The sequence below is a fragment of the Lynx rufus genome, unplaced genomic scaffold (assembly GCF_022079265.1).
Source record: "Lynx rufus isolate CCGP_SWC_20201006 ecotype Redwood Valley unplaced genomic scaffold, mLynRuf1.p SCAF_16, whole genome shotgun sequence".
Lineage (NCBI taxonomy): Eukaryota > Metazoa > Chordata > Mammalia > Carnivora > Felidae > Lynx > Lynx rufus.
This window is the reverse complement of record NW_025814830.1, coordinates 31,900,175-31,972,263: the sequence shown is the minus strand read 5'-3', so window position 1 is coordinate 31,972,263 and position 72,089 is coordinate 31,900,175.

Below are 72,089 nucleotides of genomic sequence, written 5' to 3'. Positions count from 1 at the left end.
ATTTCCCTTCATATCAAATCACATCAGATCATCCATTCATGATTGTCAAATGAATGAGAAAATAGTGTGCAACACAGGACTTCCCTAAGCTATCCCATCTAAAAACTTTACCTTCCCATCACCTCCTTCAAGGAAAATGAAGAATTATGCCATCGACAGGTATGGTCATATATCATCAATTTCTCCATTTTTTTAGATAAGAAAGCTGAAGAGCCAATGATTATGCAATTTGCCTGGTGTCACACAACTAGTGAGTGGCAAAGACAAGATTCAAACACCAGTTCTATCTAAATTCCATAATCCATGTTCTAACCATTATGCTTTTTTCTATTTATTATCTGAACCACTCATGAAAGACATTAATATTGCGTAAAAGTATATACCCAACATAGATGGACCCTAACCTTAGGAACATACTTTATCAATCTACAGGCAAGGCACACACAGTTAAAAATTAACCCATTATACCCTACTCATTGGTGGGTATCCAACAAAACACTGGAGAAAAATTAGTCTAATCCCTTTGTTTTACCCAAATAGAAATAAGTTTCCTGTAAGAGCAAGTGATTTCCTCAAGTCTTTCCAGCAAGTGGTGCTAGAAATAAAATTAGAGCCTAGTGTCTGTCAACAAGTCTAGCCCTCATTCTGCCACACTACTCTGCCTCTTAATTAATTGCTGCTTCTATTATTATTTTGTCAATATCAGAATGGACTTGATTTAATCATTCAGCTAAGCTTTTATAGTACTTTCTATGCCAGGGTATATTGCTTGGGATTGCTTCTAGGGGTGTCAGAAATAAGACACATTCCCATTTCTTATTTAACAAATGCCCCGTAAACGGAAAAGAGGTCAGCCTTTGTGAGTTAGACAAAGCACATGCACACTCACTCCTTGGTATTTAAAGAAATTTCCCACTTATCCTTCCGTCTCTTGCTTCCTGCCCATAGCCTTCCTTTTTTATTCTCTCTGGCCAGAGTGATTAGGTTATGAAGCCACACTAATCCTGTTAGTGCCAGGATGACTTTTCTCACACTTGTGTGTCCCACAGCTCTTAGAAAGTCAGAAGGAATTACTGGGCATTGAATTCACCTTGCCAGAAAGATGACAAACCAGGGGAGGGAGGAAATGGAAGCATGGATGCCCAGCTGACCTGTTCTTTAACCTTTCCCTCTGGAAGCCATTCTTCCCTCTGTGTGTGTCGGTGCAGGCCAGAGGCATATGCCCTTGAGATACAAAGAGAGCAAAGTTGACGTCAGCTGTTTCTTCCTGAGCAAACATTCCACTAATTCCACAGCCAGACAGCTTGCAAAATTGCCTTTGTAGGACTGCTGAGGTCTCCTTTCCCGTCAAGTTCACTTTGTATTTATTCAGCACAGATGCACCTACCACAGAGTGCACCAGGAGACACGGTGTCGGAGTCGTGGTGAGCCCACTTCATGGATGATTAGCATTCTCTGACCCAGCCACCATTTTCAATCACTTGCAACTATAGATTTCTGGCTGCAGCAATTACTTCTATCATTCAAAACATTCTCCTCCTCAACAATACCAGAGTAAATTTGTTAAAGCAGTCTGCTTCAAACGGTGCCTTGCTTGGAGCAGGTCTCTTTGACATGGTTTATGTGAAAATACACATATCCTGGTGTGCCTGGGTGGCTCAGTCGGTTGAGCATCCGACTTCAGCTCAGGTCATGATCTCACGGTCCATGGGTTTGAGCCTTGCGTTGGGCTCTGTGTTGAAAGCTTAGAGCCTGGAGCCTGCTTCAGATTCTGTGTCTTCCTTTCTCTCTGCCCCTCCCCTGCTCATGCCCTATCTCTGTGTCTCAAAAATGAATAAACATTAAAAAAATTTTTTAAATAAAATACACATATCCTAAACACACTCCCAAGAAATCTGAATTCTGTGCATGCCAGCATATTCCCCAATTGAGATTCTCAATCTAAAGCAGAATTCTCAAAATTAATTTGATTTTTACTGAGCATCTACTGTGTCCCAGGCATTGTGTTAGATCAGTGTTCCTCAAAGTATGATCTGACAATGTCAGCAACACCTGACACTTGCCAGAAATATACATTCTTGGGCACCTTGGGTTCTTAGTGAACCAAGGACACCCAGACCTCCTGAATTAGACCCTCCAGTAGTAGAGGTACAGGATTTGGTTTTTCTAATGTGCTCTGCAGGGGACTCATATCAGTGTTTGAGAAGCACTATGGTAAACTACATATATAGCTCAATTCTGGCAGAAAAGCTATCTGGCCCCTGAGATGTAAATATAACTGTGAAAATGTGGATTCCATGGCCTGGATGTGTTAATTTGCTAGAGTTGCCATGATAATCAGACTGGGTGGTTTAAACAACAGAAATTTATTGTCTCACAGTTCTGGAAGCTGGAAGTCCAAGATCAAAATGCCAGCAAGGTTGACTCCTTCTGACAATTATAAGGGAAAGATCTGTTCCAGGCCTTTCTCCTTGGTTTATAGATGACTGTCTTCTCCCTGTGTCTCTCCAAATCATCTTCCCTCTATGTATAGCACTATCCAAATTTCCCCTTTCCATAAGGACACCAATCATATCAGCTTAGGGCCTACTCACCGTAATGACTCCATTTTTATTTGATTATCTCTGTAAAGACCCTATTTCCAAGTTAGGTCACATTCTGAAATACTACAAGTTATAGGACTTCAACATATGAATTTGGAGGGGTGGCTAATTCAACCCAGAGTACTGAGGCATTCCCTAAGTTAAATAGTGAGCACTGGGCTAACATTGTGGCTTTTGCTATCACACACAGCCTGTATCACCCTCGGTATGATACTAATTCCTCTCTTTGATTCCCGTGTGAACTCCAATAATGCCAAGTTTTCAGTGAGTTTTGGCAGATTTTACTGTATCCTCAAGGTGACTGTCATGGGGAGAGAGAAGTGTTGCTTACGGCTTAGCATCTACCCCCTACTTTCCTCTCCCTGCTTCCTCTTCCATTCTTGCCCCAACTTCTTAAGCACAGCAGCTATGCTAACTACCAGTGACTCAACAATGGAAGAGAAACCTCCACGATCCATCTCATGTACACTGAGAGCTGTGCTTTAATGTTATCACCCCTGATTCAAGATAACATGGTTGAAATTAGTGTAACACTTGCTTCTGATTTGCTTTAAAATTCTTGGTACAGACACTGTTAATTATGCCACTCATATCAAAAATCACATTTTTCCTGATGCAAATGGTTTGTGGCCTTCTGACTTTTCAATGCTCAAATGTTGTGAATAATCGTGAGTTTCTTTATGAGTAGCTGAATTGTAAATCACATATTCCCTCACAGATCTATTAATCTTTATTGTTAGGGGCTTACTATCATCCTTCTTCTAAGGACATTGACCTTTTATTACTAGTTCATTAGATGCACTGTCAATGTTAATATCAACTTTTGGGGAGGCAGGGATTGTGATATGAAAAATCTCATAGAGCACATTAAATTCTTATTCATTTATTAATCAAGCACCATCTCGTATCAAGCTCAATTCCTCAAACTTAAAATGCCCCAAAAGACTCATGTCATCCCCTCAAACCCCACTCTCGTCCTTGCCTTTCACAATAAATGGTATCATCATCCTCCAGGCATTAACACCAACTTCTCACCTTTTCTTCACTGCCCATATCTAATCCATCAGCAAATGTGTCCAATACTACCTCAAAAATAGAGCCTAAATCGGGTCACTTCTCTCAGCCTCCACTTCTACCATAGTTCTGGCCACCACATTTATTGACTAAATATCTGAAACAGTCTCCTGGCCATTCCATTTCAACTCTCAATCACAATCTTTCCATTAAATCATAACTGCCAAACTTTTAAAACGTAACACATGTCACTTCTCTAGTTAAAATCCTCCAAAGCTTTCTTAGTGTGTTTCAAATAAAATCCAAACTCTGCACCTTGATTTACAAAACCATGTCAATATTTCCCATTCTGACTTCCTCTTGGGCAGTGCTCATTAGGCCAGATACAGTGGCCTAATTCCTCAAAAAGGAATGCCACCTTTATTCATCACAATAGTGCTTTGGTACAGTGGTTGGTAGAGAGAACACTAGGGATGCGCATTTAATAAAATTAAAGAATTCTCCCAAGTGCACACTGTCAGTAAAGTCTACCACTAAGACTCATACCCAGTTTTTGGTACATATTACGTACCAAACACTGAGCTACATCCTTTAGACATATTAACTCATTTGACAGTTATATCAGTTCTGCACGGTATTATTACCACCCTCATTTGATAGATAAGGAAACTGAGACCCAAAGAAGTTTTAGTAATTAGCTATGGTCATATAGTCAGTAAATGGCAGAGCCAGGATTTGAACCCAAGCAGGCAGCTCCTTGTTCATGTTATCATTCTGTATACTACCACTGTCTTACTACCATTAGATTCTCTACACTCCAGCCTCCATATCTTTAAAGTGAAGTTAAGGGGAACCTGGGTAACTCAGCTGGTTAGGCGTTCGACTCTTGGTTTCAGCTCAGGTCATGATCTCCCGGTTTGTGAGTTCAAGCCCCACATTGGGCTCTGAGCTGACAGTGTGGAGACTGCTTGAGATTTTCTCTGTCTCTGCCCCTCCCCTTTTCTTTCTCTCTCTCTCTCTCTCAAAATAAATAAACATTTAAAAAAAACAAAGCGCAGTTAAGCTACTTACCTTGCAAAGTTGTTTAAGGATTAGGAACAATGTACACATGAAACTCAAAAAAAAAAATTAAAAACAAGTTCCATTTAATCACTACAGTGAGAGGAAGTCTGGCCCAGGGCTCATGGGTAGAAGATAAAATAAGAAATATAAACTTCCATACTTGAAAGGAGATTAAGACAGGGTAAAGGAAACAGAAATAACATCATCAAGAAGACAAATACAGATTCATCAAAAATGCATTTGTATCAACGGCCCAGGGGATAAGTGTGGTCAAACCGAAGACACAGATGACGGAAAGTCCAATTCCTTAAATATACTAAGCCCAAAGCAATTTGGTAGAAGTGAGGTCATAATTCCCCAATGTTCATTTCCACCTCTTCTGTGTCCTGTCCCACTGCATTCAATACCCAGCGTTCTCGATACAAACCTAGCGGCCAGAAGAGTGGTGTGATCCCTGGAGGAAACCACTTGGCATCTGACTCTGACATGGTGCAAAGTCCTTGTCCTGCTGTCTTTCACAGTTTTATTTGGAGATTATTCACAGTATGGCTCCTGTGGTTCCTGGTCTAGCCAGGGGACACAAAAGTGGCAATTTGAAAGAAAATTAATTTTTCTATCTAAATTGGCAACGACCATGACCAGGCAGGGTATCCTCCCCCCACCCCCCATCCCCAGCTGCACTCTGTGAACTACAGAGAGAAAAAGACAAAATTGTCTTAACAATCTCTCTCTGTATGTCCCTCAAAACTCCTGCAGCAGGTGTTAGTAGCAAACATGGATCAAGTATCCATATTGATGTTTTTTATAGTTGCCGAAGGGTGTCCTCTCTTGGTCTCCCCTGCACGCTCTATACAAACCACCAGCCTTCTGCTTCTCCAGCTCTCCAGGCTCCATTCTAGCTCAGGGGCTAGAACATGTGTTTCTTCTACCTGGAACAGTACCTGTCCTGCTTCTTATGAGTTGAGTTGGTTCCTGCCCCCCACTGCTTCCCAGGCAAATTTATATACTGAAGTCCCAACCCCAGTGCCTCAGAATGCCACGTTTTTTGGAAAGAGGGCCATTACAGAAGTAATCAAATTAAAATGAAGCCATTAGGTTGTCCCTAATCCAATATGACTAATGTCCTTATTTTAAAAAGGAAATTTGAGGGCACCTGGGTGACTCAGTTGGTTAAGTGTCTGAGTTGGTTCAGCTCAGGTCATGATCTCACTGTGAGTTCAAGCCCCACACTGAGCTCTGTGCTGACAGGGCAGAGCCTGGAGCCTGTTTCGAGTTCTGTCTCCCTCTCTCGCTCTCTCTCTCTCTCTCTCTCTGTCCCTCCCCTGCACACACTCTGTCTCTCTCTCGCTCTCAAAAATAGATAAACATTAAAAAAAAATTTTAAGGAAATTTGGGCACAGAGACAGACACACACAGAGAGACAATATGAAGAGACCCAGAAGGAAGATGGTCTCTACAAACCAAGGAATGCCTACAGCCACCAGAGGCTAGAAAGTCTGGAACAGATCCTTCCATGGTGCCTTCAGAGGGAGCAAGCCCCAGCTGACACCTTGATTTTAGACTTCCAGCCCTCAGAACTATGGGAGAATAACTTCCAGTTGTTCTAAGCCACCTAGTTGATGGTACTTTGTTACAGCAGCCCCAGCCAACAAATTTACTGATCTTTGTATGGCTATCTTCTTATAATCCTTCAGCCCAAGTTTGGCATTCTCTTGGTACCTGAGGTAACCTCTGAATATTCTTATGCCTACTCCTGTTTCCTTCAAAGTACTAAGCAGAGTTGTACCTATTCAACCTTCCTCACTTGCTCTCTCCCTCTCTACGTGTGTGTGTGTGTGTGTGTGTGTGTGTGTGTAATATAAATCTCATCAGATAAGGAACTATAATTTTCCTGTTAAAATTTATATTCCAACCATCTGGCATAGTTTCTGGCACTTAATAATTGCTAAAGAAATAAACATATTTAATAAATGGAGAACCTAAAACAAAAACTGAATGAATTTAAAAATAGAAGACAAATCATACCTTCTGAGAATGAAATAGAATAGTAGTTTGATGAGTTTGTCCCACCAGAAAGCAATTTAAAAATATGCCCCCTATAAATAAATAAATAAATAAATAAATAAATAAATAAATACTTTTTTTTTAATTTTTTTTCAACGTTTTTTATTTATTTTGGGACAGAGAGAGACAGAGCATGAACGGGGGAGGGGCAGAGAGAGAGGGAGACACAGAATCGGAAACAGGCTCCGAGCCATCAGCCCAGAGCCTGACGCGGGGCTCAAACTCACGGACCGCGAGATTGTGACCTGGCTGAAGCCGGACGCTTAACCGACTGCGCCACCCAGGCGTCCCAATAAATACTTTTTTTAAAAAGGCACCTGAGTGGCTCAGTCAGTTCAACGTCCAATTCTTGATTTCAGCTCAAGTCATGATCTCATGGTTCATAAATTCAAGCTCTGCATCAAGGCTCTAAGCTGACAGCATGGAACCTGCTTGGGATTCCCTCTTTCCCCTCTCTCAACCCCTCCCCTGTTCATGCCTATACTCTTTCTCTCTCTCAAAATAAAGAAATAAACATTAAAAATAAATATAAATATAAATATAGCCCCAGCAGAAAGCTGCACTAAACTCTTGATAAGAGCCTTCCCTTTCTCTTGCCATTAAACATCTCAGAACTTTTTGACTCCTGTTACATTTTACCAGACTAGTGGGTTTGTAGGGGGCCACTCAATATTCATTTGGAGCCTCTGGGAAGTCTTGCTAAGGCAGGCCCTATAGGCTTCTTCCTTACTAGGTGGGAAAGAATTGATCAAACAAGAGAGTGCTTCATGACATGTCCAGGAGGTGAAGGGAATAGGAGAAAAGCTTGGCTCTGTTATTTGCCAGCCCCTGCTGGTAACTTCATGCCTGGAAAATCAGCATTAGGGAAGAAAAACTTATAAAAGCTCCCTCTCATTGCCCATAGCTCAAAGGTCAGAATTGAATAAATGCTAATACTGCACAGAAAATTGCCTCTTTTTGAAAAGTTCTCTCTCCCTAGATCTATATCCAACATGCATATGTAGTAGTGCCTTATTTTTCCTTCTTAACTCCTGAGGGTTATAGATGTCTCACTTTCATGCCAACAATGGTGAGAATCTTGATCTTGGACTCCATTTCTGGATACCAGTTTAAAAGGCACATGACCAAAACAGGACACAATCAGAGGAAGGCCATAAGTAAGATTACAGAAACAAAGGTAGAAGGAGGATGTGAAACCATGGACTACCACCATGACTGAAGGACCTAGTGATACTTATCCTAGAAAATAAAACACATTATGATCTGTGGGGTTTGGGAGGAAAGAACTAGGTTCCTGTGAGTGTAACAATTAGATTGAATAGAACTTTGGCTCAACCTATAAAACTTTCTAAATTCTAAAAATATCTTATATTGAAACACACTCTTATTTTTTTAATTTATTTTTTTACATTTACTTATTTTTGAGACAGAGAGAGAGAGTGTGTGTGTGTGTGTGCAAGTGCACAAGCAGGGGAGGGGCAGAGAGAGAGGGAGACACAGAATCCGAAGCAGGCTCCAGGCTCTGAGCTGTCAGCATAGAGCCCGACACAGGGCTCAAACCCACAAACCATGAGATCACAACCTGAACTGAAGTTGGACATGTCTGAACCACCTAGGCGCCTCTGAGATGGACTCACTTAAAAGCAGCTGAGCTGCCTGTGTAGGAAGAGGCCACTTCCTGTCCTGTCTGTAGAGGAGTCTTATAGAGGAGTTGCACTGAGTAGTCTAAAGCTCCTTCAGCTCTAATAGTGGTGATTTCATAAAACTAGTTCCAAAGTCTAGCCTGTCTCACTTAAGCAGTGGACCTTGCTATTTGTAGCAACCCAAAAGAGTCTACCTGAATGAGGAGAGAAAGTCAAGGTTAGGGCACCTCGTTCTTTTCACATTAAGATTCACTCGCCACAAAGGCTTGCCATTTAGCATAAAGAAGTAGCTGCTCTGTCAAGTTGTTCTTGGTCTCTGGTATAATCACCAATCTCTAGGCAGCCTCTGAGGCTCCAAGCAATTCAGGCATTCCTTCTCCAGCGTCTCCTCATCTGTAGGGGAAAGCCCAAGCTTGTTACATGAAATCTTCATGATCTGGCATCTGCCTCCCTCTTCAGGCTCATCTCCTTTTCTCTCTTTTCTCTCTTCCTTCTCTACATACTCCTACTACCACTCTGCCCAGATATCATTTCCTCCCTAAAGCTTCTGGAGCATTCCTGAAGAAGTCCCTCCTCTGAAATTCTTGCACAATATGCAGGTTTGCATAATAAACATTTCTATAATTCTACTTATCACACCATACTCTGAATATCCTATTCCACTGTGTCCTTCTTGGGAGAAGAGCTTGAACTGTTCACATCTAAATGTCCACTATCTAACATATCACCATTCATAGAGTAGATAATAAAGATTTTAAGTGAATTATACATACCCATAGTATCATGAAATTGATTTTACAGCTGAAGACAAGAGTCTTTCTATAAATTCTAGCAGATACAGATACAGAGTCGTTTTTTTTTATACTGTTTGTAACAGGAAATGAATACACTGTGCCTGGCATAAATATTCTGTTCTTCTCAAATTATATATTAATACATTTAACTGGAACAATATTGTTCAACAATACCAATATTTTTGTTCACGTAGTTTGTCTTTTACCCTTCCCATTCCCTTCTCCTTAATTTTTACTCTTTCTTCCATCCTTTACTTTCAACCCATTGCCCATCTCCAATAACTGAGCTAAGCTGTCCTTCACCTCCTCTTGAAGTCCTCCTTTCTCTTATAAGACATTTTAAAAGTACGTATTAGATACCAGAAATAGTAAGTTTTGTGCTGGAGACCCAGAATTTAAGGAAACATGCTTTCCATTTAATGATTTTATTGTCTGGTTGAGAGAACAGACAAGTGGAACAACACAAAAATAAACCATGGTTAGTGTGAAAATAGGGATTGTAAGAATAGAGAGCTGTAGGAGCTCAGCAATGGGGTGCCTTCCTTAACAGGGACAGCCTGGAATACTTCCCAGAGGAGGTGATGTTCAATTGTTTTAATATCCAGCTATAAATGGACTTACCCAAGCCCTAAAACTGGAATCAATATATTCTATAAATGAAAGGCTAAGGAAAAGTCCACTTTTATGTCTTAAATGAAAAAATTCCTAAAACATTGGTTACGGAAGTCCTAAGTAGTCCTATCCTATACTAGTTGTCTTTTCCTTCAAGTCATCTATCTTGACGATGGGTAACCATTGCTGAAGGGCCATATTGATCTTCTGGGAATCCAATCAGCTGTTAGGAATGGATAGAGAGAGAGTGAGAGTAAATATGACCATGGTCTGATTTCCATAACTTAAATGTTCAATAATGGAAAAATGGCCTAAGATCCATAAGATGAAACATTCAAATTCAATAAAAATAATGGCATAAATCTATATTTGCTGAGTTGGAAATAGGCCCATGACATATTTTTGAGTGGAAAAGGAGGACACAGTACGTACTATTTGGGTGAAATGTTCATAATCATTGATGTGCATAAAGAGCCACAGAAAGGTATCCACGGAAGGATAATTAATCAAAACGCATCATTTTTGCATGCCCTGGATGGGGAATTTGTGTTGTGTTTATCTTTCTTCTTTGTGCAACTGTGGATTTATTTGATTTTTTAAAATTAGTATGTCATTGGTAGAGCAGCAATAGCATTTAAGAGCAGGGTTCCCAAATCGGAGTTAATTCAAGCTCTTTTGTTTACTAACTTAAAGACCATAGGCAAGTAGCTATTCCTGTTTGTGCTTCAACTTATCTGTGAAATGGAAAGAATAGTACCTAACTCAAATAAGTAGTTCTCAGGACTGAGAAATAAACACAAAATTCTTAGTCCTTTTGGTCATGTTGCACTATAAAATGGAATGGTCCCTGGAACATGAATTTTTAATAATTTTAATAATTGTTGCAAAGATTATTTAACAAAAGCAATAAAAATATAGTTTGAATTATAAGGCTTCTTTCTTTACCTGCTTCAATCTTGAGTCAAGTTGCATCTCAAAGAGCAACCTAAAACTACAAATAACCCCTCCTGCCTCCAATGCCAGCACAGACTCTCTCTCCCACTTTTTTTCTCCATAATGTCTTTCTTTACTTTATTCTTCTCTTTGGCACTCATTACTCTCTAACATATGTTATTCATTCATTCATTCATTCATTCATTCATTCAATTTACCATTGATCTCTGTCGAACAGAATCTCAGGCCCATGAAGAGAAGGATCCTCGTCTAGTTTGCTAATTAATGTACCTTAGCACCTACAGCAGTGTTGGCACATGGTAGACACTCAATGAATATCTATTGAATGAATGAATGTTAATAAAAAGTTTGCAATGACATGGTAAATGGTATACACTGGCATACAACTTGTCCTTTCAGTAGAAAGTGACTTGACCAAAAATGCAAAGTTAGTGACATCTGATGAGGCTGTTGTACATACACTGCCACTGAATGAACTAGAAATGGAGCCTCATTCAAGCAGGCTGGTGGGGGGGGGGGGGCAAAGCATGAACCAGCTAAGGAATAACACACAACTGGTCTTTCTCTTATTCAGTGAAGGCAATGACAAATAATTATGCCAAACCAAACTGGCTTCTTCTGGAGCTTCTTCTAGAGACTACAACAAGGATGAGCCAGGTGATGAAGGAAAGAGAGAAAATTTATAGAAGGAAGGAGAGAAATCATAAAACAAAGTCAAGAGGGAGACAGAAAAACTCACTAGAGCTACCTCAACCTCTAACAGCTCTCAGTTCCAAATCCAGGTCAGAGCTGCCATTCAAGAATGCACAACCATGGAGCACCTGGGTGGCTCAGTTAAACGTCTGACTCTTGGTTTCGGCTCAGGTCATGATCTCATGGGGTTCGTGAGTTCAAACCCCATGTTGGGCTCCATGCAGACAGTGTGGAGCCTGCTTTAGATTCTCTCTCACTCTCTCTCTGCACCTCCCCCACTTGGATGCTTTCACTCTCTCTCAAAAATAAATAAATAAACTTAAAAAAAATTATTTTAAAAAAATGCACAGTCTGTTTTGGTTTTTGTTGGTTGATTTGTTTCCCTTAAGTGAACTAAAATAGTTGCATCTTTACAATCCAAAGATCTAAGTTAACAACTGAAAACTGGTGAACTAGAATAAGTAGTATACAAATTATGCACTGAGTTAAATCACTATTATTATTTTTTTATTACTTTCAATATGCTCATCAAAATAAAACTAGAAGGAAATTATTCATCATGTCATGTCACAAATGTTTTCTTCTAATAGTGGGATTAAGTTACAATTATTTTTGTTGTGTAATATATTTTAATATTTATCTTCTATATTTGCTATGATCAGTATGCTAAGTTTGCTAAGAGCAGATATCTTAGGCCCTTAAATACCATCATGTAGTAGTTACTATATTCAATACTTATATCATTGTCCATTTATTCATCAAGAAAACTCAAATGAAGTGCCTACTATTTGCTACCTGTCTCTTTGGAATAGTAAGTAGGGTGATGTAGGTTAGTAGGCTTCAAAAGTTATTTTGAATCATTGGCCAGAATATCCCTGCAAATTAATTTTGTATTTTAAAACTATTGTGAATTCTAATAACACTTTCTTATGCAGAAATTAATTGCTTTTGAGAAGGACAAGTTCTAGAAAAGCCTTTTTTCAGCTACACTTTCAGGGTGATGCTAAGATTTTGATGTTTTTACCTGTGGAAGAAGATGAAGGTCAAAGTGTTAATTCCACTATCATTAATATTATGATTCTAATTATTATCATTATACATTTTTATAGCACCTTTCATCTTAGAGACTAGCTGTAACTAACTGCTTTGTCTATGAGCTGATTAACTCTTCACTGAGTGTGATGAAAATTTCTAGATGAAAAATAAAATAGATTGTCATAATGGGGTTTAGATATCTCCCCATGAAGTGGAATGAAACTAACGTGGTTGGTTTCACGTTCTTTTGAATTTGATATAATTTGAGCTGAACAGAGACTAACTGAAAAGTCCTGAAATTATCTCCCCCAGAATGTGAAGAGTGACAGTATCTGATCCAGTGGTTCCAGCGAGTGCATTCAATTTTGAAAGGCCAGTTAGATAAGGGAATATTGGCACAACTCTCCAGATATCCACTCCCCAATTAACAATGTCATTTTCTGTTTTTCGAAATGGAGTCTGGGAAATTTGTCTTGGCAATGCTGGTCTCTGCTTAGAGCTTATACTTTTCATAGATGATGACTGCTCCAATTCCACATCTCTGGAAAGATGTGGGCATAGGTGATGGAAGGTGATGGAGAAAATGAGAATAATAACATATAAGCACTATAACCATAGTATTCCTTCATGCCTTCCTGTGCCCATGTTTCTATTTTACAGAAACCCCTATTATAGTAAAAAGACAGACCCCTGTCTAGACACACTAATAGAAGTCAACTACATGGATTTTCCTAGTGCTTTTCTTTGACTTTGCATGGCATAATGAATGGACATCTGAGGAAACAAAGAAAGAAATAAAGGATCAAAAATAAACTGAACTTTTCTGTTGAGGAATTTTAGACTTGGAACAGACTTCGGCAATCCTGTTGCTTACTTCACTGTGGTAGATCACAGATATGTTCAGACTCTTGGCAAATTTTAAGCTCATGTATGTTTATCTGTGTGTAGTGTAGGAGATACATACGCTAAACACTTATATGTGTAAAGAATTTAGGATGGCACATCTATTCTACTCTTTTTCCCAAAAAACTTCTCTACAAACTCCTTTACAAAGGATAGGGATGAGCTCCTAACATAGAAGATATTCAAGAATTACCTCAAGAAAAAAAAATCAAGGGATACCTGGGTGGCTCAGTCAGTTAAGTGGCTAACTTCAGCTCAGGTCATGATCTCACAGCTTGTGGGTTTGAGTGTCATGTTGGGATCTGTGCTGAAAGCTCAGAGCCTGGAGCCTGCTTCGGATTCTATGTCTCCCTCTCTCTGCCCTCCCCCCCTCAAAAATAAATAAAAACATTAAAAAAATTTTTTTAAGAAAAAAAATCAAGACAAGGGAATACTGTTCATCTACAATGGTTATTCCAACCTGAAGATGATACCTTAATCTTAAATTCCAATTATCTGCCCTCTTGTTACACCAATCAATAGTTCAAACATATGCCTAGCCATTTGAATTCTAGCCAGCAATCTACTTTCGACTCCCTCTTTTCTTGACATTTATTGGAGGAACAATTACATTTTATGCCTAGACTGATCTATGAGTACATGGCCAGTGGCCCTTTTTATGACATGGTTTTTCTATTCTATAGTAAGACTCTATCAAAGAAACTGTTGGAGTGCCCATTGTCAGAAACTTTGACATCAGTTTGCATGTACCCATCAAACACCAGCCACTGAGCCTACTTTTGGCTCTTCCAAGATGGTCAAATACTGAACCATCAATAACTGGCAACAATGACAAGAAGATAGAACTATCTGATTAGAACTCAATGGAACCAGTCACAGAATAGAGTTTATCTTTGCTGACCACATGCAGTGTTTCTTTTGTAAAATATGTCTTTAGAGTGAAAAGTAATCGTGTCCACCTGTTTAATTGATGGGGAGTACATGTATCCAAATTTTATCTGGACAAACTGAAAAAAAGACATTGTCTGTATGTTTACGTGGCAATGGGGATGGGGGTAAATATGTCCAATATCAAACAGACTGAATTTTTAGCAGACAGACAGAAGTTGAGGAGGCATTTAAAGACCTGCACAAAAATATTCAGAACAGTTTTATTTATAATAACTAAGAAGTGGAAGCAACCCAAATGTTCATCAAGAGGAGTATGTCATATTCACTCAAACATGAATACACATTGTATGAATTACTTATTGATTTATATGCCAATTCTTACATTGTATGAATGGTATATTTATACAACTTGATATATATTATGGTTTATTAATACAGGATAAGACACTATTCTACATAAAAAGTAGCAAGCTATCAAAATAACAGCAACACAGATTTCAAAATTTTTATTTTGAGAAAAAAAGTCAGAACCAAAGAAGTACATTCTGTATTTACATTGAGCTCTAAAAACAGGCAAAATTAAGGCAAAAAAAAAATTTGGATAGTGATCCTACTTGGTGCACAAACAGTGGTGCCCCCTCATTCTACACATCATGAAAACTGAGCTGCTGAAGCAGATTGGCAAGGTTATGAGATAATTAGCAACAAAACTGAGATCTAAATTCTCAGACATAGGCTGTCTCCTCTTGGTCCATATTTATTCAGTCAACACAGTTTATAGAGCCTACCCCTTGTTCCAGGTGCTATGCTAGGCATGAAAATCAAATGATAAAAATAAACTTGGCCCATGCCCTACCTGGCAATAAAGAATAGAGGGTAAGAATGCATTTATTGCAAACCAAATATTTTGGATTCACAGTGCATAGAATAAAACTTCTTAATAGGATATAAGTTGTTTATCTCACACCTTTAAGCCCTCACCCTTACCCTACCTAGGAAGAGGAATTTGCTAGATAGCAACTTCAGCCCTTGGGTCCTAATTTTGTTTGGGATATAGAAACTAAATGCACCATGTGAAAGGATCCCGCCATTTTCTTCCACATTTCCATATATCTTCTCCATTCCACAAAGTGGTGTCCCCTGCTTTACTATCATTCTAGAGCTATGGTTGTTTCAGATATACTTGCTTCCTTCACAATATTGTGAACTTCTTGAAGGCAGAAAGTTATTTCATTCATATCAATATCCCTGAGCATATACCCCCATGTGCCAATTGCCTGAACACTACACTCTGCCTAGAAGTCTGGACCCTTTCTGTCACCCACCACTATATTCTTACTCCAGGAACTCTGGATCTAATATATAGGTTCTATAGCCCTGTGTATCATATGCTTTGAAGGGACAATGGCTCCACAAAAGGCTTAGATCTAATATAGGACATGTATGTATTGATCTGGAATTAGAACAGAGTCCCCAAACTTCAGATGTTCTCCCATGACCTCAGAATCATTCATTCTAATTCATCATCAGCCCTACTTGATCCATGCTAAAAGTCCAGTCAAACCTCAGAGGTTTGAAAGAGAGAGGTAATGTGGAAAGGATAAAACTTTATCTGATTCAGCACATTGCCCTTGGCCTCCTGGAATCAGAAACCTGAACAAGGAAGTGAGTATCCCTCAGGGCTGAAGTCTCGAGTTCTCATGTGAAATTGCAAAATAGAGCAGAGTAAAAATGGAAGATAATTTTTAGGAGACAGAACACGGAAGATAATTCTCATATAAGATGCCAAGTATTGAGAACACTATGACAAAATACCCAATGGAACAACTCAAACTGACTGCTGTCAGAAAGACAAAGAAAGGCCTGATACCTGATTTTTTTTTAACAATGTTGAATGTGTAAACAACAGTTCAGATAGAAAGAACAGAAATGTATATATCTACCTAGCACCACCAACTTAATTTGATGGGAAAGAATATCTGACAAGTTGCTTGTGTTCTAAGCACTGACTGACTGGTTAGAGACCCTGCTCCCATTCACACCCCCTCCTCTATCATTATTTAACCAGAGAGTTAGATGTGTCATAGACAGCCTCCACTGGAGCCTCAGGCATGATAAAAATAAATAAGGTGTTAATATTTTGTCGTTATTATTTATTTTTTGTTTGTAATTTCTTCAAAAGCATAACATATCATTGACAGTCTGTATGGATTTCAGCCTAACAGCTGAAACAAACTTTTAAACCCAAATGTCTTATTGCTCTTTTGCCATGAGCATGTGTTCAGCTTAAGAATATTTATTCAGGACCCAAGAAATAGCTCTAGGCTTTTCTTTTTTTCACGTTCACTCACGAGTTACAAAGAGCCTTCATTATGAAAATTTAATTGAGCCACGTGGTTCCGTGTCAATGTGCACTGTGAAATATTTTGCTTCTGCCAGTTGGAAAGATATTATTCTTTGTTAGGTTTATAAAATCCTACAACCTTAATTCTTCTCTACCATTCTGAAATAGATCTGGTTTCTGGCAAATTGAGTCAGTAAGTAGAATTTATTTTTTTTCCTTATAATTGTTTTATTTTCCTAAAAAATATGTGCAACATGAAAAATGAAGCAGGACTGGAATAAATGGCTGTCAACTCAACAAACCTTAAGTAAATTTTATGCCTGGTGCTGCCATTGGTATTCAATATCACTAGATATTTTACCTTGAATAATCACTGATGGACATTGATTTTGTCTTTGCTCTTCACAGCACAGCAAAATTAATGTGAAAGTCAGACTCAAATGAGTCCCAATGGTGTCCTCCGATCTCTGCTGAGAAGCACATTTCAAATACAGAAGAAATGGCAACCAGCTGAGACCCAGTGTATCTTGTATTGTAACAATTAATGGATATGAATAGCCCTCACAGGAGAGCTTGGGTTACCTTTATATCAACTTTGGAGGTGAGAGTCTGAAACAGTTCACTGAGGTTAATATGTAGTGGTTTTATGATTTGATTAATCCTCACCAATTAAAATGATGATGTTTCTCTTTTTTCACATTATATTTTCTTAATTACTCTTTTGGGTATGTGGATATAACAGTGAAATGTCAACAAGGGGGCAATAATTTCATAGGAGTTCAGAGTCAAGGAAAAAAAATTTTTCCTGAATGTAGTTTTTTTTTAAAGAGAAGACAAAGATAAGAGTGTAATGTAGTGTTCAGTGGTAAAGTAGCAGTGAATACTGGGCATAGAGCATAAGTCTTTACCCTTGATTCAAGAAGGTGTGTTGGTGATCTGTCATGTTGAGAGTGCCTAAAACTCCACCCTCCCATTTATCTGGTTCAGACTAATTCAGATCACATGATAATAAACTGAAGAAAGCATGAGCAACACTTTAGGTGAGCTTTGGACTATTAAAGATGGTGAATCCTCATAGATAGAGGATGTTTGTTCTTTGTTTTTACATATCTCAGCACTTAACTCAGTTCACAGGGCAGAGAAAGTAGGTACTTAGAAAATTTTGAAGTGTAACAAATAAAAGATTGCCTGACATTGTCTTTGTGTAGCAGATACAGTCGGTGTCCTATTCCTAAACACCTGGCTCTCACGTCTAGGCTCCATACTCATCAATGGCATTTTATGGCAAACACGTGCAACTCTCTGCCTAAAAATTTCTCCCATTATTCAACCATTCTCAGCCCACAGAGGGCAAGCCATAAGTGCTAGGTATTTAACACAACTAGAAACAGCTGTCAGTGAATGACAGCAGAAGTTGGAGAAATGACACAGTATCTTCAGACCTTGGGTGGGACAACTTAGGAATACTCAGCAATGTCACCCAGAGTTCCTTAGTGGGATTGACTCCAGGGGCTCAAAGTGGTAATCATGGGACTCACGCACCCTATATTTTCTTCCTTTCCTACTCTCTCACTTTTGCCCTCCCCTTCTAGCACATCCCGGAATCACTTTCCAGGTGCTCCATCTTGTCATAGGTTTGCTTATAGGGAAATCAAATTAAGACACATTGTTTGGCAACATTCCTCAGGATGCTAAAAAAAAAAAAAAAAAAAAAAAGATAGCACATGATGTCCTACGCCAAAATTTGTTTTTAAAGGTAACGAAGGAGCGCCTGGGTGGCTCAGTCAGTTAAGTGTCCAACTCTGGGTTTCAGCTCAGATCATGATCTCTGGTTCAGGAGTTCAAGCCCCACATCGTGCTCTGTGCTGATGGTGTGGAGCCTACTTGGGATTCTCTTTCTCCCTCTCTCTGCCCCTCCCCCACTTGCACTGTCTCTCTCAAAATAAATAAATATAAATAAATAAGTAAATTATAAAAGACAGTGCAAATAGACAGCTCCATGTTCAGTCCTAGTTCCCACAGCTTAGTATCCTTTCATTACACTGACATGTTTCAAGCATGTATATTAACTGTACACCTCCTGTAGATGCCTGTATTAACCTTCAACACCTATTCTGATACTAAAGCAGTGATCACAAAAGCAAAAATGTTCTACACAGTTAATCAAATTGCTTCATGGACAAGGAAAAAACTCCAAATCCAATCATTTATCTTCAGTCTTTTCTAGTCCAATCTTATCCCTTCAGGTCTCTGTGCAACATAGACTTAAAGACAAGATTTGGCTATTATTTGGTATAATTTAATCAAAATAGATGGCAAATCAACTAATGCAAGGCACAAAGTTACACGGGGACTAGATTTCAGCTGTGCTGATGATACAAATGCCAAATTACCATTTTAATCTCTCCTGAATCTTCACCTCCCTTAATGGAACCAGTTGTATTATCATTGGATTTTCGTTTTACCATTTTCACATTCAACGAGTTTGATCAATTGGATTGATTTTCTCATTCTCAGCCTCTCTCATCATTTTTAAAATATATTATGTCAAATATTAAGACTAGATTACCTCTGTGTTCAAAGTGACTGTTCCCATTAATAACCAAGTACAAGAGAGAGTAAAGAATCCTTGAAGCTATATACTGCTAATTAAATATATTACCAATTATGTGACCTTGAACAAAGTTCTTGATCCCTCAAGGCCATTTTTATCTATATAATAAGAATAACAATGCCTAATTTTCAGGCACTTTATGAAAATTAACAATAATATATTTGATGTTGCTAGCACAATTCAAGCATTCTAGACTATCATTTTTGTTTTGGTATTGCTCAATCTTTCCAGGTTTATTTCTTGTCCAATTGTATTAGTTGCATCTGAAATTGATTATGCTTCTTTGGAAAGTTTTCCATTTCATGTTTCTCTCAATTCACATAGGACCTGTTTTAGCCAAGGCTTTCATAGGCTTAACAATTTCAATCAGGTCAACAAATAAAACTTTGCATGGGAAGCTCACATGGTAGAATTGGAAGTGCCTGTTGAGATAGTTTCCATGGAAAGGAAACACAATTTTAAGATAAGCCTAACAATGTAATTAAGTGTAATGTGTCACTAAGCTAGGGAGAAAAGTAAATTTGAAATTATTATTTGGGAGTTTATGTTTTAGAATTTAGCCTACTGAATTTCTAGCTATAACAAATAGCTATTTGAATATTGCAAAGATTAAATGAGATATGTAATGAAACCACCTAGCACAGTAGTTGGCACAAAAGGCATTCAAATAAGTATGACATCTTCTTAACAAAAGAAAACCATGAAATTGCATTACCTTTCTTGCTATATCATGGACCAAGATAATTTAGATTGGCATATATTGCGTTATCTTAATGTTATACATCCAAGATATTAAATATGTAACATATCCTTCTGCATTTAAGACCCAGAGACATCATTCATAATGAAGCAGAATTTTAAATGACTTCTTCACCTTTTTGCCCATAAACTGTATTTTCTTTCTGTCTTGAAACTTAACAGCTGGGAAATACTCTCAAACACTCATTCTCAGTGATTTAAATTTAAGATTTTTGGTTTTAGGAAGAATAAAATATGCCAGTCTTAGGGGTTGTTTCTTCTTCTGAACTCAGATTGTCAGGATATGATGCATCCTATGGCATGGAGCCCAATTTGTAAAAATGATCCAGGTTCCAAAAAACAGTCTATGTCTAGAAAGCATTCCTAAACTTTCCCTTTGGGATCAGTATGCCTTAGAGGCATGCAATCCAACTAAGATAAGAGATTGATTTTCATTTCATTTTAATTTTCAAGCTTTCTACCAAACAACTGATTGAAAAGTCAGTGCAATATGCAAAGAACACTTCCTTTCCTTTCCTTTCCTTTCCTTTCCTTTCCTTTCCTTTCCTTTCCTTTCCTTCCTTCCTATGTTTATTATTTATTTTTGAGAGAGACAGAGTGTGAGCGGGTGAGGGGCAGAGAGAGAAAGGGAGATACAGAATCCGAAGCAGTCTCCAGGCCCTGAGTTGTCAGCACAGAGCCCAATATGGGGCTCAAACCCAAAAACCGTGAGATCATGACCTGAGCTGAAGTTGGATGCTTAACCAAATGAGCCACCCGGGCACCCCCTTTCTTTCCTTCTTAAAGTTAAACATATGCATCTTTCTTTTGATCCTTTATCACATGCTCTCTCATTGTTTGTGTAAAACAACAGATAATTGGGCACATTGTGATAGCATCACCAAAATCTCTTTAATTTCTGTAAGTATACATCACTTACAAAGTGAGTCAATTCAATCAGATAAATTCTACCACAATTTTGTAAAGGGAGGTCCTAGAATTTAGCTGCTTAATAAGCTATGACAGAGTTTCACTATGTTGAGTGGGATAATTCAGTGGGAAAAGCAGAGCTTATATAAGATTTTCCTGAATATCTCTGTATTTGCATGGCTTCTTTAAAAATTGACCCACATTGTTATTTTTCAAAACATAGTTTTCTCTTATTCAGGCATCTCCCTCTACAGTCTTAGCATAACTGGACAGTTACAAATATTACAATAGTGATCCTTTCCTACTATGCACTGTTGAAAACAATAGAGAACCTTTACATGGAGAACTTTATTTTCAGTGAAGCATGCCCATTAAATAAATGAATGTGAAGGTCTGAGCCCTCCCCACCTTCAAATTAGCAGCTATGTTAACTAAATTTGGATGGTAAGCCTTTGAATAATTCATAAGAAAATAAATATGACATAAATTTGTACTGTTTGCTTTCCTCTTAATTATAACTGAAGAAGAGAGTTGGCCCCGTGGGTTGCTAATTGGGGTGGAAATGGGAGTGGGGAGCTCATTTTCTGGAAGCACAATTCCTGGGCTTGGTCAGCTTGAACTTCAATGCTGGAAATGAATCCAGCAATCATGATCCTAAAATGCTCCATCCTGGAATGAGGATGGAAATCAGGACTCCTTTCCTATTTCAATAATAACCTATTGTCTGGCACATACCAACAGGTACCAAAGCCAAGTTCTTTGCAAGAACATGAATATTAGGTCTCACTGCTTGAATAATAATTAAATTTGGACAGTTAACTACACTAGATATGACAGTCTGTTAGGGAATGTTCCACCTGAGAACTGAAGTATTTGGATATATTACAGTCACAATGGGTTTGAAGGCCCTTTCGAAATGAAAATGCAGATAGAATCTCGTAATTATCTTTGCAGAGACACGTGTTCATGGACATGCCTAAAGGTCCAAAGTGTCCACAAATAAACTAGATTTTGTGATCCCGTGTTATTGTATAGATGGTGAAACTTTTAAGAGAAAAATGGTTAGCAAACATGTACCTATCCATCATATTGTTGGTAAATTCCCTACAAGGTATCACCACTGTAGGGATGAGGAAACGGAATCTCAAAATGCATCAGTAATTTAATAAAAGTCACAGGATATGGAATACTGTATTTTCCAAAGATGTCATAACAATGCCTCCACATGTTCTTCTACAATGCAAACTTGAGGTGGAATCTATGTCCCCTCCTCCTTCTTCCGGGAAATCTCATAACAGCTACAACCAACAGAGTATGACAAGTGATGTTATTTGGCTTCCAAGACTAAGTTCCATGCAGCTTCTGCCCAGGATGCTAACCCTGGGGGAAGCTAGGAACCATGTAAGAGTTCCAACTTCCCTAAGGCTGCCACATTGGAGAGGTCACACGTAGGTGCTATTTAGAAAGCCCTAAGTGAGCTTCCAGCCAGCAGCCCATATCAACTGCCAGTCACGTGAGTGTACCATCTAGGACAACCAGCCCAGCTGAGCCATCAGATTACTGCAGCCCCCACCAACATCCAACTGCAACTGCATGAGACCCCAGGTGAGAATTTCTACGCCAGAGCCTACATAAATTTCTGACCCACCAAATCATGAGAAAAAAAAAAAAAAGTCTTAAGCCACTAAGGCTTGGGGCAATAATAACTGAGACATGCATCATCAAGCTAGGCTTTGGAGCTGAATGTATCTGATCCAGGGGTATTATTTTTCCCAATTATATATTCTCAGGGGTATGTAATTCCTATTATTTTTCATAGTAAGGATGTGGGGTTTCAGTGGAGAAAACATAGAGCTTTTAAATCATCGTTAATGAATTGAGTGGTAGATCCACTACCTTTATAGGTAGATCCAATAAAGACTGAGGTACAACAAAGGTAAAAGAAAATATGAGGTAGGATGTAAAACATAGCATGCATTAATCCATTAAGCTAAACAAAAAGCATTAAAGTAGCCTTTAAGGCACTGGAATCTAACCCAGTTTCTTGTGGTTTAGTGATTAGTTAGGAGACAAAGATGTACCAGAATAAAGGTCTCTACCTTATCCCCACTCCTCAAAAATATCCTCTATTTCTCAGAAATCAAATACAGCAAGTAATTGAAAAATAGACAGCTATTAAGATTTTAGCTTCAATACAACTCACAGAAGGGGGGGGAACAGTTAATGGATGCAGAATTTCAGTGGAGGCAAGCATCTTTCATAAAGGTGAAGCAGAGCAATTGAATTTGATCTTGTCAATCATCATCAAACAAGATATATTGAGTATCTGTGCGGTATAAAGAACTCAGAGACAGAGGAAAAGAAAAAGGAAGAGAACATAATTTCTATCCCCAGAGAGCTTCGGCAAGCTCTCTAGGGATAAGACAAGCATATGTGAGGTGATGGCACAATTTACTTACTTTTTGCTTAAACACATGTACTTCCACAAAGGACCTAAGGGCATGATGACAACAAGAAGAAAAGAATTCTGATTTAAGGGAAGTAATCTAACATTTGAAGGTCCGAAGCAAAACTGGAAGATAATTCACATTTTTCTCATTTGGAAATAAAAGGACAGGATTAGAGAAGTTAGGTGGTTTGCTCAAAGTCACTCAACAGAGTCAAGTTTATTTTTGGAGACTGTCAATTTAGAAGCACGCTTTCTATTCACTGTGCAGTGAAGCTGAGGATGGCCAAAGGGGTGGAATAGAAACTGAACACTCAGGACAACTTGCAAAACACACAATTACGAAGAATAACAGGGGTGCCTAGGTGGGTAAGCATCCAACTCGATCTCAGCTCAGGTCTTGATCTCAGGGTCATGAGTTCAAGCCCCGTGTTGGGTTCCGCGCTTGACATGAAGCCTACTTAAAATCATCATCATCATCATCATCATCATCATCATCATCAAACAAAAAGTTAATACATGTTATCCATCTCTGCACTCCCTGTATCACTTGATTTTCTACATTCTTTACCTTTTTTCCTGCCTTTGAGTTGGACTGAAGCCAGAATCCCTACCACTGGCCCTCCTAATTCCTGACAGTATCTTTATACATGCTATCTTTTTGGTCTCTAACTTGCCTCCAAGATACATATGTGTAACCAAATCAAGTGCATTCCTTAAAACTTCTTGCACGCATTTGTCTTAATTCCTTGCTGAAAGCGAAGCCTGAGCAATCTGCTTCACATTCACATTTCTCTGTGCTTTACCACTGCTTTCCCCTTTTAAAAGGAGAGGGCAGGCCCAAAATGGAGTCAGTTGTGCTAAACAGTAAGTCAGCAAACCGAGACTCCATATCTACCCTAACTGCATTTAACCCCCTAGGAATGTAACCTTTTTAACCAGTCAACATGGAATTATCTGGTCAGCCCTAATGGAGATAACCCTCCCAACAGACCTCTTCCATTACCCTTAGAAGGGGACCTTGCCTGAAAGAATGCATTCCTTGCTAATAATTTCCTTTTTCCATCCCCTTTGCACCTTTAAAAACCTTTTCCTTTCTGCAGCTTGCAGGAGCTCCTTTCTATTTGCTAGATGGGATGCTGCCTGATTCGTGAATCGTTTAATAAAGCCAATTTGATCTTCAAATTTACTCAGGTGAATTATGTTTTTTAATACCCCCCATTAGACTTGCTCATCTGGTTGTTAAGAAACCTAGACAATCATACAAAAAGAGTTCAAAAAAAAAAAAAAAACCTGCCCCTGGACCTGAACTTGTCAGGGATGTTTTCCTTGATTAAGCAGGGCTTGAACATGACATTTAAAATGGTGGAGTGATAAATATGCAATAGATATGGAGAGGCTGGTGCAAGGTAAATGTGTGGAGGGGAGGGGGGGAGAAGAAAACAAGTCACATGATGTATTATAATAAAATATATTTCTAATGATTTTTTTAACAAGGGAATGGCTTGCATCAACAGGAAAGGCAGGAAGACTATAATTTGGGAAATGGGTTGAAATACAGCTATCACAAAACATGATTGCTTTGTATTTCAGTAAAATGTTTTTATCTAAAATTTTACCTGAAATAAAAATATAAAGTAAACTTTTAGCAAGCACCTATTCTGCCCCAGGCATTTTGCTGTGTATCTGCATGTAATTCACATTGATAATTAATAAGGTTTGCATTGAAGTAAAAGCTGAAGACCGTGGGCTAAATCCTCTCTTTGTAGCTTGGAGGCTTTTTTCCATCACAAGGCAGATGATGTAACCCAGTAGAGGTGAAGTCTTGGAAAGACAATTGCATATTCAAAAACTTTTCTCAGATGCAAATTGACGTCTGGGGCAGTTACTTTAATGGCCCCATTCATTCTCGCAGTACTTAGTACTTTCTGGAGAGGTTTCCTATCCTTTTAAAAATAACATTATCGGAATTTTATTTTAACTGACTTTTAGAGGCAATGAAGAAAGAGCCTAGATGTTTATGGCTTTTAACTTTTTTTTTTTAAGCCAAGTACTCTCTAGTTGTGTTGATTTTAAGGCCTTTTTTCTTCTTTCAATTCTCTATTCTACTTGACCCTTTGGTATCAAATTCATGATGGTCAACATTAGTTAAGTAAAAAGCTGTTGTATTCTCCCCCTTATTTGCCTTTAGAGCAAATCTCACTACCTGAAAGTCATTTGCATAGAATAACAGCATAAAAGCAGGACTCTGGAACCAAACTGCCTGAGTTAAATTCTCAAACGTCACCCCCTGGATCACAACAGGATCTTGGACACAATACTTGGTCTTTCTGTACTTCAGTTTCCCTCTTTGTAAAAATGGGGCTAATGCTATAATCGCCCTCATAATGAGGTAATATTTTCTTATCAGATAAATTTAACATGTAATATTATACACATGTAAGGTGTATATCCTGTTACCTTGATACATTTATATAGTATAATATGATTGCCATTGTAATGAGAGTAATGACATTACATACGTAAAGTAAAATATTTCTATGTTCAATAAACTGTACACTACATCTCCATGGCTATTTTAGTATTTGTTGCAAGTTTGTGCCCTTAAATACCATCAATCTTATCCCCTGCCCCTCCCAGTGCCTGTTTTACTCCCTGATTTACTCTGCTTTTTTTCTAGTATTTGATTTTTTTTTTAAGATTCCACATATAAGTGATATCGAAATGGAGTGATATTTATAAACAGCTTTGGAAAATTTCTGGCACATAATAAGCCCTTTACACATGTTAGCTACGGTAAGTATTGGGACGGAAGATCCAAGAGGGCAGGAATTTTTGTCTGTATTATTCACTATTGCATCTTCAGCAACTACAGAGTGCCTACCACATAACAGATCTTCAGTACATAATGGCTGAATAAGCATATAATTTCATTTGCTTGTTTTATTTTCATAATAACAAGGGAGACTGCTAGAATTCTGTTATTCCAGATAAATGTAGATAAAAAGTTAACTAAAGAGGAAACATTAAATTCTGCTGCTGACCAAAACAAAAATTAGAGTCAAACTTAATGAATTTTATCATAGAAGAGCTTCTAATATCTCAACAGAGTGAACATACAGTCCAGAGAATTTCAAGATGGGTTGCAATAATACATGTTGAATTGTAGCAAATATTTATTAAGCATTTACTATAAACCGGGCATTTCACATGCATAATCATATTGAATGCAAGCATAGCCTTATGATTACAAAAAGGTGATTTTTTTTGAAGTTTATTTTGAGAGAGAGAGGGAGACAGAGAGAGCACACACACACAGCAGGGGAGGGGCAGAGAGAGAAGGAGAGAGATAGACTCCCAAGCAGGCTCCACACTCTCGCTGAGCCGGTCACAGGGCATGACCTCACAAACCATGAGATCATGACCTGAGCCAAAATCAAGAGTCAGTTGCTTAACCGACTGGGTCACCCAGGCACCCCAAAAGGTGATTATTATCTTGATTTTACAGATGAGGCCCTTGAAGCTCAGAGAAGCTAAATAATGTGCCAAAGGCACTAACTAGTAGCTAACAAGTGGTACAGCCAGATATAGAACCCAAGGATTTCAGACTCCAGAGAACAACTGTTTAAACACTACACTGTGTGCTAATGTATTCATTTAATAAATAATGCATTGGGAGTCTAAAATATGTCAGGCTCTATGCTGAGTACTCTGCAAATGAAAATATGCTGGAGGAATAATCCCAATGAAAAAAACGGCAGAGTTGCACCAGGAAAGTTAAAGAAGGTGAGCATCTTAGTTAGTGACTAATATAAAGGGATGTCTATGCTAAACAGCACGAAGAATATTGAGACAGTTCTGCAAAAGCTGAACTATATATAAAGCCAGTGACTGGAAGGAAGGGGAGAAAGTCAGTCATAGGTCCACCAAAAAGGTGGTCCTGAGTTAACCTCGTGGTTTGCCTTTGGCTTTTTCTTTTTCTCTCTGACTTGGTATACATGAAAGGATGACACAAATCCACAGTAATACTGCCCTCTATACTGAGCACACTGTCTCTTCATGACTCCTTACCCTGCAGATACTGGGATCTCTTACTATGTTACCTTGTAATGGTTTGTTTAAATGTTCCTATCTCTTACTAAATATCACCTGTTCCTCCTGGACAAGGACCTTGTCATTCTTGATTTTAGTATCACCTTCTCAGCTTCCTTAGCACAGCTTAGGTGGGAAATGAAGAAAACACACTGAATGAAATAAAACTCACTTATTATAAGTCCAGTGAACTCTAGAAAGTGGGAGCAATCAACCCAAGAAAGTGTGTGATATGGGTTGGGGTTGAGACAGTGTCCTGGCAAAGGAAAGCAATTATGAAAATCCCTCAGCCGATGAAAAAGCTTATGTGGGCATTGGAAAACCAGATAGATGGGTCAAGGCAAATTACACCTATGGAAGTCAAGGTAAGAACACATTTTTGACTTTTGAGGACATTTTCCATGAAGTGATTTGGCATAGTTTATATAAGCATTCACATATTGCACTCCTTTTAGAGTTTAGGCCAGGCAACATAATCTTGATCTCATCAGATGACAGAGGTCCACTGACTCCCTTTTCACACTGTTTTCCAGGAAGTTCAAACTACAATTATTAGGCTTAGCCTCCAGGTCAATAAATATGTTTATCCTGAATTTCTATTGTATTAAATTTCTATTATCTTTTTTTACCATTGTCCATTAGTTATTTATCTCTTTACTCCTTATTACTCTAGTGGGGGGAATGTATTCTTTTATGTTTGCTTAATTTTACCATCTTCTTCTATTAATTAAAAATATAATAAATATTGCTCTTGGATAGGTATGTGTTCTATGAAAGAAATAAGAAAATTCATTAATATAGCCAAGATTAAATAAAAATCAATGCTGTTAGTTCTTGATCTATGTTGAAAAGCTTGACTTCATCCCTATTAAAGCACAAAACGACATGCTACAACATAAATGAATCTTAAAAACATTATGCTAGGTTAAAGAAACCAAACACAAAAGGCCATATATTATATAATTCCATTTGTATGAATAATCTAAAATAAGCAAACTTGTAGAGACCAAAAGCAAACTGATGGCTTACAGGGACTGGGAGAGGGAGAGAGAATGGGGAATGGGTGCTTAATGGCTGTGGGGTGTCTTTTGGGGGTCATGAAAATTTCCTGGAATTAGGTGGTGATGACAGTTGTACAACATTGTAAATATATGAAAAGCCAATGAATTGTATGCTTTAAAATGGTGAATTTTATTTTATGTGAATTTTACCTCAATTTTTTTTAAAAAACATAAAAAATGAGATCTTTTGTCCACAAAAGTACTTTTTACCTTCAATTCCAAAGCTTCAGTATATTCATCTGAAATCAAACACATTCTGAAAGTTGCCAACATGTACTCTTACAGAGATCGAGACACTGACTGAATGGTTTGTTTCTAATATAAGAAGTTAACCTCTAAGAAAATAGTAACAATAAAAGGAGAAATCCTGAACTACTTTTCCCCAAATCACCTCCAGCAGAACTGCCCTCTCACATGGTAGGTCTTCATTTTCCTAATAATATCTTTTTTTCAAGTTCATAATAAAATCTTAAAAATACTTTAGGAAAACTAATTTTAGATGGCAAACAATATTATTTGGGTAATTATTAACCCTCCCCAAAATAAACAATATTTATTTATAGTCAATAAACCAAGGGAAGAAATTTGTTACTTAAAATATTTTTGGTTTTTGGGGGGTGCCGACGTGGCTCAGTCTGTTAAGTGTCCAACTTCGGCTCAGGTCATGATCTCACAGTTCATGAGTTTGGCCCCGCATCAGGATCTGTCCTGGCAACGCTGAGCCTGCTTTGGATTCTCTGTCACCCCCTCCCTGCCTCTTCTCTTCTCTACTCACACTCTCTCCCTCTCTCAAAAATAAATAAACATTTAAAAATATATATTTTGGTCTTTATTGTCCTTCTTTACTCACTTTTAATAGTTCAATCTTCCCACCACTGCTAAATAAATCAAGCTCTTGACAATTTTTTCAACCCCCACCAACATCTTTCCATCCATAGTGTTCCAACTCTTTATAGTACTTAGTAATGTCCTCTTCCTACTCCTTCCCCATTTCACATGAGACAATGAAGTTAGCAAACGAAGAAAAAGTAGGGCTTGCAAAAAAAGAGAGATGAGACAAAGACAGGAAATGTGAAGAATATCATGAAGCTACGAGGTTAGAGCTTGTTGGCTAATGAGGACTAGTTGTACAGTCTTGCTAGCCATTATTGATACATGGGCTACCATTCCATAGTGGCGTCAAAATGCATGTTACAGTGATAGGCTTGGGGTCAGACACCCCTGTGTTTAAATCCAACTCTTTATGAGTATGGTCAACTTTTTATGTACTGTTAGCCTTAGTTAACTCGTATGTAAAATGGGATTAATAATATCTATTTCATGAAATTATCATGATGAGTAAATAAGATTATGTTAGCAAATCACCTGGCACAGTGTAGAGTTCCTACTAAACTTTCAGCCTTACCAACAGGAAAGTGAACATCACATAGCTACTATCAAAGACACATTAATTATTTGGCTTTTATATTAATATCTACTTTGTCAAACATTCCAACAAGCATGATGATGACTTTTTTTTTTTGACCATTTATAAATTTTATCTCCCATCCTAATCATTTATTTTTTAGTTACTTAAAGGACTTTTACATTTATTTCCTTTTCATCTTGCATAGTATCATTCCCTTGCTTTTTGTGACCTTCCAATATCCTACTGTTTGCCTATAAGTAGTCTGATTTCAGCTTCTCTTGGTTCCGCCCTGCAATGCCAAATCATAGTAATGAGACAAACGTTAGTCAATTGAATAACTGAAGAGGACAGTCCTTCCACTTCCATTTGCTTTTTAGAAAAGACTAATAAGTTGATTCACAGTCCACAGCTCAGGGATGAATCTGGAGAGTCTGTTCCCAGCAGGCAGGGCATATGCCTTCTGTGTAACAGCTGTCTCTTTGTGCTATAACTTCAAGCACGGTATTGTGCTAAAACAGCAAGTAAATGTAATAAAAATGGGACAATTTAGCCTCCTCTCCTATGCACTGGGACATGTGAATAGGAAAAATAAAGAAAAAAATCTGACTTTATATCAGCGAAATAGAGGAACTGCCCAAAAACAGCTGGGGTAGAGGAAAGGTCTGGGAAATGATCTTTCCACATCTCCTTTGCTAAAGAGAAACCCCAGTTATTGTCTGGCTTGCCTTCTGATGTCTTGCCAGTAACATCAGATTCTCTGAAACAAGGCAAAGGGATGCTGACAGCTGTGCCCAGCATGAAAACCACCAAACCGAAGCAGATCTTGTAGCCTGTCACGTGGCAGCAAGCCAAAGGAAGATATCAATGACGCACTTAATGAAGTCCAAAAACAATTTGCACATATCAGAGCATTTAAGAGAAATAGAGGGAAGAGTGTTTGGAAGCACCATGCACTGTATACAGTATATTTCTTTTCTGAAAACATAAGAATCACTGGATTTCCATGAATATGTTAGGTAAATGGATGCAGTAAAAGAGCATGTAACTATGCATGGTATCAGATGAAATTCAAGGAAAAAAATAATACCTTTTAAGTAATCATAGTGCCATACTATTTCACAAGTATCATTCAAATGATCTTCATGCTAACCTTTTGAATTAGAGAGAACTTTTTAGTTGATAGAAACCAATTTCAAACTAGCTTACACAATGCAGAGAATTTATTAGCTAGTCTGGCTTCATGAATATCAGATACCTTAGAGGACATTCCTGTCAAACTTACATTATTTTTGTCCTTGGACAGAGTTCCTCCTCTTAGAAGATGGAGTTGACTAAAAGAGAAGCAAAATTTTGAGCTTTCTTTGCACTCCATTCCCTCCATTTGGTTTTTGTGAGCAAGCAAACACCATTTCTTCCATGTATCCTCAAGACTTCCTATCTCCACACTGCTAAACAAGTATCAAAGATCTTGTTGAAAGGGAAGGACAGAAGAACAATGGAAGAGAAGAAAACAGAAATGATGGAAATGCTGTAGAAGAAAGAGGAAACTGTCAATGGAATATGAAAAAAAAAATTAACATTCCAGCGTGTTCCATTTTCTCCCTAAACATAATACATTAGGATTTTATTAATCTATGAGGATATACAATATCTGTGCTGTCTAATATGGTAGCCACCAGCCATGAGGTTACTTCCATTTAAATTAAGTAAAATTAAAAATCCATCTCCTCAACTCCATGAACCATAATTCAAGTGCTCAAAAGCAACATGTGGCCACTAGCTACCATATTGGACACCACGAATATATAACATTTCCATTATTGCAGAAGGTTCTATTGGAGAGCATTGATCTGTAAAAAAGAGAAACCAACCTGAGCTTTTTTAAGCCTTAATTTGGTGGACAAAATAATGAGAAACAACAATCCATACCGAAAGAAACATAGAATCAGAACTGAAAAAACAAAAGACAAACTTTCTGATGGGGGTGGGATAGATCAGCCTTTAGTGCATAAATCTTTCTATATCAGAAAGAAGAGATAAGGTTTCAGCTTGGAATTGAGAAAATGAGATCTGTAGTATGGGGCACAGTGACAAGATATAGAGTCAAATTTAACCTCCAAGTTGGGGATCAGAGATATGCCACTCAAAGTGAGGGACTTTCACCTGTCTAAAAATGTAGTTTTTTTTTTCTTTCAATAGAACTGGAATAAAATATACTACAAATTGGCTAATTGATCATGTTGCTCTATCAACTCCACTTCATAGGGCAAATCCTAGAGCTTGCATATTTTATTAGGAATTAAATACAAGGGGTGCCTGGGTGGCTCATTCAGTTAAGCTTCTGACTCTTGTTTTCAGCTCAGGTCATGATCTCACAATTAGTGGCTTCAAATCCCACCCAGGGCTTGACAGTGGCAGCATGAAGCCTGCTTGGGATTCTCTGTCTTCCTCTCTCTCAGCCCCTCCTCCTGTTCTCGTTCTCTCTTTCCTCTTTCTCAAAACAAATAAATAAACTTTAAAAAAATCAAAATAAATTTTAAAAAGGACTTAAATCCAAAATAATGCACTCTCTTAATTTTCTTAGGTGAGCAATTATACTCAAATAGTGATATGTGAGTAAAGAGATCACAGATACAAATAGCCATGATCTTAAAATGGAAATGGTAAAATATTTTTTAAACCCTAGATTTAGCATGAAGTGTAACACCAGATGTCACTAAGTGTACACAACCTGAAATTTTTGTAAATCTAAACCTTTGTGATCTGAGGCAAAGTTTGTTCTCTCTCTAACCTTTCAGATAGATTAGTACATTGACCCTGGTATCAGAAAGTCCTATGATTCTTGATATACAAACTGAAAACGAGGATGAAAGTCAATATTTTCTCTTTCTGCAACTGTAGAGTGACCTATAAATGAAAGTGGAGGATTTTCAACTTAAAAAAGATAAAAACATGTTTCCAATGTCCTTGACAGGTATTTTTAAAATGTCAATGTTTAAAATAAATATATCTATTATTTCTATAATCATATACTCTTATTATAGAAAATAGAAAAAAGGAGAATAAAGATACTAAGACATATTTGCACAACTTAACTACAAGCCCTATTGACATTTTGAATGATTTGTTTGTTTTTGCTATTTGTAGCTTAAATAAATGTGTTTTTATCCTACATTTACATTAGGATTATTTTTTAAAGCTGTCAATATACAAAATTTGTTTTACATAATTTTATGTAATATAATTTACTTTACTATTTTCTTTATTTGATTTAGCTTTTGGATCACCATAAATACAATGGCAACAAATATTTTAGGAGATAAAATGCTACACAACATTCTAACACTGATCCCTGAGGTTGAAGACCTTATTCTATATTTCCTATCTGTGAGATATTGGAAAGCTATTAAAACTCTCCATGCCTCAGTTTCCTCATTTGTAATATTGAATTCATACAGCTGTTTTAAGAATTAAAAGAGATGATAGCAGCCGGCATAAAAAAATAACCCATTCTCTTCATAAGCAATAGTATCTTCATAAGATAGATTCCCAGAACTGAAATTACTGAATCAAAGCTAGGAAAGATTTTAAGTTTCTCAAGAAATTTTGCCAAATTTGCTTTTTAAAGATTTATGTCAATGGTTAAGCCACCAGTCATTTCTGAGCATGCCCCTTCATTACCCAGTCACCAGTACTGTTTCCAATCTAATTTTAAGCAAGTAATCCTGTCAACAACAGCCATTTTCAGCCAAAATATAAAATAGACTAAGATTCTACAGAAAAGGAGTCAGAGTTAGCATCTTACTCTAAAACACCTGGAAGGAAATAATCTAAAATTCTGTTTTAAAATATTTACCACACTTTTCTCTGGAGACTTTTATTTACATTCTCAGTGGGGAAAACAATGTCCTGCCAGCAAATGGAATATCACTGTTTATAAGTTAAAGCAACAGTATTCAAGGGATTTAGAAGGGATGAATAGAAATGATAAACATCCAAATGGTAATAAGAGTTTCATCATTTTCCTGTGTTGCAGCTAAATAAAGCTTTACAGTAGATCCCAGTTGAGGGAATCTACTGGCAGGTTTTGACTATCCAGAATTTCTATCACATTTCCCAAGGTTAAATGCGTTGCCTTGAGGCAGCTGCTCAAAATGATAAAGGGGACACTGTAGGACAGTGGTGCTCTTTGTAATGTTAATAACCCTTGATTCTGATATCTGATGCAACTCTGGGGAAATGTGCCAGTTCCAGACGTTAAAATCTAACTCAGTTAATGCACATTACTGAAAAAAAAAATTTTTTTTTAATTTGGCAGGAGCCAGAAGATAATTTGAGCATTCCACATATTTAGATACTTTCTTTATTTCTATCACTGAATTGAATTTGCACAAGATAACATGTTGTGATATAAAATTAATGTGGTTTTTTTCCTATAAAAGCAGATGGTATTTTATTTCAGAATTCACATATATTTATATGCTTATTGGATTCATTTTTATGATATAAACTAACCAGGGTAGGGCTCTCTTATCATATTTTTTGCTTGTTTATTTATTTAAGATTTATGCCCCATCTGGCTTCAAAGGGGCATGAGAAGTCAGCAGATGAAAGCATAGGAAAAATGAGACATAAACCTATCATAAATTTAATCAAAAAGAGCAGAAGGAATGAGCACATTCAGAACTAGAATTAATACAGGTACTGTTTTGAGTATAAAAGTTTAGGTCTTCTATATTTTCTAATTACTAATTCAAAAAAAAGAAAAAAAACACAAATGGGTTTTGAATCATATAAATCTCCACCCACCACCTTTTTTTTTTCATGGGAAGCGTCCTATAAATCTAAAGAAGAAACGAATGTGATAAAGGTTTGGGGCATCATAGGAACCAAGAACAAAGAAGGAAAAGAAAAAGAGATACACAGGGATGGTTCTAGAAGGAAAGGGCCCTTCATGGGTATGACATGCACTGTGGTTCATTCAAGGATGGCAATAATGAAGTCACTATCACGGGATAAGGTTTTGCAAATACTAAGTGTTTAGTAAATGTTGAAAGCAAATGAAAATGGGTACTTTCACATTTTTTTTTAAATTAATACAACCACTGATTTGGACTTCCTTTTGAAGATATCAGGTTAACCAAGCAATAATATACTTTACAGTTTTATGGAAGGCATTTTCACATTATTCAGTTTGCTATCCCCTTAAATCTCAGTAAATGCTGAGGATAAAGGGAACGATATAATTTATATTCTGATGGTCTAACTTTTAGGATAGAATTCGGAAAAATCTGAAGAAATTGATAAGGAAATAACAATACTGACTTTCCCAAATATCAACTTGCTTATAAACAATAGAGGCTTTTCTTTTCCCTTAAGATGACAGTGCCACATACCAGGACTCATTCATTCACTAATTAATTCATGGAAAGCATTTCTGAAATCTGTGTACATATATGCCTAGTCATTGTTGTCTAGCTATCACTTCCCCACTTGTGTGTATGTAATGTTTAATTTTTATTTGCAAGCTACAGCCATTATGGCTATGTCACTTGTGTTTTCAGTAGCCAAAAAAAAATTACATCAAAAGATTTCAAGGATAAATAGCTATTGAAGCAGAAAAAAAGATGTGAGGGCTACAATACCTGTGAACCACCAAGGACAATATTGCAGGCCATATTTTTAAAATAAGTCATAGCTGGTAGATGACATAAGTTAATCTGGTTGCATTACCCCTCTTCCAGAGATCACTGGAGAGAGAAAGTGATTGGCTGAAAGACATAAAACAAGAGAAAAGGAACACTGGAATTACAACCACTTAGGCATTATATCTGCCCACAATCTTGATTTTTGGGTTTTGCCTTCCCCCAATTCTAGGATTCTCTGGGGTCTAAAATAAGGGACCCTACTGCTAGACACAAGGATCTGCAGCTAGACCAATCTCCCCTTCTGGAGCATGACTCAGAGACAGAAGCAGTTGTCTCTGAGGCACCTCACCATGATACTTAAAAGAGATGTCCCATAAATTTCTACTCCTAATGTTCCAAGAATTCTCCAGGCTGTTGACCTTCCTGAGATGCAAATTTTAGCACTGTAGCACCCTAACTCTTTTCTACAGATTTCCTTTGGGCTTCAGATAGCCAGAGTTGCTTTTACATCTTTCAAACAAAAAAACATTATATACTGTAAGGCCTAGATTTGCTAACTCCTGATTATCTTTTTCCCAAAATGTCAGAGGATATTAAATATGAGATAGGTCAAGTTAGTCCACTACTGTATTTTGATTGAATCTAAGGTCTTCTTTCTTAGTTTCTTTAGTAGAGTTTGGGAAAGGAGCTTATGCATAAGTAGCTTATTTGAGAGGTGATTAGGGGAAGTAGGAGCTGAGACTAGAGAAAATAAAATAAAGGAAGAAGGGAAACCAAGAAAAAAAGGTACATTATCAAGGTGGCCATGATGATCCCACTGGACCCTTTAAAGAATGTATAGAATTGTTTCCTGGAAAAATGAAAGGAAAAGATAACCAATGATTCCTGTTCCCCTTTTGTTGAGGGTTGTCTATGGGCACTTACTACTTTTTCTACAATTCCATGTCTTCCCAACAGACTTTTTAAGGTATCCTCCACTATGGAAAGGCATTAGGAGAAAATAATAGCCACGGCATGAACTAAATAATAAAAGAAATTGATTAAATGAAGTGGTTGGAGGGTAGAGAAATATAGAAAAATATTCCAGTCCTATACATTATCTAATTTAATACTGAGGTGTTTATTATTTCTATTTATTGATGAAATAAGTCACATTCTGATGATCTAGATGATTGTCTCATAACCACAAGGTCAACAGGCAATGAAGCAATCACTTTATTAAGTTGGGAAAGTCAGTCTCAGTTTCCTCACTGACTCTTGAAAAATATTTTAAAATCTTAAATACACATTCTCCACCTTTGCCTCCAATCCTATTGAAAGGTATGTGTGTTATTTTTCCCTCCAGTATCTTTAGGCAGGTGTTCTTGTTTTTTTCAACATGGCTTTTCTCACTGTATTAGCTGGGAAAGAAAGGGGAAATATAATAATAATAATAATAATAATAATAATAATAATAAATGAAAAATATTAAGCTTTTATTAGATCTAGGCAATGTTCTAATTTAAGCTGTCTGCATGCATTTGCTAATCTAATTTTCACTATAACTCTATACCATATCTCTATCACAATATTTATTTTATATATTAGAAAACTATGGCATAGAGGAGTTAAGTGATCTGCCCAACATTACCCAGGAAGTCCCATTCTGAAGTGCTGCCTTAACCACTGTCCGACACTGCCTCGTATCATGCATGTGTCTACGCCATTCAAAGCAATCCAATTATGAGAAGCTCAGTCAGAGACTGGGGGAAAGCTGGAGTGTCTTTTGTCTGAGTTCAGTTCCAAAGTTATTTACTTTTTGACTTCTGCATGATTGTTAATATTATAAATTCATACTGGAAATAGAAACTTTCGACACTATTTTTGATCTCTTGTTATGTGCTAAGTGCTTTACATAGTCACTTCTTTCATCTTCTCAGTAGTCTTAGGAGGTAGGATTTAGTTAGGGGATGATGTCTGAGGCTCAGAGACATTCAGTAACTTACTAAAAGTCACTCAGTTGCAATGATAGACATAATTAAATTAGCATTCTGGCTGAGACTTCAAAGCCCATGCTCTGTATCCTAAATATGTAAGGGTATTCATGGAAGGATGGCTCTATTCAAACATCAAATGTAGAGTTGGACTCTGTAAGGTACAATGGCTCACACTTTTTTTTTTTTTTTTTTGGTCTTTCCAATCACATCTAGGAGCACTGAAAGGACTTTTTTTTTTTTTTTAACAATAACAGCTTTTGAACAAAAGCTACCTAGATATCAAATCATTATGTTGTACACCTAAAACTAATACAATGTTATATGTCAGTTATATATCAATTTTTTTAACTTCTTTAAAATTATTTTTTAGAGAGAGAGAGCATGAATGGACAAGAGGGGCAGAGAGAGAGAGAATCTTAAGCAGGCTGTATGCTCAGGGTGGAGCCTGATGCGGGGTTTGATCTCATAACCCTGAGATCATGACCTAAACCAAAATCAAGAGTTGGATGCTCAACCAACTGAGCCACCCAGGTACCCCAATATATCAATTAAAAAAATTACCTGTATAAATAGCTGCATTGGTTTTTAAATAATTTTATTTACTTTTTAATTAATGTAAATAGTACTACCCCTCTCACAAGATTTCAGTTTGTTTCCTTGCCAATCTACATATCAAAAAGACTTTCCTAGTGTATTCACTGAAGCCTGAGGAAGGCAATATCTAGGGATTACAGGAGAGTTTCCAGGAAAGACAGACAGAAATTCACTTGACACTGATAAGAGTAGGAGTCAAGTGGAGTAGTGCAAAGGTGTGGGAGAGGATGACACAAGCAAAAGTATAGGAAGGAGTGTGTGGAACATCATATGAAAACTGGCCATACAGTATACATTATAGGTTCACTGTGAAAATTAAATGAGATAAGCCACACAGCACCTAGCTCAGCATATGTTCTATAAATTCTCTTTTTTTTTTTAATTTTTTTTAACGTTTATTTATTTTTGAGACAGAGAGAGACAGAGCATGAACAGGGGAGGGTCAGAGAGAAGGGGACACAGAATCCGAAACAGGCTCCAGGCTCTGAGCTGTCAGCACAGAGCCCGATGCGGGGCTTGAACTCATGGACTGCGAGATCATGACCTGAGCCAAAGTCGGACATCCAACCGACTGAGCCACCCAGGCACCCCAATGTTCTATAAATTCTAAAGTGTTTTAATCTCTATCATCATCATCATCACTAATATTGTCATAATCATTATGATCACCTTCACCTTTATTGTAATTAGTTCCCTACCTACTTCCTCAATATCAGTCTCCATTGCCCCCAGTTTTCCATAGCCTTATGAGGAAACATCATTTCTACTGTGAATAGAAATTGGTGGAAATATCATGGACTTTGTAGACCTTGGTAAAATTACATAGATTCTAATGAGAAAAACATTGTTTCTTACAAGAATATCAAAAGAGAGGGGCGCCTGGGTGGCGCAGTCGGTTAAGCGTCCGACTTCAGCCAGGTCAGGATCTCGCGGTCCGGGAGTTCGAGCCCCGCGTCAGGCTCTGGGCTGATGGCTCAGAGCCTGGAGCCTGTTTCCGATTCTGTGTCTCCCTCTCTCTCTGCCCCTCCCCCGCTCATGCTCTGTCTCTCTCTGTCCCAAAAATAAACGTTGAAAAAAAAAAATTAAAAAAAAAAAAAGAATATCAAAAGAGAAAATTTACATAGTACTTGTATCTGCTGACACATAGTAAATGTTCAATAAATGATTGCTTACAGCACTGTAAGTGATATGGAATATACATCAAGTGGAAAGTCTATATCAAGCTGAAAACATAGCAAATTTGAAATTAAGATAATTTGAGGAGACTTTAATAAAGAGGTTATTTTAAAATGGGACAAAGAGGATATAGAACCCATAAAAGACATTACAATTCCCTGGAGCTCTTTACTTCAACCTCTAGTAGTGACTAGGGTAAGAAGAGGGAATATTTTGATCAAAATGGACAGGACTGTGTGCAGACAGATACTGTATGACAGCTTAGAACTTCAGTTGAAAGAAGGAACAAGCCTACAGTGAGTCACAGTAAGGATCCAGGGGATTAAAAATCCCAAACTCACTCTCCACCCTCCTTCTCTCCATGGATATAGTCTATACACGTGAACCTCTATGGCACAAAACAGAGAGGCAAAGGGTAGAAAGTCGAACTGAAAGTGAACAGAAAATGTTTCACTGAGGGTCTATTTAAATAAGTTAGCTTCTGTACATCTGCATAAAAAATATAAACATACATATGTTCACTAGTGAGTTAGACATAAAGTTTTCTTCTGTCATACCAAATGTTGTGATAACAAGTTTCCTTTAGCTTAACAGTCAAATAAGAGTTCATATATTCGTTTTTCTTGTCATTAATTCCTTAATGGCAAGGATTTATTCCTTTTTGTATTCAGTTTTCACTGCCATGTAATGTGTACTTCCATCAGTGTATTTACTCCATGAAATGCTTATTGTATTGTATTGAGTTAAACGTCTGTTGGAGGCCACTTTTTTCTTAAATAAGGAATCACACATTGGACTTAGACTTTACATCTGGAAAATAACCTTATTGAAAAAGTTAAAGGTTTTAGTCAAGGTCACAGAGTTGATGATCCATAACTGGATAAGAGCCAGGGTCCCAATTTTCAATCCTTCTCTTTTCCAGTATGCCATTTTTCTCTACATACAAATTCTCCTTCCCATGAGCTTGACAACTCTATCCATTCCGCACTCTGGACAGGGCAGGAATAGAACATTTTTATGTGCTTTTCTTTCCACAGTTGTGTTCTCTGATCCTAGAACGGTCCTGGGTACCCTGGAGGTGCTCCAAAATGGTTTGTCGAAAAAGTAAGAGTTGATTAATGAGTAGAAAGAGAGGAAGGAAGAAGTCTGCTCAAAGCAAACAGCCTATTATTTCTTCCTATTTATGAGTCTCTCCCCCTAGGTACTTTGTTTGAGTACCCTGCACATACACGCAAATGAAGTACACTGCATCAGCAGCTGCGTGCTTAAGGAACATGAATTGTTAAGGGATATTCCCCATCAGCTGATTTCATGGAAACAGAAAACCAAAGGACAACCCAAGTAGAATTTTATGTAAAGAGACCATTTTTCTATGTTCTCTTTCACAGCATTAAAATACTATTCCTTACTTAAATACCAAAAAAGTATTTCATGCACAGAGCTCACTCTGGACTAATCTCTCAATCTATAGGGGGAATAACTGAAACCCGGCTTTTCTCTCAATGAAAAATTATTAACGGAAGAGCTTTAGAAATCATTTCCTTCTGAAATATAAATCTGTCTTATTGAATAAAGCATTCCGACAGGCAGACTAGAAAGTACTAATACAAGGTAACAATGTGTCTATACTATTGAACTTTATTTGACTATGAGAAAAACAGTACAACATTCTATTATGGCACGTCAGGAAGGCCTGGCTCTACCCAGGCCTTTGTATTTCTTTTACAGATAACCTCATAAATCATTTAAAATCATTGACCATATCTTACACCTCCCTTTCAGCCATAGTTCAGATGGAAGCTGTGTTGTGCTCTAAATGGCTTTGCTTCTCAGATGTAAAACAGAATTTATGTTTACTATTCTTCTTCAGACACCCACACTTTCCTTCTGCAAGATAAACCTTATAACTGCTTTAAATCATCCATTTTCTTCCTGTGATTACTGAAAGAATGGCAGATTTACAGGCCTAAAACCATCTGTGCCAAGAAAAGAAGATGATTTTTTTTCCTTAATAGAAAAGATGGTATTGTTTTATTGTCACTTTCACAATCTTGCTTATCTGCACACAAGAATCCTCCATGTTTGACCCGTAAGTATTCACTCTGCTCACTGATAGTCTTGCTCTCCTACTCTCCCCTATGAAACCAATGAAACATAGCCAGCCTTACGCTGACGCAGGGTTTCTCAGTCTCAACACCGCTGACATTTGGGTAATGAACAATTTGATAATTCTTTGTTGGAAGGGGGAATATCCTCCGCGTTTTAGGATGTCTAGCAACACCTCGGCTTACACCCACTAGATGCCGGTAGCACACTCATTCCCTACTCGGGAAAACAAAAAAGCCACATGTCATACTGCAAAATGTCTCCTGGGAGACAAAATCACTCCCGGTTTGAGAACCACTATAAAACCATTCCATGCTGGGCGGGGGGGATTAAAGGTAAGATGCACCTACTAATTCTCTAGCAGAATTCATTACATCCCTTCATACATCTGTTCATTCATTTGCCACTTCTTTCTTTCACTCACTCTTTCTTTCCTGACCATTTGGAGGTTACACAGATCTTACCCCCTAGTAAATAACATTCTCACGGAGAGTTGGCTTTACAGTTATCTGAAGGATATAAGTATGCACAAAGTTCTGGAAAGGATTTGGTCAGAAAGTCCAGGACAGAGTAAAAACTGAATAAAAGTAAATCCTGACTTATGAACTCATGGACTCTGAAGAGAGTAATCATAGCACTCTCTCACACAGAGATTTTACTTTGTGTAATGGAGTTGGAAGAAAACATAATACAACAATGAGTTTTAGGGTGCTAATGCTTCATAAGATACCTAATGCTTCAATGCTTCAAGTGCCTAATCTCCTAAAAACACACACACACACACATTTTAGTAAACATTTAGGAGACAGGCTTCAGAATATTTCTTAAGAAACTTGGAGTGAATTATGCAACGAATATAAGATAAAACTTGGATTTCAGATTTTTTCATTTACTTGATACTTATCTGTAATTTGAAGGTTTTTAACAATATGCATTTCTTTTATAATTAAGAAAAAAATCAACAAGCTTTATAAATTAAAGTTTATTAAGAATTCTGGCTCCTGTACGTTTGAAGTTAAGCCCAGTGCAGTGAACACCTTACAGTAACTTTCAGCCTCAGAGGGGATTATTTATGGGCAACCACTGAGTACCCCTAGAGAGCAAGGAAATAAAGTTGACATGACAGCAGTTTCCAAATTGCTTCTGAATGTACAAAACAGCAGCAGGCTTTTGAAGACCAGGCCTGCGGGGTCTGACCAGGGAACAATGGTCTATGTAACAAAGTCATCTCTCTCCAATCCTCCTCACTTCTCCCCCAAGTGATTTCTTCTGTGGCAGCTAAAGCCTCTAACACCCCATGCCCAGGCCTCTGGAAGGTCACATTTGCATTGGCTAGAAGGATGGTCCAGGTGGTGCTGCCCATGGATACTGTCTGCTATAGCTCGTTCGCTTAATTACAGATTCTTCCCTTGCCAGCCTTTCCTTCCTGATCACCTCCTGCTGTGTGCTGTTTGGACATTTAGCTGGAGATTGGAGGAAAGGAAATATAAAGCTGGGAATCAAACTATGAATCCATGAGAAAGACAATCTGCAAGTTGCATGCAGATACAAATGGGGGAAAAAGTCACTTGATGAGAAACTCTTCCCTTGAGGACATGAATAAAATCTTTGTTGAGGTTGTTAACAAACACTGATTTGAATGCCATGTAGACCTGGTTCTAATCCTAACTCTGTCAGTTATTAGCTATGCAAAATTTGTTAAGCTCTCTGAATCTAGTTTTCCTCTCCTGAAAAGCAGACTTAATAATACTTGTCACAGCCTGAAAATTAAATAACTACTATAAACTGTATTTAAGGTACATTTATGAGTCATTCATAAATTAATTTAGTTCAATGCACAGCATGTGCCAGAAATTACTATATATTGAATAAGATATGGTTAACAAAAGTAAACACAGTCAGCTACTCCCCTCAGGGAGCAAGCAGTCTAATTAGAAATCCATACATCTAGGAAATAGACACAAAAGTAAGTATATGAGTCAAATGGTGATACATGCCACAAAGCAGATGTTTGTGGGGGCTGTATGAGGTATGGAAGGCTGTGCTGAGAATCATAAATCTGGAAGATAGAAAATGTACCAGGTAAAGGAAAGAAAAGTATTCAATACAGACAGAACAATATAGAAAAATGTCTTATGATATTATGAAACATAAGAGGCTCAAAGAACAATCCCCTTTATTTTTGTTTTTTATGTTCCTTTATTTTGAAAGAGAGAGAGAGAGAGTGAGAGTGAGAGAGAGATTGAGTATGAGTGGGGCAGAGAAAGGAGAGAGAGAATCCCAAGCAGCCTCCATGCTGTCAGGACAGAGCCCAACACAGGGCTCAATCTCATAAACCATGAGATCATGACCTGAGCCAAAATCAATAGTTGGGCGCTTAACCAACTGAGCCACCCAGGCACCTCAACAATCCCCTTTGTATACTCAGTACTATGGCACAGTGCCTAGCACATAGAGGTCAATAAACATATGTTGAATGAATAAATGAGATTTCAAAGAAGTATTTTGTGAGTGTTGATTCAGTTACTTGCTAGAAGTACAATCTTTGCCAGATCATTTACTTGTCTAAGACTTAGTTTCCTTATTTGTTGGCTATGATGATTCATAATACTGCCATCTCTAAATTATTTTTAGGATCACATGAAAGAGTGAACATGAAATGACCTGCTTGGTAAGGTACTAGACAAACTTTACTTAAGTTTCCCATAAATAAGAATTTTCCTCTATGAATATCACTAGATGGCAAGCACCTTGAACCAGGAGCCAAATTTTGTTTATCCCTGCATTCATCAATCAGGGTACCTGAACTGAAGCAGATGCTCGCTAAATACCTGTTAATAAAATATCCACTGGTAATAATTATGCTTTTATTGATCACTGTGTATGCAAGTATGTGTGCACATACATCACTTTGATTTAGGATCCTGCATTATTTCTGTCCAGTGCATCAAAACCAAGATGTCAACAGCATATCAAACCAAATATGATTCCATGCTCTGTCCCTTGCTGTGATTTTTGTACTATCCACCAAGTCTATGCCTACTAACCAGCCTGAAAAGGCCCTGAAATATTTCTAAGCAGAGCTGGTGCCTCTACTAATTAAGCCTGTTCCTTTTCTCTCTCATTCAATTTGCTTCTGACAAATAAGAATGAGGCACAAAAAGGAGGAATGGGAGTTTTATAATGTATTCGATTATCAATATGGCCACCCCAATGTTTGAAAAGCACTAGAGCACAGTAAGTGTTGGGACCTTGAGCACTGCTGCACATTCTTGTTGGGTATGTCAAGAATGCGATCTTGAGCTTTCTTTACCTAGACCATTTCTCAGGGCTATGTTAGCAAAAGTAACCTGGAGGGATGAGGTAATCCCTTCCCATTACCCACCCCACAAACAAAAAGTAGATTTGCTTTCACTTAAGTATGAAAGTGGTAAATCCCATAATCTGTAGTCTCTGTCCTGTAATGCATCCCTTGGAAATGGCAAGAGGGGAACCAACACAAATAAACATAAAGCTCTGGTTACTGCTTTTACTGTTAGTAATAACATCCTTTGTCTCTGAGCCAGGAGTCTCAGGTCTTCAGCCAGTATCCATGATACTGTAGCAGACTAACCTGTTAGCTTAGAAGTGATGTAAAATCACAAACTTTTCACTGTTCTGGACATTGAGTAATAATTTTGGGTTGCGATCCAATATATCTGGGTCTATCTTTCTATTTAACTTTTTTGTGCTCTAGTTTTATCTTCTGAACCTGAGATCAGAACCCCAACCACAAGTACTGAGCCAGAGTTCTATTTTTTCACTTGCAATCAAATAGGTCTAACTACAGCATTGTGCAAACAACAAAACAATACAAAATAAAATAGCCATAAACTCATTGGAAACATTTGGGGGAATTTACAGAGTCTAAGAAACAGCTAAATAATCAGGTCACAGGAAAATCAGAAATAGTTCTGGGTATCTCAGACATGGGAACTCATGGACCATCTCTAGGGTAATTCTTAATGACACAACTCCAATTACCTTCCAACTTTATGTTCAAAATTAAAATGCCTAGAAGAGAAATATTGATTATTTGAGTTTGGGTCATGTATTTTCCCTGTGGCCAAGGCAGTGAGAAAGGGAGAGAGGAGGGACAAGCATTTTACTAAATATATGCCCAAAGAAAAAGCAAAATCATAGATACTCCTCAACTATCACTCCTGACATACGTCAATGCTCAGCACATGTTAAGTGCTTTTATCTTGTTTTTTAATGTTGCTGTTGTCACCACCATTGTTAACAATAATGAAAATCTTGTTACAAAGCTGTCAGTTACTAAAAACATAAGCTCATTAAAAAATATCTTCTACTGTTAGAAAATTCAAATCTATCATGGAGAATTTCATAGATGCAAATTTAAGAAATATCAAAATTTTTTCAATGTTAAGTTTATAGTGGTCTAGCAACCAGTGGGTATGAAAGCCTAAACTAACAATTTGTCTTCAATTTGATAAGAAAATGAAGATATAACCCTTGGTTAGGAATATAGATTATAGCTGCCTTGAATCTTAGCCTACACACTTCCTAATTATTTGATTCTGGGAAATTAAATTAATCTCTCCACATTTCAGTTTTCTCACATTTAATTCATAGAGTTAATCCACTTAAAGCATTAACACAATCCCTGACACTTAGTAAATGCTCAATAAATATGAACTATGGCTATTATTCAGTCCATGTCTTCACTCTTTCACTTGTCTGCTCACTCCATATAAATAATAGGTAGATCTGAAAACTCAAAGCACAGCCCCTACTGGACATGTTTATAAACAAAAATAAATAATTGTGAGAACTTGGTATACTGATGATTAAAGACTTAATCTGGCAACATATTTACTGAGGAAAAAAAGACCCAATAAGATTTTCAATTTGCCTGTGTTGAAAAAAAAAGTTCACTAAAAGAGTTAATTATTTGGCAATAAAAATCTCCTCTTTTATTGTGATTTCAGCAAGGAATTTAACTATGCTTCTTGACCTTGTATGTATCTATATTTTAATCATTCAACTGTCTTAATTTAGTCATTTGTCTCCTTTGTCTTAGAAACTGCCTTATTTTTTGCACTGAAACAAGCTTTCAAAAATTACCATAAATATTTGTTTCATACAACCACTGTTGAGGAAAACAGAAAAAGCCCCTTCACTTCCGTTTAATTCTAAAAAGTACAGAAAACATGATGTTTTACTCCTTGCATGGTTGTGCTATAGTTATGCAAATGAGACCCCTGAACAAGTATTTACAGAGTTTGAATTCACTGAACACTGTGGCAGAGTAGGACCCAGGAATTATAAAATGTGTTGATTTATTGATCTGTAGCATCTTTTCCCCAATTTAATTTATGCTTTTTCAGAAATGATTAAGTACCTAACCAGGGATATACCAAAATGTTAGTTACATAACAGCTGTTGATCCCAATTGCTATTCATGACTTCTGAAGAAAAGGGGAAAATCATTTTTGCATCTCTCACAATTGGGTTCATGCTTTGGAAATACTGACTCTTTGGACCTTGATCCAGACAAACCTGGGCCCAAAGTCTATTTCTGCCACTTACTGCCTACCAAACGTCACACTTCACTTAACTTTGCTGAGCTCTAATTCATAGGGATCCTGGTGTTTTGTCTTATTGGGTCTGCAAGGAAAATCATAGAATAATTTTTCCGAGTTCGTGTTTGCGGTCCCAATTGTATCAGAGTGGTCCTCTCTCTCAGAGATGACTTCATTCTTAACAATCCCATTGGCCTCTATCTTCCTCAACCTGGATACCCATGACCAAAGAACTAGTTTTCCATAATAAATTCCTGTCATGCTTTTCCTTCTGCCTCTTTAATCATTCATTTGTCCCATCTTCATCTCTTCTTCTTCTTCCTACCAGCCCATGTATGGAGATGCCCATAAAACAATTGAACCTCCAAGTAAATTCCATCTTCATTCCTAGAAACAACTTTAAAATATTCCTATCCCACTAACCAGTACCAGCTGGAATGGAAGGCATCCTAATCCTTGAAACAATTCTGTAAGTTACTTCTAATATTTATCTCTTAACACATTGCTTGTATTCTTAGCCTTCAAAAAATAAAAAACTTTAAAAAACAGACTTGTCTGACTCTAATGATCTTACTTTTTCAGGTATACACACTGCTTCTTTATTTATACCTCTCAGCTCTAGACTTGGCCACCTGAGTTCTTGGCTTATGTATTCAGCTAAATAGGTCTGAGTGTTTTTAACTGGAGGGTGATCAATTTCCTATAGACATACTCCCCTATGCCCATCCCAGTTTCTGTCCCTTAGAATTATTACTATCCTTACAATTTCCTCACCTGCTGGGATATTATAATACCTATTCCAAAGGGTTGGTTGTAAGGACAAAATAAGTAAATAGGTATAGAAGGGAAGTACCTAGAACATGGTCCATTCTCGTTAAGTTAGTTCTTCTCATTAATATAATTTACATTGTACTACTATTTCTAGAACTACAATAACAACAATTACTACTACTACGACTACCACTACTTCCATAAAGCTCTAAAATGTTAGGATCTAGCAAATGAGTAGATAAACAGAGAGAAAGAATTCAATGAATTAAGTGCTTGGAGAAGCATGCTCTGTAATCATAGCAGAGAGTGCCTAAAAGTGCAATGTCTGCACTTTTAATATTTACTCACAGAAGACACACACACACACACACACACACACACACACACACACACACACACTGACTATATGTGTGTCCCATACTTTGACAAAGGAAAGTATATTAGTAGGATTTCTCTGTATCATCTCCCATGGGATGAAATTTTTACTGAATGCCACTTTTCAGGTAAGAATTTCTATCTTCAGTTACCAGATTGTCTCCTAAAGTAATTGAAACCTGTAAGCCTTAGATAGAAAAAGCTTCTTGGTACCATTAATTATAATAGAGCAATTTCAGTTGAAGTGACAATACTGTTTTGAAATGGGAGGGTTAGCTTAGCCTATATAAAATATATAAATACATATTTATTTAAATATACATATTTTTAAAGGATTCAGTCTAAATGGCGCAGCTCTTAAAACTAATTACATTTAATATAGTAAGGCAGCCTAGTCATTTCTTCCTGGCCCTCCCAACAAGAGTCAAAATCATATTCAGTGAGCTTCAGAATGGAAAGCCTAATTATCCTGTCTCTCTGGAGAATCCTAAAATAACAGAGCCTGAACGTGGTCCATGCTGCTGCTGATTGGACAGTTCTTCACTGGCCACTATCCAAAGGGATGAGAAAGTAACCACTAAGTCCCTTCATCTTTCACCTTATTGGGATCTAAAGAAGAAAAGTAAAATTTACTTCTACTTACTTCTACTTTTGCCTCTGAGATAATCAGAAAATTAATTCCTATTCAGAGTAATTTAGAGGAAGAAGTACATTGACAGACAAGGAGCCACATGCCTCTTACTAACCTCACTGTCATTAATGTATCCTGATGAAGACACCGTGTCCAGCAATCACGTGAAAGTCAGGGGAGATAGTCCTTTTATACAGAGGCACAATGATGGAATAGAGTGGTATTCCAGAGAAAGACAAAGGAAGGAACCCTTGAAATAGAATTGCTTGTGTTTAAATTCTGGCTGTAGGGGCGCCTGGGTGGCACAGTCGGTTAAGCGTCCGACTTCAGCCAGGTCACGATCTCGCGGTCCGTGAGTTTGAGCCCCGTGTCAGGCTCTGGGCTGATGGCTCTGGGCTGATGGCTCGGAGCCTGGAGCCTGTTTCCGATTCTGTGTCTCCCTCTCTCTCTGCCCCTCCCCCATTCATGCTCTGTCTCTCTCTGTCCCAAAATAAATAAAAAACGTTGAAAAAAAAATTAAAAAAAAAATAAATTCTGGCTGTACCATATTTACGAGCTGTGTAACCTTGGGCAAATGGTTTTAACCCTTTGAATTCCAGATGGCTCATTCGTATAATGGAAACAATACTTACATTAAATAACTGATGATAGTGTTAAAAATGATGTAGGTAAATGGTGTGGAATATAATAAATATCCAATCAATTACAGTTTTCTTCTTTGTGTTGCCTACCAACTCTATTTCCTCCAACAATACACGTAAAGGTGAACATGAATGATACGAAAATCAGTCAAGAAAGGTTAGATTATTTTCTCTTTTTTTTTTTTTTTTTTAAATTTTTTTTTCAACATTTATTTATTTTTGGGACAGAGAGAGACAGAGCATGAACGGGGGAGGGGCAGAGAGAGAGGGAGACACAGAATTGGAAACAGGCTCCAGGCTCTGAGCCATCAGCCCAGAGCCTGACGCGGGGCTCGAACTCACGGACCGCGAGATCGTGACCTGGCTGAAGTCGGACGCTTAACCGACTGCGCCACCCAGGCGCCCCTTCTCTTTTTTTTTTAATGTTTATTATTTATTTTTGAGACAGAGAAAGACAGACAGCAAGCATGGGAGGATTAGAGAGAGAGAGAGAGAAAATCCGAAGCAGGCTCCAGGCTTTGAGCTGTCAGCATAAAGACTGACACAGGGCCCAAACCCACGAACCATGAGATCATGAACTGAGCCAAAGTTGGACAGTCAACCAACTGAACCACCCATGCATCCTGAGAAAGGTTAGATTATTTTCTGATTAAAAATGGGGAAGAGTCTAATCTCAGAAGTTGAGGAAATACTCTTGAATTTTGTACTGAAAAATAATCTGAGGTCAAGTTAAGACTTATGTGGGTAGAACATTCTGACTGATTAAAAATATCTACACAATCAAAGGAGGAGAGACTAACTACTTGCATATTATGCAGTTACAATCTCTGAACTAACATGTTTTAGAGATATCTGCAGCATAATACATCAGATTTTAATCACAAATTTCTAAATATTCAACTACAAAGAAACTTAAAATCATGATGACTTTTGCCTTTTTTTATATTTTATTGTGAGTAAAAGAGGAATAAGACATAGTCCTTGGCTTCCATTTAACAGGTTAATAACAATAGAAAAGATATTCTAGCAAAGAAAACACATATTAAGCAAAAGTATGGATTTGTAAAAGAGTACGTGCATTAAAAAATATACGCTCCATTTCAGAGAATACAGTTTAAAGGGATAGATGTGTGGTGATTTTAATTTTTCTTTAATGTTTATTTTTGAGAGAGAGAGACAGACAGAGTATGAGCAGGGGAAGGGGAGAGAGGGAGGGAGACACAGAATCTGAAACAGGCTCCAGGCTCTGAGTTGTCAGCACAAAGCCCAACTCAGGGCTCAAACTCACAAACCACAAGATCATTACCTGAGCTGAAGTCGGACACTTAACCAACTAAGCCACTCAGGTGCTCCAGATGTGTGGTGATTTTAAAACAACTTGTTACACAGAAGAGAAAGCAACTTGTTACATAGAGAGAACCCCCATAACACTATCAGAAGATTTTTTAGCAAAAACCTTGCAGGCTAGAAGGGAGTGGGATGATATATTCAAAGTGCTAAAGGAAAAAGATTGCCAACCAAGAATACTGTACCCAGCAAAGATGTCCTTCAGAACTGAAAGCAAAATAGAGCTTTCCAGACAAACAAAAGCTGAAGGTATCAAACACCAGGAGAATGACCTTACAAGAAATGTTAGAAGGGGTTATTCAAGCTGAAATGAAAAAAACACTAATTAACAACATGAAAACACGTGAAAGTATAAAACTCACTGGTAAAGGTAAATATAGTTAAATTCAGAATACTACAATGTTGTAACGTGATAGTAAGTAAATCACAAACAACTCTAGTATAAATGTTAAAAGACAAAGTATTAAAAATAACCATAATGATTTGTTAATGAATACACAACATAAAGAGATATATATAAATTGTAACATCAAAAACATAAACTGTGGGGAGCAGTGCAAAAATGTTGACCTTTTGTATTCAGTTGAAGTCATCAGCTTAAAATAGACTGTTATAACTATAAAATGTTTTAGATAAGCCTCATGGTAAACAAAGAGAAAATCTGTAGTATACACAAAATGATAAAGAAAAATGAATTAAAGCACACCTATAGAAAATCATCAAATCACAAAATAAGAGAGCAAGAGAAGAAGAAAGAAACAAAGGAATTACAAAATGCCAGAAAACAATTGACAAAATGACAATTGTAAGTCCATATCTATCAAAAATTACCTTAAATGTAAACAGACTAAACTCTCCAATCAAACTACAGAGTGGCTGAATAGATTTTTTTATAGACCCGACTATATGCTACGTACAAGAGACTTACTTCAGATTTAAGGACACAAATAGAAAGTGAAGAGAGAAAAAGATACCATATGCAAATGTAAACCATAAAAAAAGCAAGAATAGCTATATTTATATCAGACAAAATGACTTTAAGCCAAAATGTGTCACAAGAGACAAAGGACAAAGAAGGTCATCATACAATGATAAAGGGTCATTCATCAAGAAGTTATAACAATTATAAATATTTATGCACCCAAATAGGAGCACCTAAATATATAAAGCAAAGATTAACAGATATGAAAGGAGAAATAGCAAGACAGTTAAAATGGGGGACTTCAATACCCCACTTTCAACAATGGATAGATTATCCAGACAGAAAATCAATAAGGGCTTAAATGACATATTAGATCAGATGGACCTAAAAGACACATACAGAACATTCTATTCAACAGCAGCAGAATACACATTTTTTTCCTCAAGTACATGGAACATTTTCCAAGATGGAGCATATATCTGGGGCACAAAACAAGTCTCAATAAATTTAAGAACACTGAAATCATATCAAGAATCTTTTTCCCACTTTTCCCACTAATGACATGAAATTAGAAATTAATTACAAGAAGAAACCTCAAAAATTCAAAAATGCATGCTAATTAAACAATACATTCCTGAAGAATCAATGGATCAAAGAAGAGATCAAAAGGGAAATCAAAAAGGATCTTGAGACAAATAAAAATGGAAACACAACATATCAAAATTTGTGAGGTGCAGCAAAAGCAGTTCTAAGAATGAAATTTACAGCAGTAGATGCCCACATTAAGAAAACAGAAAGAGCTCAAATAACCTAACTGTATATCTAAAGAAATTAGAAAGGGGTGCCTGGGTAGCTCAGTCAGTTGAGCATCTGACTCTTGAGCTCGGCTCAGGTAATGATCTCATGGGTTGTGGGATCAAGCCCCACATCAGGCTCCATGATGACACCATGGGACCTGCTTGGAATTATCTCTTTCCCTCTTTTCCTACCCCTCCCCCACATATGTGCTCTCTCTCTCTCTCTCTCTCTCTCAAAATTAATAAACTTAAAAAAAATAAAGAAACTAGAAAAAGAACAAACTAAGCCCAAAGTTAGTACAGTAAAACTTTGAATTGCAAGTAACTTGTTCTGCAAGTGTTCCACAAGATGATCAAACATTTCTAAAAAATTTTAACTTGATCAATGAGTGATAACATACAATATGAAAATTACATGATGCCAAACATCACATAATCACAACTGAGCCAATAGTTCTTCTCTCTCACTGCAAGATTGTAGGTGATCATCTCCCATGCTCAGATGCCTGGTCTCAGGCCATGGTGTTTGGCAGAAATTAGTGATTTTTCAGAACATTGGAAGGTGCCCACAACTGGCACTTGTGTATATTTTGTCACTTCAAAGCACCTATGTACAGACCTTTGCTTTTCCATACAAGAGTAGGCTTATGAATGCTTGGTTTCATTCTAGGTCAGGCTACCTGCCAATATAGACCCTTTTCTCTGCTGCCTTATTGCCAGTTACATTAAATACAGTATATGACAAGAGTTTATTAACACTGTACTATAGTCAACATGCATGTGAGCATAGAAAATGGTCCCCATGTAGATAAAGATTCCACTGAGCCAATAGATAGCAGTGATTGTGTGAGGATAGTGAAAGTCATCCTACACAATAAGTCTCTTCTCTTTTGTCTCCCTCACACCAGCCACGAAGGTTTTCAAAGGTAAATACAGGTTAATTTGTTTATTTTTTCTTTATGTTTTGCATTTTCTTTATTATTTTGTATTATGTTACAGTATTGTAATAATTTTATATGAATATTTTTGGGTTGTATAACGAACCATCTGAGTTTTCATTATTTCTTATAGGAAATTCCCTTTGATATATAAGTGCTTTGGATTATAAGCATGTTTCTGGAATGAATTATGCTCGCAAACCAAGGTTTTACTGTATAAGGAAGAAGTAAATGAAATAAAGACTAAAAGGCAATAGAAAATATCAATGAAACTAAAATCTTGTTCTGAAAAGATAAAATTCATAAACCTTTAGCTAGACTCACCAAGAAAAAAAGAGAGGACTCAAATAAATAAAAACGAGAAATGAAAGAGGAGCTATTACAATTAATACCACAGAAATACAAAGGATCATAAGAGACTACTATAAACAATTATAGAATAATAAGTTGGACAACCTAGAAAAATGGATAAATTTCTAGAGCCATACAACCTTCTAAGACTGAATCATGAGGAAATAGAAAATCTGAATAAAACAATCACTAGTAGAAAGATTGAGTGAGTAATCAAAAAGCTCCCAACAAACAAGAGTCTAGGACCAGATGGCTTCACTGGTGAATTCTACCAAACATTCAAAGAAGAATTAATACCAGTCCTTCTCAAACTCTTCCAAAGAATAAAAAAAGGAAGGAACACTTCTAAACTTATTTTTTGAGGTCAGTATTACCCTCATACCAAAGCCAAACAAGGACATTACAAGAAAAGAAAATTACAGGCCAATAGATGCAGATATCCTTAACAACATACTTGCCAGCCAAATTCAACAGTACATTAAAAGCATCATACACCATGATCAAGTGGAATTATTTCTGAAACAAAAGGATGGTTTAATACCTGCAAATCAACAAATAGGTTACAGAGCATTAACAAATTGAAGGATAAAAATCATATGATGATCTCAACAGATGCAGTAAAAGCAGTAAAAGCATTTGACAAAATTCAACATCCTTCCATGATAACATTCTCAATGAACTAGGTGTAGGTGAAATGTACCTCAATGTAATAAAGCCCATATATGAGAGGCCCACAGCTGACATCATTCTCAATGATGTAAAGCTGAAAGCTCTTCTTCTAAGATCAAAATAAGACAAAGATGTCCACTCTCACCATTTTTATTTAACATAAAACTAGAAGACCTGACCAGAGCAATTAGGCAAGAAAAAGAAATAAAAGCCATCCAAATCAGAAAGGAAGGAGTAAAACTGTCACTATTTGCAGATTACATGATATGTATATATAAAACCCTAAAGACTTCACCAGAAAACTCTTAGAACTAATCAACAAATTCAGTAAGGTTGCAGGATACAAAATCAATATACAAAAATCTGTTGCATTTCTGAACACTAACAACAAGAAGCCCACTCCACTAGGTCACCATGCTATAAACCAACCAAACCATATTTAGGCACTCTGGCTGACTGTCTTAGCTTCTGAGTCATCCCAACATAGATATGAGATGAGCCTTTAGATCACTCTAGCCCCCAGGCCTCTAGTCACCTCTGCCATTAAGTCTTCCCAACTGAATCCCCAGATGATGTGAATCAGAGAAAAGCCATTGTTACTGGTCCTTATCTGAATTCCTGACCCATAGAATGTATATAAAAGGTAATCTAAGTCTCTAAGTTGCAGGGCAACTTGTTACTGGAACGAGTCATAGCAAGTGAGGTTTGGAGAAGTAGAGAGGGGTCAGGTCATGCCATGTTGAGTGTTGGGCTCAATTCCATAGAAAACCAGTTTTTAGAGTGGGGAGGGATGCATCACAGATTCCTTTTCAAGACAACTCATTCTGGCTGCTGTGAGAAGACTAAATTTAAGTCAAGCAATACTATAGACAGGAAGAAGGGAGAACAGTAAGAGAAAAAGATGGTGAGGACATTTGCTAGGACTGTAATTATACAAAGAGACAAGAGAGGAAGTTTTAACAAGAACAACCCCCACCACCAAAAAAAAAAAAAAATTAAGAGGTAAAAACAGCAGAACTTAATGGAAAATAAAATATAGAAATTAGAGAACAGGAAGGAGAAGGAAATGATAACCTCACGTTTCTGGATTGAATGGCTGGGGAGATGACAGAGATCTTAGTAGATTGAGAATAATAAAGAAGTTAACAGTGACTGAGGAAAGGATAATACCCTTCAAGTTTTTAATGTATTGAATTGAAATTTCCTTTGGACTCTATGTGCATATACCCAGCAAAGTGCTCATAAGCCCAAAGCTTGGGAAAGAAGTTAGGATGGATGGTAGTATAAATGAGAATCAAGTCTCTTCAGTTAACCAGTGAGAATAGATTCGATCATTTAAAGAATTGGTGCAAAATAAGTAAAATGGAGTGTCAAAGATAAATTCCCACAGAACTCCAGTGTTGAAGACTTTAAGGCACTTGAATACACAAATCAGAACTTTTCTCATGCTCAAGACCTAAGGACCACTACGTGGACTTCAGTAGGTTAGTATGCATGATGGGCCTGAAATTCTGTAACTTCTGGGAAAGTCACACAGACTGAAATGGATAATTTGCATTAATGTGTCTTTTTAAAAATCCCACCCAGAGAATCATGAGGACTGGCTCACACTAATCCCCAAGGAAAGCTGGACCCTTCTCACTATTTGGCGTAAGTACAACTAATCTGTAAACTGCCTCTCTGCACATAGGATCTCCCTGCTATTGTTCTGACCCTGCACCATTACGCAGAGTGGAGAGCAATTGAAAGAAGCTTTTATTACTGCCTTGAATTGAAATCCAGAAGCCAGGATTGTTCAGGAGCTAAAAGCAATTTATTCTTAAGCTTTCATTTTTATAAAGTTGAGATGATTCCCATATCCTGTCCCCCACGCCTCCTGCACTTTTCATCGGCAAGTTTCAGAGCAGGTATGCCAGGTTGTGGGGGGGGGGGGGGGCGTTTAACCTTTTGCAAGGCCTAAGAATTTACACAACCTCAAGTTTTATCTTTAAAGAAACAGCAAGCAATGTATTTTTAGATGTAGAAGATTTTCTTCCATAGTCAAACACACAAAACCATGCATATGACTGGTAATTTTAGTAAGAAACTTGTCCCTTCCAAGTGCTGTTGGGGCATGTGTGTGTGTGTGTGGAAAAAGAGAGAGAGGAGTAAGATCAGTGATTTCAACCAGAGGCTGTTTTACTTTCCAGGGATGGAAATGATTAGAGCAATTTTTCATTGCCACAACTTGGAGGTATTACTAGCATCCAGTGGCTAGAGGCCGGGGATGTTACTCAACATCCTACAATGCACAGGACAGCCCCCACAACAAGGAATTTTCCAGTATGAAATGTTGATAATGCCAAGATTGAGAAAACTTGAGAGAAAGAAAGAAGAGAAATTAAGCAATTATTCCAGTGCTTTTTTTTTTTTCCAACACAAACTAAGCCTAGCCACAGAATCATCACATCTCAGGGTTAGGAGGATATTCTACTTCTCATGCAGTCTCATGTGCCGCAAAATACGGTGTGAGGATGTTAAGATTGGTTTGGGCATTATAATTCTATTAAACAGACTTGCTTGATAAAAGAGAAAACATGGAACATAACTCCATAATAAAGCTGCAAAAATGTCACCCTTGTGCTGTGACAAAAAAGAGATAACCCCTCAAGCTAGCAACAGAAGGAAACTGACTGCATGAGGAGACAACAAGAGAGAAAATATGTTTAATGTTCCATTTGGATAGAGCCGCCTGCTAGATGCAGCTCTGAGATGGTCTTATAGATTTAGGAACCAGAAGGGAAAATGGTCTTTGACCCCCAGGGTCTTCTGGCAAACAGATGCCTGAAGATGCCAGGGAAGAATTTTTGACCCAACAAAGGGCTTCCTGCATGTGTTAAATGGTATTTTTTTGTGTGTGAAAATTTGCTGTTTCTTATTAAAATATGAGAAAACATCCCATTCTCATGCAGCCTCCCTGAGGCTTCAGCTCATCTGGCTGGCCACACTCCCTGTTGGAATTCCTAATACCCAAATTCTCTCACTGCATGTTACTTAAGGATTCACTGTTCTAGGAGATAGCATGGGGTTTTCCCCTTGTCTCATGGTTCACTGGGCAGCACAAGTCTTCGTAGAGATTTCAGGAAGTTAGATATAAAAATACACAAGCTTGAGAAAGAGACAAACTTGAGTATGAGTACTGGCTGGACTCATCTCCTAGCACATGACCGTAATAACACCTTAACTTCTCCAAATCTCAGTTTATGAATAAGCAAATGAGGAAACACAACTGTTGCCAGACTTAGCTGTGACAACATATTTAATTCTGCCGAGACAATGTCTAGGTCATGGTAGTTGTGCATTCAGATTGCTATTATTGTGATAAGTACTACTTTTGAAACACAAGGTCTAAAAACACTTTTCTACCTGTATTATTTTGAATTTCTGCTTATAACCAAGCTGATACAAATACCATTTGAAGAATGTGCCTTGTGCTTCTTACTAATCGTGCTGGTGACAAAGTGACAAAGGCACAGGCCACACGGGATAGAGAAAAGGCACTAGAGATTTAGATAGAGACAGCTTTCCTGTTGGAATAAATTTTAGGGTCTACACATACCAGTTGATATTTTTCCTGAACTTCTTCACAATAAAGAAATAGAGTAGAATGTCTTTGATTGTAGCAGATGGAGAGAGCTGACTCATGAATGCATAGCCTTTAAAAGCAAGACACTTTCTTATACTCAAGTACACTTAATACCCAAAGAGGCATAGTGTGTATCATTTTTCCCTTCACATGGCCACCCTTCCCACCATTTAGCAATGACCTCTAGCCTAAAATAAAGTCCAGATCTTCTGGAAGGCAGTGGAAGGGAATACATACATTGCTCTGAAATACACTGCATGAAATTTCATGGAGGCAGAGACGTCAAACAAGAAATATGATACTAAATGTTATGTCTACATGACAATGCTAATTATTTCAATAATGAAGGTACTAAAAATATAGAAAATAGTTTTCTTTTAGTCCAAGGAGCCAAAGGTTCAGTATGAGCATCTAAGAACTTAAGCTTTAAGAAATCCCACCCTCAAGTGTCTTGCAGAGCCAAAGGAATAAAGGAAACACCACAGCAGGCAAGACAGATGCTGAAAACAACTACATGTGAGTCCTGATATCAGCATCTACTAGCTTTGTAAACTTGGCAAACTAAGTTGAATCTTCTGTGTCACAGTTGTCTCATTTGTAATATAGGTACATTCTCATCTACCTTGAAGGCTTGTGGGTATTAAATAGATAATGCATATAAAACATGTGAGATAGCCCCTGATGATAGCCTTATCTTTGTTACTATAGATTCCCATTTAATCTTAGAAAAGTTGCATAGTATATCTATAGACCCATCTCAACTCCATCTGATGGCTTGCTGCTTACTATCTCTGTTCATTCCCTAAACTGAACCATTTTTTGCACACTCTCAAACCAGTAATGGAAATGTCACTTCATGTGGACAGATTACCAGATATGATCAATGCCCTACAAGACATCAAAATAAAACTACCCCAGGGGCGCCTGGGTGGCGTAGTCGGTTAAGCGTCCGACTTCAGCCAGGTCACGATCTCACGGTCCATGAGTTCGAGCCCCGCGTCGGGCTCTGGGCTGATGGCTCAGAGCCTGGAGCCTGTTTCGGATTCTGTGTCTCCCTCTCTCTCTGCCCCTCCCCCGTTCATGCTCTGTCTCTCTCTGTCCCAAAAATAAAAAATAAAATAAATAAATAAATAAATAAATAAAACTACCCCAGCCAATGTCTCACCCACCAACTATGATAAATCTGTTATGATTATTGCAAATTGCCCCTGACCCTTTCAGAGCCCTTTGGATCCTTCATCCCAATACCCTTCTATAGGTGTCCAGGTTCTGCTAAAAACAAAACCAATAGGGTATGTATATAGAGCGAGAGATTTAAGGAACTGTCTCACATAATTAGGAAGGCTAGCAAATCCAAAATCTGCAGGGTAGACCAGCAGGCGGAAGACCCAGGGAAGAGCTAATACTACAGTTTAAGTCTGAAGGCTGCCTATGATAGAATTCCCTCTTCTTCAGAGGTCAGTCTTTTTTTTTCTATTCCGGACTTCAACTGATTAGATAAGGCCCACCCAGAGTATGGAGGACAACTAAGACCACCAATTAAAATGTTAATCCATCCATAAACATACTCACAGAAAAATCCAGAATAATGTTTGACCAAATAGCTGGATACCATGGCCCAGCAAACTTGACACATGAAATTAACCATCACAATCCTTTCTTAGGGCAGTTGTCTGAATCCTCTCAAGCCCACACAGGTTTTCATTTGCTCCTGGTTTCCTCTGTCCAGGTTTTGGCAGAGAACCTTCAGTGCTGTAGTACCAATTGCTAATTTTCAAGTTAGCATAACGTCCATCATCATTACAAGAGCTATGATCATGGAAGATATTTGCAAACAATATATCTGATGAGTTAATATCCAAAATATATAAAGAATTTATACAACTCAACCCCAAAAAAAACCCAAATAATCCAATTTAAAAATGGGGAGAGGAGGAGCACCTGGGTGGCTCAGTCGATTGAATGGCCAACATCAGCTCAGGTCATGATCTCATGGTTTGTGAGTTCGAGCCCCACATCGGACTCTGTGCTGACAGCCTGGAGCCAGGAGCCTGCTTTGGATTCTGTGTCTCCTTCTCGCACTGTTCCTCCCCTGCTTGCACTCTGTCTCTCTCTCAAAAATAAAGATTAAAAAAATTTTTTTAATAAAAATGGGCAGAGGACCTGAATAGGCACTTTTCCAAAGAAGACATATATGGTCAACAGGCACATGAAAAGATGCTCAGTATCACTAACCATCAGGGAAGTACAAATAAAACCAGTGTGGTATGACTAAAATCAAAAACACAAGAAAAAAGTATTGGCGAGGATGTGGAGAAAAAGGAACCCTCATCAACTATTGCTGGGAAAGTAAACTGGTGCAGCCACTGTGGAAAACAGTGGGGAGTTTCCTCAAAAAAATTAAAAATAGAATTACCAATGTGATCCAGTTATTCCAACTGGGTATATACTCAAAGAAAACAAAAATACTAAACCAAAAAGATACATGCACTCCTGTTTATTGTAGCATTACTGACAATAGCTAAGATATGGAAGCAACCCAAGTGTCCATTGACAGATGAATGGATAAAGAAGATATGGTGTGTGTGTGTGTGTGTATGTGTGTGAAATGGAATATTAGTTAACCATGAAAAAATAAGATCTTTCCCATTGCAACAACATGGATGAACCTAGAGAGTATAATGCTAAGTGAAATAACTCAGTCAGAGAAAAGCAAACACCATATGATTTCATTCATATGTGGAATTTAAGAAACAAAACAAGTGAGCAAAGGTGAAAAAAAAGAAAAATCAAGAAACAGACTCAATTGTAGAGAACTGATGGTTACCATAAAGGAGGGTAGGAGATGGGTTAAATAGATGATGGGGATTAATGAGTGCACTTGTCATGAAAAGCCCAAGTGACGTAAGCAACTGTTGAATCACTACATTGTACACCAGAAACTAATATAATGATGTATGTTACCTAACTGGAATGAAAACAAAGACTTTAAAAAAAGAAACAAAACAAATGAACAAACAAAAGAAGAGACAAAAAAAAAAAACCCAAATGCTTAAATACAGAGAAAAAACTGGTCGTTGCCAGAGGGGAGATAGGCAGCTGAAATAGATAAAGGGGAGTAAGTGCACACTTACCAGGAGTGTCTGGATGGCTCAGGTGGTTGAGCGTCCAACTCTTGATTTCATCTCAGGTCATGATCTCATAGTTTGTGAGTTCAAGCCCTGTGTCTAGCTCTGCACCGACAGCATGGAGCCTGCTTAGGATTCTCTCCCCCCCCACCCCGCTTCTCCCTCACTCATGTTCTCTCTCTAAAAAATAAACATTTTTTTTAAAAAGAGTACACTTATCTTGATGAGCACTAAGAAAGATATAGAATAGTTGAATCACTATACTGTACACCTGAAACTAGTATAATACTGTATGTTAATTATACTTGAATAAAAATAAATTTTAAAAAAAGAACTATAATCATCAAAATCATAAATCTTCTATATTTTAGGCCATCCCACAGTATACAGCATTGTATTCTTCAGAAAGTAGTGTGTCTCACATATTTATTGAGGACATACCAAATTCTAGGCTTTTACCAGTCTTAAATAAGGCAACAACAACAAAAAGCACCCTGCTCACACAAAACTTATGTGCTTACTTCATACATTTAAAAACGAAATGTATGAAATGAAGATGATTCCTTTCACTGCATTTATCACAAGCAGAAACTAAAAGGGCATTGTGACAGAATTTAGAGATACAGGGCAGTTTAGGGGCAATTGTTTGGGAAGGTCTTTCTGAGGTTGACATCTGACCTGAAATATTAGGATTAGAAGCAGCCGGGCATGAGAAGAGCTGAGAGCACTTCCAGGCAAGGGAACAGTAGAAAGGGGGATCTTGAGAACTCCAGAGCAGTGTAATGAGAGTTCAGAAGGTAAGATGACAAGTTTAAAGGTGAAGGGGCCAAGATCACATAGGATCTACTAGGCCATGAAAGCACTTGTATTGAATTAACAGCCCACAAGAAGACATGGATGCATTTTATGGGAGGATGTGGGGCAAACCAACTTACACTCTTAAACCTACTCTTTGGGCTTCTATGGGGAAAACAGAATGAGAAGGTAGCCTACAGTAACTGCCCCTCATTCCTCTATCAATTGTCTACAAGACTGGGCTTTTCCATTTATATTTATTCCAGTTGGCAAAGTTGGGAAATTTAGTTAAATGTTCCCATCCTCTTACTTGCCCTGATGATTTAATTTCTGCCTGAATCCCGTTAGTCCAATAATAGAGGCTTAGTCACAGTTTGGGATAATCCCTGAAGCTTGAACAGTCTTGGTTTCCAACTTAATCCATTCTCACCATTCTTTCAAGCAATCAGAGGCTTGTACACTTTATTATAGTTAGGAATAGGTTTTAACAGGTATATAGACAATGAAGACATTATAGTTCTTCAGAATCTCTTTATTAACATTTATGCGTAAACTCAATTAAAATACTTACTAAATGTGTATTTTTTAGGCACTGTGTCGGTCATTAGGGTTATAGTAATGGTTAAGACAGGTTGGCCCTACTTGAATAAGAATACATGACTGAATGAATCTCAGAATGTTAAAGTCAAAGGTCATACTAACTAACAGAATTTTTCTGCAATGTAAGAATGTGTCTTCATGTGGAAATGGGGGCTGATAGGATCGTTGTAGGATCAAATGTTTAAAATCATTTGTCACGGTGACTAGTACATAGCTAGATACATTTTAAAAAGCCATATTTATAGAGCTCTTGATGTCAGAAATGGAAGGGCTTAGAATTATAGCACTATTGTGACTTCCTGTCCTATAATCAAGGCTTGTTTGAGCTGTGGATGCCAACAGATTTTAGGAAGGGATTTATATGTGGTCTGCTATGAATAAGCAATTTCTTAGCAGATTACCTACACCAGTTGGGTGCATCCTTCAGTTATACCGAATATGCTCTTGTGTATTAATATATGTTTTATCTATCAAAGGGGCCATGAGCTTGGCTCTAGAACCAAATTTAATTTTAAAAAGCTAATTTTTGTATGCGAAAAGAGAGATATAAATCTGAATCTGATTGATAGTGGAACAACATCGAGGAACCCACAGAGAGTTAGCACCACTTTCTTCCAGACAAGACAGAGGTGAGGTATTATAAGTATTAGTAGTAACAATCACATAATTTGTATTGTAAAAAATATATATATATAACTTTATGAATAATAATCTTTTCTCCTGGATTGGTAGTAACAATAATAAATCCCATTTATTGAACATAATGATAACAGTTATAATGGCATTTATTGACACTTATTATGTGTCTGTCCTAAGCACTTTACATCTGACTTAATCCTATAGCCAGCCTAATGGTCTGCTGTCTCCACTTACATACATATAGTGAAGTCAGGGCTTGGAAAGATTATGCAAGTCACTGGTGGAATTGATATTCAAACCAAGGCATTCTAAATTTAGAGCCATGCTCACAACAAGTATACTGTCCCAGTACAGAGGGGTAGTCTTGTGTAATATGCCTACCAGTCCAGAGGTGCTGTTTTAGACCTCCTTCTCGCTGGCTGAGCAGAGGGTGTTCAGCAGCTCTTGTGCTGGAAATGAACAGCCTACAGCTGCCAATGGCAATGACACTGAAACCAACTCGACTGGTGGTAAACAGGAGCCTTTTGTAACAGCAAGCACAGGCTGCCAGGCATTTGCCAAAGATGTAGTCACAACACATCAGCTGAGAAAGCCACATTCTCTGTAAAATCTGCGATTCTGCACACTCCTGTTGTACTGTACTACTTCTTAGCATGCTAGATTTTAGAGCATTCTCTAAGAGGAAAAAAAAAGCAAGCTCAGTAAATCCCAGTATTTTTACTGCCTTTGCCAAATTTGACATCTTTCAAAGTAACTGTGAGAAGCACGCACAATCTCTGCCAACTGCATGATTTAGCAGCTATAAAATCCCTCTGAATCAAACCCATTTTGAAATAAAAAGGAACCTGCTTGAGAATTTCATTGCACTGTTGGATACCTACTCAAAGATCAATCACCTCTCTTCATTCTGTATTCCTGGTATATTTTTAAGTTTAATCTTTTTTGCAGCTTACCCATTTAGTTAAGGGTAGAATTTTAAAAGACTAAGATCGAGCAAGGAGGAGGAGGATGTGAAATCTGAACAAAGAGTTTCTTTATATTCTGCACAATAGAATTGAAAAAGATAGTCTATTTTCTTTTCTGCTCTTTCTCCAATGGTGCAGTACCTAGAGTCTCAAAACTTGAGTGTCCTTTCCCCCAAAGAAAATAGTATCTCTCTGCAGGCTGTCTAGTAGGATGAAACAGCCATGTTTCCTACTCCACAGGGAATTTCTTCAGATGAGTCTATTTTTTAGGCTGTATATGATTAGGTGAGGAGAAGACTAAACACATTGCTTACGGTTTAGCCTCCAATGACAACTGAAAAAAAAAGTGTTCATAAAATGTAGTACAAAAGGAATTAAATTAACTATTTTAAAAAACTGAAATATACGTTGTAAGGGAAATACTGGTATAAAGGTGTGAACATCACCAAGCTTCAAAAGAATAAAAATAAAATTGTTTGAATTTGGGTTTCTATAAAAGTTTAGTGTATAAAGAGCAGGAAGAAAATCTTGGCTCTCACTTTGATTCTCACTAATGCAAATATTTCAATTATGACATATGTACAGATACTTCACTTATATAGATACATATACACTGCATGTTTAAAGGTGACAGCAACAGAGGAAGACACTTTTTTCATAATAAAGATGTTTATAAAGGACTAGTACATGTTGTTCTATAAAACAATCAAGAAAATTCTAAAAGTCAGATATGAGCTAAATTCTCCCGGCGGGGGGGGGGGGGGGGAGAAGAAGTGTATGTTAGAAATAATACATAGCCCTTCTCTTCCTCTTTCTCAGAACAAGTTCCCAAAAGAGTCACACCTAGAAACCATTCATAGACTATAAATGACAATGGACCCTATTTTTCTGGTTTGGACAACCAACAGCATTTTATTAATAGCCCAGATTGATTTCAACAGTAGACAACTCCAGTGTATATCCACTCACATGGAATTGGTGTGGAGCTCCCAACATCAGGAATAGATTTGCAATTGTGTTAGTATAAGACAAGATTTCTGAAAGGGTATGTGTTCACTCTGCATAAGCCATCAAGTTGCTAAATTGTGATTTATATCCTGAATGTAAAATGCATTAAATTATTTTATCACACAGCATCTGCAACTTTTTTGTAAAATCCACCATAAACTCTGCAGTGTGTGTGTGTGTGTGTGTGTGTGTGTGTGTTAAAGTTGGGCCACTAGAAAATTTAGAACTAGAAATAATAATCTCACACCAAAACATAAATAAAAATGTGGGTTATTAGCAGGGCAACCACATAATTTATCATCTATAATGGATACTCATGAGAGTTAAAGGGGGCACTATCAACAATTGCACTGAGACAAGCATAAACTAGGATGTATGGTGACACTGTACATTAGCAAAATGTCCTCTCCCTAATCACAGCATAAAATAACAGCAGCATAATTTGGGGTGGGGGGACAGTGTTGTTATTTTATGCTCTTTGGAAGCGGTTTGGCTTAAATTTTAATCTAAGTTTAGATGCATATTACTTCTGTGCATTTGTTTCTGTACATTTCCATTTCTTCATTGGTAAAATATCAGGGAATATATCTAACACTGATTGAGGGTTGCAATGCACAAAAAAATATGCTAAGGCATAAAATATCATAACAACTAAATCATGTTGTTATTATTTTCCCTATTGTGCAAATGAAGCAATAGATTAATTGAAGTTAAGTAACTTGCTCGTTGTCACTAAGCAAGTAAGTGGTAGAACTGAAATGCAAACACCGACAGTTGGTCTTCCGTATTTGTTGAATACTGTTACACATTGTGATGTCCTGGAGACAGTAATACCAATCTTCCAGAGTTCTTGTTAGGGCTAAATGAATACTGGATGCCAAGTACCTACCACAATGCCAAAAACAAAGCAGAAAATAAGACACTAACAATAATGGAATAAAAAAATAGCTCCAAATGCCTTTTTGAGGTAACCCGTATGGGATCGCTTTGGAGATGACAGCCCTTTCATGATTCTGTAGTTAAAGCTCTCACTTGACTAGAAAACTCTACCAACCTGATATATATTGACTAATAGTTTGTAAATCAGGGGATGACAGTGAGATAATAGTGCATTCATGTTATACTCCTGATAATCTGGGATAGCAGCCGTTGCTGATTTTTTTTATTCAATAATTCTTGTACAAGAAGTATTTCTTCTCAAGAAGAAGAATCAACCAGGCTGAAAAATGCTTTTTCAAAAAGCATTTGACAAAATTCAACGCCATTCATGGCAAATAACTCTCAGCAAAGTAGGAATGGAAGACAACTTCCTTAAATCTGATAAAGGGCATTTAGGAAAAAAACTTTCAGTTACCATGATATATTATGGTGAAAGGCTGAATGCTTTCCTACAGAGTGGACAAGAAAAGTTCACTCTCACCACTGCTATTCCACATTATATTGAAGGTCCTAACCAGTATGTCTAAGTAAGTAAATAAGTAAGTAAGTAAGTAAGTAAATAAATAAATAAATAAATAAAGTATATATTGAAAACTAGAAAATAAAACTATCTCTATTTTCAAATTATAAGACTGTCTACCTAGAAAATCCTAGGGAGTCTACCCAAAAAGCCACTGCAACTTATCAGTGAGTTTAGCAAAGTTACAAGATACAAGCTCAATATAATGAAAACCCTATGTATTTCCTCATATAGCAATGAACAATTGGAAAGCAAAATTTTAACACTGCCATCTTTTCTCCCTTAGCATGGAGAAAGCTGGAAAGAGTATCACTTTCATCTAACTGTGAAGAAAGCCATTTAGTCAATAAAATTATAACATTTCTCAAACCACAGCAGGCAAGCAGCCTGGAATCTAAGGAAAGACAGACATCTCCAAGGAGAGATACAGACACAGCACTGCTTTACCTAAGTCAGAGCCCTAGAGAAAAGACAAAGCCACTATAGAAGCAGGTCACAATATTTTGGCTAAAATTTTCAACAAATTGCTAAAGGTCAGCTGTGGCCAGTGTGAGAGAATAGAATCCATGGGATCTCCAGACACAGGGAGAGTCTACATCCGTTCCTAGTCACGGGGTGTTTGTAAATGGTTGAAAATTCATACGTTGAAGAGTTCTAATCCAATATGACCAGGGTCCTCATAAAAAAGAGAAATTCTGACAGAGATACACATAGAGGGAGGATGATGTGAAGGGGCATAGGGAGAAGATGGCCATCTATGAGTCAGGTAGAGGTCTGAAACAGATCCTTCTTTCACAGCCATAAAAAAGAACCAATCCTGTCGATACCTTGATTTTGGACTTCTGGCCTGTGAGACAATAAATTCCTGTTAAGGTCTTCTGTCATGGCAGGCCTACTGAGCCAGTACAGTGTTCATGAGAAAAATGGGGATGGAGTGGGAAACCATGAGACAGCTTCCGTCAGTGGCACTAGCCAGGGGGAAGGAAATAGATTTTCTCTTCTACTCACTATAGAAAAGGCCCAAGCCCCAGGCAGATCCTTGTTTCCTATCTCCTCTACAGAGCAAAAGTCCTAAGCAGTCAGGGCATAGGTGAAGACCCAGTGAGGCAAATGGAAGGAAGCGAAAGTAATCCTCTGCCTCTTGAAAGGGGACAAGAATCCATCCTGGATCCAGACTATTAGAAATACCCTGGGGCGCCTGGGTGGCGCAGTCGGTTAAGCGTCCGACTTCAGCCAGGTCACGATCTCGCGGTCCGTGAGTTCGAGCCCCGCGTCGGGCTCTGGGCTGATGGCTCAGAGCCTGGAGCCTATTTCCGATTCTGTGTCTCCCTCTCTCTCTGCCCCTCCCCCGTTCATGCTCTGTCTCTCTCTGTCCCCAAAATAAATAAACGTTGAAAAAAAAATTTTTTTTAAAATAAAAAAAAAAAGAAATACCCTAATGTTAACCACTGGGTAAAGGCTAGGTCACTGAAAAATCCCTATTCTCAAGTCCAAAAAACAGGGAATGCCTAAGGTCAAGGTTTCAACAAGACAAGACACAATGTCCCCATGACACATATCATCAGGCAGTATTTAACAAGTAACATGTAATAGTAGTCTAATTCAGGGGAAAAGGTACAAGACTGAGATAAAAGGTCTCATTCTTGATGGTCATACTGATAAGAAAAGTCTAAATTTGAGCAGAAGCATTGAGAGAAATTTTCCAACATCTAACCCCACCCTAAGCAAAAGATAGTACAAAGGAATTTGAAGCCAGTGATCAACTGAGAGGAACCAGAGCAAACACAAAACCAACAAAACACAAACCCAATTGACCTCTTGAGTAAATTAATTGAACTCCACACACTAACAGCCTAGCAGAAAAAGAGCTATGTCTATTTCCACACATAAACCTTCATCTGCTATTCTACATAGGATGTGTACCATTCAACCAAATGCTATGAGGCATATAAAAAAGTAAGAAAAAAATCCACCGTCAAGGCACAAAATAATCAACTAAATCAGACTCATGTAATAGTTGGAACTATCAGACAAGGAATTTAAGATTCCTTAATGCAAGAGATGAAAAGTAACTTCACTTATAACACCAGTGGTAAAGGTAAAAAATATGCATGAACATTTGGAGAATTTCAACAGAGAGATGGACACTATAAGAAAGAATCAAATGGTATATTTAAAAAACAAACACATACAGTAACAGAAATGAATAATCCTTTGGAGGTTTCATCAGTCCTCTACACAACTGAGGAAAGAATCAGTGAACTTTAAGTTAGGTCAAAGAAACTGTCCAAACCGGGATACAAATTAGAAAGAGTTAAAAAAAAAAAAAAAAAAAGAGCCTGCAAGAGCTTTAAGGCAATAACAAAAGGTCCAGTATACATGTAATTGGACTCCTCAATAAAAAAAAAAAAGAGAGAAAAAGAACAGGGCAGAAGAAACATTTGAAAAGATAATGGCAAAGATTTTCCAAAAATAATTATAGATGTCAAAGATCCAAGAAGCTCAGAGAACACCAAGTAGGATATGAAAAATAAATAAGCAAACACCATGTTCAGACCGCTAGACACCAAACATAATATGAAAATCTTGAAGGCACCAGAGGAAAAAAGACATATTACATAAAAGGAAAAAATATATTAATTACAAAAGAGCTTCTTATCAAAAGCTATATAAACTAGAAGACAACAAAGGTACATTTTTAAAAATTTTTTTCTTAATGTTTATTTATTTTTGAGAGAGAGACAGAGTGAGCAGGGGAGGAGCAGAGAAATAGGGAGACACAGAATGGGAAGCAGGCTCCAGGCTCTGAGCTGTCAGCACAGAGCCTGACACGGGGCTTGAACGCACGAACTGTGAGATCATGACCCGAGCCGAAGTCGGACGCTTAATCAACTGAGCCACCCAGGTGCCTTTTTAAGGCGCCAAAAGAGAAAGAAAATTCTCAACTCAGCATTCTGTGCTTGGGGAAAAATATCCTTTAAATATGAATGAAACGGGGCGCCTGGGTGGCGCAGTCGGTTAGGCGTCCGACTTCAGCCAGGTCACGATCTCGCGGTCCGTGAGTTCGAGCCCCGCGTCGGGCTCTGGGCTGATGGCTCAGAGCCTGGAGCCTGTTTCCCATTCTGTGTCTCCCTCTCTCTCTGCCCCTCCCCCGTTCATGCTCTGTCTCTCTCTGTCCCAAAAATAAAATAAAAAAAAAAAATATGAATGAAACTAAAACAATGAGATACCACTACACAAAATTAAAATGACTAAAATCCAAAACACTGACAACACCAAATTCTGGTCAGGATGTGGCCCAACAGAAACTTCAATTTATTGCAGCAATTTATTTTGGATATAAAACAGTACAGCCACTTTGGAAGGTAGTTTGCCAGTTTCTTACAAAGCTAATCATAGTCTTACCATATGATTCAGCAATCAGGCTCACCGGTATTGACTCAAAGGAATTGAAAACATGTCCACACAAAATCCTGGATACTTATGTTTCTCATAGCTTTATTAGTAATTCCAAAAAGCAGGAAGCAACCAAGATGTCTTTCAATAGGTAAATAAACAAACAGTGGTAAACACAAAATCTGTCAGACACCCAAATGTAAACCCCAAAACCATAAAATTTCTACAGTGAAAAGAGAAAATATTTATGATCTTGGGTTAGGCAAAAACATCTTAGACAACACTAAATTCATGTTGTAATTCATTCATCCATTTAAAAACTTAATAAATTATGGAATTGGATTAGTCAAAATTTTAGACTTCTTTAAAAAGACATAGTTAAGAGAATGAACAGGCAAGCCACAGACCAAGAGAAAATATTCGCAGAAAATACATCTGAAAAAGTACTTGCTTCCAGAATACATAACCAAATATATAAAGAATTCTCAAAACTGAAAAAGGCAAACACAACAGAAAAATTATAGAAGATATGAACAGACACTTCACTAAAAAAGATATAAGACAGCAAATAAATCTCTAAATGTGCCCAACGTTATTAGTCATGAAAATGCAAATTAAAAACATAGAGTCGCCTCACACCTGCCAAAATGGCTATTATCAAAAGGACCAGGGGCGCCTGGGTGGCGCAGTCGGTTAAGCGTCTGACTTCAGCCAGGTCACGATCTCGCAGTCTGTGAGTTCGAGCCCCGCGTCGGGCTCTGGGCTGATGGCTCAGAGCCTGGAGCCTGTTTCCGATTCTGTGTCTCCCTCTCTCTCTGCCCCTCCCCCGTTCATGCTCTGTCTCTCTCTGTCCCAAAAATAAATAAACGTTGAAAAAAAAATTTAAAAAAAAAAAAAAAAAAAAAAGGACCAGAAATATCAGACAAGGATATGGAGAAAAGATAATGCTCATGCATTGTTGGTGCAAGGGTAAATTGTTGCAGTCACTATGTAAAACACTACAGAGGTTCTTCAAAAAATTATAAATAGAACTATAGAGATTCCAGGAATTCTACTTCTGGGTATTTATCCAAATAAGAGGAAAACACTCCCTGTTCATTGCAGCAGTGTTTACAATAGCCAAGACATGAAAGTGACCTAAGACCCCATGGTTGGATGAATGGGTAATATTTTATACATAAAGGAATATTATTTGGCCACAAAAAAGAAAGAAATCTTGCCATCTGCCACAAAATGGATGTAACTTCAGAGCGTTATGCTAAGTAAAATAAGTCAGAGAGACAAATATTATATGATCTCACTTATATATGGAATCTCAGAAATAATCAATCAATCAAAAAATAAACTCATAGATACAGAGAACAACTGGTGGCTGCCAAAGGTGGAAAATGGAGGATAGAAGAAATGGGTGCAGGTGGTCAAAATGTATAAACTTCCAGTTACAAAATAAATATCTGTACAGCATGGTGACTGTAGTTAATAACACTATACTGATATTTTAAAGCTGCTTAGAGAATAGATCTCAGAAGTTCTCATCTCAAGAAGAAATATATTTGTAACTCTGTTGTGAGGGATGTTAACTAGACAATGTGGTAATAATTTTGTGATATATGCATATATCAAATAATTAAGTTGCACACCTGAAATTAACATGTTGTATGTCAATTATATCTCAATAAAATACAAAAACAAAAAACGTAATGAGATAAAATACAAAGTGCTGCCAAATATGTACTTGGGACTCTCATAAATTGCTAATGGAAATGCAAACTGTGGAGAAGTTTGGCAATCTAATAAATTAAACATACACATACAATATGACCATTTAGTCCCACTCCTATGTATTTATTCATGAGAAATGAAAACTTAGGGGCACCTAGTTGGCTCAGTTGGTGGAGTATGTGACTCTTGATCTCAGGGGTTGTAAGCCAAATTCCATGTTGGGTATAAAGATTACTTAAAAATAAAATCTTCAAAAAAAAAAAGGAAATGAAAACTTGAGCTCACACAAAAAATGAGACATGAATGTTTAGTAGTTTTTGTCCA